We start from the raw sequence: 70,812 nt of genomic DNA on the forward strand, positions 1-70,812 counted from the left end.
TGCTTTATATGAGCAAAATGACAAGCCTTCCTCTGCCCTTGGTAAGTGTCTTCGGGTTTTCTGTTTGATTCGTTGCAATGTGCCATGCGCTAGTTTTGTACCAGAGACTATTCATATAAATCTGTATGAAACAGACACTGTCACCTTTTAATTTTCTGGGATTAGGTATCACTTCAATTCGTGGTGCATTCGACTTCTTTCTTTTCGATTAAATTTGATCTATTCAAGTGTCATGTACTTAACGTAAATCACTTGAAGGCAAAATGTACAAATATATAAATCACTTTCAAGGCTTGAGCCTCAGATGATACTATTTTCGTGGGTCACATGTATAACAAGCTTCTCTTTTTCAGGTTCATTCAACAAAAATTAGCAGTACTTCCATCTCGGAATATGAAAATTGCAAGCCGAATTGTCGGATCTTCAAATGCAATATGATGAGCTTTTGGCGACACACCAGCAGACCTGCAAGGAGGTACTCTTGAATTTACATTTTTTTTTTTGGTGGAATACTGTATAAACCCACTGGAAGTTTTAACAGCTTTACTAGAATCCAACCTCCCTAAAGGAGTCATGGTTATACTTTTTCTTGACAACTTCAAGCTTTGCCATAAACAAAAGAGATATGAAGATTTATTGTCGACAATTTTGCTTGCATCTGGTTCGTATACAGCAAAAGTTTATAAATGTAGGAAATAAGTGATATGTCAGTGCTGGTGTTTCATAGTCTACTCTCTCCTGCAATCTTTTCATCATATTATGTGATTTTCTTGTCATGAAAGAAGCCTATCCTACCCCATGCATTATTCATGAACAACTGCTACTATTCGATGAAGCTCTTTGGTAATAGATATATTAGCTGTTGTGATATAGTCTATATCGAGCATGTATGTTTCATCCAGTCAGTTCTACATAGCTCAAAGTTTTAAAACACGATATGATCATCATTCATGTTACTTATTTTTCTATATAAGAAATGAATAATATTGAAATGACAAGGAGCATTCTTTCTGTCTGCAAGCACGAACTGTTGATCATGTGTCAAGTTAGGAAATTTGGGATCTTGGGATGAAGATGGCAGAGGAATTATGCTTACTTACAATATAATGAAGTATGTTATATGAGGACTTTAATTATTTAGTTAGTAACTATAATAGGGAATTGTGGCAGAAAATTGGGACCCATTGAAAAAGAAGGTAATGGATGAAAGAGAAAAAGGGAAACAGATGCCATTTGCTGGGGAAAGAACTATTTTTGGAACACTACGTTTTATGGTTAACTGTGTTAGCATACTGTTTTGGCAGAGGCCATTGCCTGGGTCGAGGCTGATTCTCTCTCTCTCACAAATACACACACACAAAGAAGCAGATCATGCCAAATTAACAATATTGCTCCCCCTGTGAATAGAGAGAGAACTTACAGCAAGGTTGAAAATCAAGAAAATAGACTCTTCATTAACTTTAGCCAAACCATCCCTGCATCCGGGCAAGGCTTCTGAGTATATGAGAGGATACCAATTCATCTCTTGTGCTGCTTTTTCTATCCAATCTGCCGCTTGCATATCTGTTGTGCTTGACAGGATTATCCATTACCATGCTGTCCTTACAAAATAGTTCTCTTATCTTTTGTTACCACTTACCAGATGTTACTGTTTCACCGATAGCCTCACTTCAAGATGTTAGTTTCCTAAACTGATAACTACTCCAGAAGTTTCTATTGTTACTGCCTGCAGTATATGAGTAACTTACAGATTGTGTGGTAATGAAATATGTGGAAGTTGCTACTTACTTCGCCTGCCTTAAACAGATCTAATTTTATATCACAATAACTTTCTTATAGGTGGTTAGATGCTGCTATTCAAACATTTTAGATTCTTTATAGTTGCTCAAAATGTCCTGGTTACACCATGTTAGGTTTTAGTCACCGTATCCATTTTGCTTGGCAGTTGGAGGAAATAAAAATCCACAAGCCTTGGCAGTGACAGCAACTAGAGAAACGACTGACAGTGAATCCCCAAAAAATGGGCTCTGAAGTCTATGCTATAGGCGAAAACTTGCCATTCTCGGAGCTCCATACTCACATATGACTTGTTCTGCAACTTTGTGTCTTATTCTTCCTTATTTTGCCTTCCATTTGTAAGACTGTTTGTCATTATGGGTCTGCACTGAACAAGGATCGTGTTTCCTTATCTTCAATGATGTATGAAATTAGGAAATGCTCGAGGACTTTATAATTTGTTGCGATTGTCATCATTGTATACTATTCTGATTTCTGATCCATGTCATTCAATTTATTTGTCAACATTACTTTTTGGATTCAGTATCAGTCAGTTCTAAAAGTATTGCTGTCATGCACCTTCGGAGTCTATAAATGTAAAAGATTAATGCAATCATTCATCCCATAGGTGAGGATGGAAATAATATATAATTCACATTTGTTTTTTTTTTTTTTTGGTAGTGTCACTTGTCAGTGATGGTAAATATCAAAACACTTCGTGGATCAATGCTATCTTTAGCCATTCGAGAAAGACAACCTGAAATTTTCTGGGTTATATTGGTCGTAGGGAATGGTACCTACTAATTTTCAGAAGCGGGAAAATTTGATTAGAAGACTCACGTGGGGATGATATTGTTTTTAGGGTGTAGTGTGTAATAATTTTCAGAAGTACCAGTGGTAACTTTGAAAAGTAAAATTGACAATTTTAATAATTTAAACAAATTTGAATCTATAAAATACTTTAGAATAATTATTGTCTCCACACGGATCTTTAAAATGAAAAATTCTCTACTAGAAGTACAATGCTATTTTGGAATAACTGAAGTAAATTACCGTTTTGGCCGAAGAATGATTAATAATTTAATATAATTATTGAGACATTTTTTTGTCTTTCCTTTTATCCTTTTTATGGGATCACTGAGTCATTGACTAATCAAGCCCAACATACTATTTTTACAAGTTGGCTTCTTTTTCATTTTTTACCTTGGCAATATCAATCAAATTTTGGAAGCCATGTTGAGCCTAACTAATCTGAATTAAATTGAATTAGATCACATAGTTGTAAAGTATATTTTAGGAGAAAAGAGTGGAGAGAAAATGCAAAGTACATCTCACCTGTTTGGAAATTGGAATACAAAGGTGTGCTGTCATGTCAATGCATGGCGTAGTAATGATGCTGACAAATAAAATGTTAAAACCCCATTCAAATGAATGAGAATTGAAAAAAAATAGAAAAAATGATAATAAAACTTTTTTAAATTATCTAAATAATATATTAATTTTATAAAATGACATAATTCTCTTGAAATCTTAAAGGATATTTATGTCATTAAAAAATTATAAAAAATAACACTTTACCTTTTATTCAAATTAAAAAAATTTTACAATTTTTCATTTATAACTTTTGTTCATATATTAGTAACTTTCATTTTTAAATTTACAACAATGTAATAGCTATTTACAAGTCATGATCTATGAGTCCTGATATGTATTAGGTGTTAAAAATTTATAATTTTTTATTTATAATTTTTGTTCTTATATTAACAACTTTAATTTTTAAATTCACAATAATTTAATAATCATTCGCAACTTTGCATTTGCAAGTTTTGATATACATTAAGTGTTGAAAATTTATAACTTTTTATTCACAATTTTTGTTCATATATTAACAATTTTTGTTTCTAAATTCACAATAATTTAATAGTCATTTGCAACTCTGAATATGCAGGTTTTAATATGTATCAGATGTTAAAAATTTGTAATTTTTCATTCACAATTTTTGTTCGTAAATTAACAACTTTTGTTCCTAAATTTGTAATAATGCAACAAGAAATTGTAATTTATCAGTACTTTTGTAAATTGACTAAATCAACAAAAATAAATTACCACTCTAATCCAAAAAATAACAACTCTCATTAATTTAAATGAAAAAAAACTTTAAAAAGTGACAACTATTTAATATTTTGTTATCGGTTACATGGTCTATAATTTGCATCAAAATATTCTATAATCCTTTTAACAAAAATATATGAAGGTTGAATTTTCTAGTGTCATCCCAACATGTCAACTATTCTCATGCCAACCTGAAATAATAAAATAACCATTCATCAATATATTTATTTTCCAAACATCATAATCATAGATTTGTTATGTTTAATCTAACAACAACTATTTTTTTATATTTACAACTTTGTATTAGTCATTTACAACTTTGGTTTATACATTTACAATACAACTGAAAATGATATATCATTTATCATTTATCCATGAGTAAGCATCCATACCCACATACAACAGAAAAAATTAAAAAATGAAGACCTTAATCATGAAGAGAAAATGAAATCTCAATCATTTATGCACATTAACCCACATACTGCATAGTTAACAGAGGAACCCATGTATAGAAACTCAAAAAGAAATAAGACAAATGAGAAGGAGAAGGAGAAGAAAGAGAAGAAGGAAAAGGAGAAGGAGACAAAGACGGAAGAGAAAGAGATGAACTAAAAGAACAGGAGAACAAGTAGATGAAGCAAATGAAAGAACACACAAAAATGGCTCTACATTGAAGTTTGAGATTTTTGTTTTATCTAAAGGTAATTTGGTTATGTCCTTTAATTTCTTAATGACAGAAAAATTTTATAAGACTCTAAAGAAATTATGCTATTTCGTGAGATCAATCTGTCATTTATATAATTTAAATAAATTTTTTTATCATTTTTTTAAAGAAATACACTAAAAAATTAAAATAAGTATACTTAATGTAATCATAATTTAAATAAAATCATAGTGTAAATCTTATATAATACGAAAGAGTTATAATTACATTTTTTGTGTATTATAGAAGATTTTTGTGGTGAAATATTATGGAAGAGTTAAGTATTTAAAAAAGGGTTACCTCCAATTAATTTCAATAACAGTAGAATATGACTCATAAATTAATTAGAACTAATTAAATTATTGAAACTGTCAGATTATAAGTATTTTTTTTCTTTCATATGTAATATTTTATATTACCCAGAGAATGTGAAACTATAAGATTAAAAATAAATTTATTGATAAAATACTTTTTCAGATAAAATAACTAATGAAAAATTATTAATTTTTTTAAAAGTGACTTTTATATATAAATATATAACAAGATATATTATTATCACAATTGTATACAAAAATTCAAAAAATATTAAAAAATAATTATAGCCCTAAGCAAAACACAGGCTTTGATCGAGCTATGGTGAAAAAAGAAGTGGCGGATCCATTTTTCTTCGTTGACGTTGCATTCCACGCTTGGTCGAGCTCGCCGTCGGACGCCGTCCCTACCTGGTTGGAGAAGTTTCAAACCCTAGGGCTTCGTCTTCTTCCAAAATTCGGTGAGATTGATTTGTTCAATCTGGCTTTGAATGTTTGGCCAAGAAAAATTCTAGCTTTGAATTTGTTCCCCGCGTCATCTGTTACCTGCGTGTGTAGGACCGTTGCACCGTTATTTCTTTGTTTTAATTTTTTTCATTTTAATTTGGCTTTGAATCTGGTCGTATAATCGTTTGAATATTGGCGCTTTTGAATAAAGATTGAGTTTAATTTTTTTTTAAAAAAAAACTTTGATTACTAGTTTTTGCTTCAATGGTGTGTAATTGGCCATTATACTTCGCCCCTCTTCATTCTGATATCTAGCGACTTATGCCTGGGATTGTTTTGTTTCGCAATGCTGGATTTGTTGTGTATTGGCATTCTGTTTATTAATCTCTTTATATTATCATCAATTTAGAAGATTCTCAAGGCATTTGTGATGCATGACCTGGGATGACTTGGCTTGAGTTGTTTCTGCCAATTTATAAGCTTGAGTTTAAATTGACATTCTTCAGTGGCTTGAAGGAGTTGCCTGACTCAATTGGCTTACGAAGGCATCTTCATCGAAGTATGTGGAACAAAAATTGAACGTGCATTATATCAACCATGCATATTTCAAAGATTTCAGTAACATAGGTCCGCTTATGATGGTAGTTATGGTTTTTCCCCCCCATATAACTATACTTTTATAGCATGAATTTGGGGGCATGACGAAATGGAAGAAGTTCTTCATTGCATATCATGTGAATAACATGGAGAGTCATTGGATGTCTTGATCATTTCGAGCTTCCTTTTTTCCTTTTGTTCTGTTGAAGTGGTGTTTTACAATTTATATACGCTAATAATTAATTTTGTTCTGTTTTTATGAAAGTTCATTTATCATATTCATCGTTACTGTTGATATATATCCTATGTTTTTGTTTCTTGTTGCTTTGGTTTTGGAACGGTGGTGGAAACTTTGTTTTGAAATCTTATCTTAGAAGTCCCTCCTTTGTCCCACATCCACCTTCCAAGTGTGGTGAGGCTTTAGTAATTGGTTAACGAGATCAGAATTAGCCAGTTACTTCTATCATTTTTCAACTGCCATAGTTATGTTGTTCACATCCGTATCTATTTGTTCATGTCTGTGTTTTTTAGTGCAGGTTATCTTAAAGCTGGTACCTGGAATATAATGTCTGAGGATGCTAGCCCAATGTTGGTAGTTTATGATGACCCCTCAGACCAACGATCCCTATCTTTGGATGATACAAGCAGCGCAGAGGAATCACCAGATGAAACCAGGCTTTCGTTGGAGACTACTAATGATTCAATTCCATATATTGGGCAAAGATTTAGCACTCATGATTCTGCATATGAATTTTATAGTGAATTTGCCAAGCAGTGTGGGTTCTCAATTCGACGACACCGTACAGAGGGAAAAGATGGTGTTGGAAAAGGACTAACTAGACGCTATTTTGTTTGCCATCGTGCTGGTAACACTCCTGTCAAAACATCAACTGAAAGTAAACCTCAAAGGAATCGAAAATCTTCCCGATGTGGATGCCAGGCTTACATGCGTATAAGCAAGACAACAGAATTAGGTACTCCAGAATGGCGTGTTACTGGTTTTGCCAACCACCATAATCATGAACTTTTAGAGCCAAATCAAGTTCGATTTCTTCCTGCATACAGAACTATTTCTGATTCAGACAAAAGCCGAATCCTGATGTATGCTAAAACTGGGATTTCTGTCCATCAAATGATGCGGCTTATGGAGCTTGAGAAGTGTGTGGAACCTGGATATCTACCTTTTACTGAAAAGGATGTGAGGAATTTACTTCAGTCATTTAGGAAATTAGAACCAGAAGAGGAAAGTATAGATTTATTAAGAATGTGCAGAAATATTAAGGATAAAGACCCTAATTTCAAATTTGAGTTCACACTTGATTCAAACAACTGTTTAGAGAATATAGCCTGGTCATATGCCTCATCAATACAGTCATATGATATCTTTGGTGATGCAGTGGTGTTTGATACAACACACCGCCTAACTGCATTTGACATGCCATTGGGTATATGGGTTGGAATGAATAATTATGGAATGCCTTGCTTTTTTGGCTGTGTGCTTCTACGAGAAGAAAACTTGAGGTCATATTCTTGGGCATTGAAGGTAGTGTGAAGAGGTTTTTTCCATCTACATGACGCTTTTATTTCTGTATTTTTTTATGTGAGCTTCTTTATGATCTCTTGTATCTTTATGTTGATAGACTTCATGTGGCTTGACGAAAATAAAGGAATGGATGGAGAGAAAACTTGTTAACTTATGTTGTGTAGCCAACACATCAATAAGGTGGCCTCTAGGATCTGGTTGATCTGCCAGATCATCATAATGTTGGCCAATTAAGCTAAAATTAATTTTGATGCATAATGCTTCTTGTTAAGTAATCCTCTCCCTGTAAATTTGTTCAATTAATCCCTCCATTTCTTATTATAAGTCATATATACCTACTTCACACACACACCAAGGCAATCATTAGAAGTTAGTTAGTGTATGAAAAACCTTACAATTTTTCCAAATTTGCCTTCATTAAATACACTTGACTCTCCCACTCCTTATTAGTTGGTGTATTGCAAAGGTCAACCAAACCCAACTTCCCATGCATTGGGAACAAAACATATTAGTGGGTTAACAAAACCATGAGTCCAGTAAATTTTAAATCTTATGGGTCTTTCATGTAAAAATGTATTAATTACTCTTAAAAGTTACTGAAATGACTTGTATTTGGAACAGAGTCTCCTTCAAGAGTATGACTTATTATAGGGAATGGAGGGAGTATCTTATAATCCTTTGGTTTCCTTTGCCAGTCATCTAAATGGGCAAGGCATGTTAATTATTGATGATAAGTTATTTAATTTTCTTTCATTTCCCCCTTATTTGTGGAATCTGTATGTCATGGATGCATTTAATTTTTAAAAAGTTCAATGGCTCTACGATTCACTTAGGGGGTTTTCTTTTGCTTTCTTTGTTTCATCGTCTTCTTGGAAGGCTTTCTTAGGGTTTATGAATGGGAAGCCTCCACAGACAATATTAACGGACCAAAACATGTGTCTCAAAGAAGCATTAGCCATGGAAATGCCAGCAACTAAACATGCTCTCTGCATATGGATGATTGTAGCAAAATTCCCTTCTTGGTTTAGTGCTGTTCTAGGAGAACGTTACAATGAGTGGAAGGCTGAATTTTATAGACTTTACAATCTTGAGTCAGTTGAGGATTTTGAGCTAGGTTGGAGGGATATGGTCAGTTCTTTTGCGCTGCATGCCAGTAGACACATTGCTAATTTATATACTTTACGCACGCTCTGGGCATTGCCATTCCTGAGAAGCCATTTTTTTGCGGGAATGACTACAACCGGTCAATCAAAGTCAATTAATGCTTTCATTCAACGATTTCTGAGTGCACAGACTCGGCTCGCACACTTTGTTGAGCAGGTACTCTCTCTCTCTCTCTCTCTCTCTAGAAATTGTTAAATTGTTCTCTCTGTAAATTCCTTATTTAGAAGTAAATTTGGATAGAGCACAATGACGTCATTCAATCCGTGTAGTGGACCTCACCTAATAGGATAAGGTTTGTTGCTGTTGTAGAAGATGTTCATTATACTCAACAGTATGTTCCACCCTATATTTTGAAAGACGTAAAACATTATCTTAATGTTCACTTTGGCTTTCACAATCAGGTAGCTGTTGCTGTGGATTTCAAAGATCAAACTGGAGAACAACAAACAATGCAACAGAACCTCCAAAATATTTGCCTCAAAACTGGAGCTCCTATGGAGTCACATGCTGCCGCAATCCTCACTCCTTTTGCCTTTTCAAAGCTTCAGGAACAACTTGTGTTGGCTGCTCATTATGCATCTTTTCCATTGGAAGATGGTTTCCTTGTGAGGCACCATACAAAAGCCGAGGGTGGTCGCAGAGTGTATTGGGCTCCTAGGGAAGGAATGATAAGTTGCAGCTGCCACCAGTTTGAGTTCTCTGGAATTCTCTGCAGGCATGCTCTTAGAGTTCTTTCAACAGGAAATTGTTTTCAGATCCCAGATAGATATCTTCCTTCTCGTTGGCGTCGAATCAGCTTGACCTCTGCTAAGACTCCTCATAGCACACCGAAGGATCATGCTGAAAGAGTACAATTATTACAAAATATGGTTTCTGCTCTTATCACAGAATCTGCCAAGTCAAAGGAAAGATTGGATCTTGCTACAGAACAAGTTTCCCTCCTCCTATCTCGAATAAGGGAGCAACCTGTTCCGTTACAAGGTGTCAGAGATATTTCTGGCATTGGTAGGAGTGTTTGACAATGGGTTGTAGCGTATGGTAGAATTGGCGGTCTGTGATTTAGTAAGGGAAGAAAAGTAAAATGCGGATGATGGGGTTCGAACTTTGTAGTGCTAGATTGAAGCTTAAAAATGACCCTTTTTTTATTTGTGAAGGGAAAAGAAGGAGCTATTTGTGGGTGGAAGTTATTCCGGCGTGACAGTTTGTAGATTGGTAAAAAGGCGAAGTTGCTATTCCAATGGGCATGCAAGGTTCCATCCTTCCTACATATTGTTCCGATGCAATGTTTTAAAGGATCCTATCGTGTATAAATGTATAGAATCTTGTTCATTCTTATACTTGTCTTATGATTCATGTAATTTGTTTTTTATTTTGCATAAAGTAAAATTTAGATAGGTTTCACTAGCCTGAGCCAGCCTTTCATTAGATATTGGTCTGGTCTTGTGTGCTAGGAAAGTTCAGAGTATGCTGCTCGCCTCTTTTGGACTCGATTTTTTTTTTTTGGCCGGTCCCTATCTTTTGAGTAAATTGTTTGGAGTTTCCGAGGAACATTTGATGTGTTCTCGAACTCTGGAGGTCTTCCTCTAGACAAAATTTTGATGAAGAGTTTGGTAGGAGGTAAAAAAGAGGCAAAAGCATTGTGTAATTATGTGTATTAGGTTCTCCCTCTCCGGGTCTATATCTAAGAGAAAATAATTGTATCATCCAGTTTAGAAAAATTAGTTGATAATTAATTATAATAATTGTGTTTGAAAATAAAAAAACTAGATTAAAATACTTATATATTTAATCAAAATAAGATTGCATTAATTGTTTCTCATGAATGATAATTATGAGTTTATGAGGAGTAATCTAGGAAAGTGCAGTAATTGCATCTTAAGATATGTGCTTTTTTTTTTTTTTTTGAGCAAAAGAGATACGTGATTTAAAACAAAACAAAAGATAATAAAGCTTTTAGTCATTTTTGCATGAATTGTCAAATCAGTTCTTTAAGTTTAATTTCTATCACTTCAGTCCTTAATGTTGTATATACTTATCTAGAAAGTTCTTAATGTTATGTGAGAAATTAACACAGTTAAATTTCACTGATACGGCTAATGGAATGATGATGTGGTAGCCATGTATATTAATATTGTGTAAAGCAAGAATGTTGACTGGGATAAGACTAAAAAAAAAAAAAAGGAAAATGCTTAGTATTTTAAAAATTACAAAACCAAACGTGGTGTCACCAATGTCCATGTCCATCGTCTGCTAGGGCAGGAAGAAAAAGAAGGAGAAGAGTGTTCGCACGAAAATCTCTTGCCATCGTCTCGCTTTGCTAATAACCCCACATCATTCAATGTTCACCATTATCGTCCCACACCTCAGGTTGTTGTACATTGTTGTTAATCCCAGATAATGTAGAGTTGTGGCGACGTGTGCAAGTGTCCTTCACCATAGCATCATGCAAAATCATTTTCCCCCTCTGGAACTTTTAATTGTCCTAATAAAAAATTATAAAGTATAAATTGCAATTTAAAAAATAGGAAATAACAAATTAATACACACCAGCAGTTAGAAAATGAAAATTTACTTATGTGTGTTAATTTATTGAAGTATATGTTCCACATCAACAATTTAATTTACATGTCAACTTATTTTGAGGGTTAATTTGTTTTAAAAAACTTCATGGACTAACTTAATAGCGAGTGCAAACATTAATAACTAAAATGATAAAAATTAAACTTAAAGAATTAAATTGATAACTCATACAAATATAAAGAACTAAAAGTTGTATTATTTCAAAAAAAAAAAAAAACAATAAATGACAGTTTCTCTAACATGTAAAAGTGGAGAGGGTATGACAAAATATGATATATATCATATGGAAATTTTTAAAATGTTAGGTTATGGGTATGAAGAGTGTGTGTATATCTGACTATTTAAGTAATTTTTAATTTATATAAACAACAAATTAAAACATTGAAAAATTAAAATTAAATATCATAAAAATTATAGCTTAACCCTTGGTTTAGATGGGAAAAAATAGGAAGGAAAATTAAGAGAAAAAATTTAAAAAAAATAGTAAAAAAGTTTACTATTTTTTGAAAATATCTTCTCCTAATTTTTTTCTTTTCCATATTTTTTTTCTCACTTTTCTTTTCACCAAAACTAGGTCAAAGTGTTTCTTAAGTGCAAGGTTAGGGTTTGATCCTTTGTATGTGTGGTGTGTGCTAAAGTCTTGGAAATCAATTCTTCTATATTTTAAAGCTTGGAAATCAAATGGCAATTTTTACCTCTAAAGTCTCGGTGCTCACATCGTTCACCACTTTTAATAAATGGAATCTGTAACATCTCAGATTGATCAAGCTTTCAATATTAGAAGATATAAAATTCACTTGGCTAACTCAAATATCAAGGACCTCAAGAAATTGAAGCAATGCTATTTCAAGTGGCAAGTCACTTAGGTGCTTGCAAGAATTTAAATAGAAACCCCCTCAGTCTGGTTAAGTTCAACGGTGATGGTGGAAGCTTTGCGATGGCAGTACCTTGAAAATCTAATAAAAGAAGATTGCTCTTATTTTCGAAACAGAAAAAAAAAAAAACAGTGGAATTGCGAATAACTTTGAATTCTTTTACAGAAGTAGTGTCTCAAGCATATTGCTATCTTGACTTGGGGGTAAATTATGCAGTTTGGTACCTACCATCGATACCCATTTAGCCTTCCCCCAATTATGCAATGAAGGGGGATCCTGAGATTCTTCATTATTGTAGACATAGGAACTATATTGGGAATGCCTAGATAATATATGAGAAGCAAGTTGTCTCATACAACCATTCATGGTGACATACAACATCTGTCCTCCTTTCTCCAATAAAGATAAATTGATAAGATCTCCGATTACCATATGACCACTGTCACGTGCCTTTTGGTACCTTCTAGTTTCATTAACATCACCAAGAAAACCTTGAGCAGTCCAACACTACCAAATAATCAGTGTAAACCTTACTATCTGCAGGGTATAATGAAGTGTATAAAAAGCATTTTTGTTGTTTATCTTTTAGTTGACCATAACAAAACTCAAGAAATGAGTACAAGTCTTCTAACCCATCATTTTGATGCTCTCTCCATTGTTTGTCAAGATCTTCCAATGCTACCCTCCAACTTGGAGTATATTTTTCAATTTAAAAGATCTTGCAATCTTATGTATAAGAAGTAGAAGGTGAGATGTCATGGGGCCATTACTCTATCCTAAAAAGGTAGCTCAGTTAGGTGTGCAACGTACTTGTTTATATAGCTAGAAACCCTTCTCAAGTTCTTCTGATATGGGACATAATAACTCTCTCAACTAATTTGTAATGCCTCAAATTGGGCAAATGTCGGTCCGGCTTTCATACCAATTTGTCACAGGATTATTACTCTCTCCCAGAAAGCTAGTTTAGTGGATTATGCAATGCACCCATCTATATGGTCAAAATCCTTCCCAAGTCCCTCTAATGTGGAATATAATAGCTCCCCCTGCAAATCCATGACGTCCTCATCATGAGTGGTCTACCAAAGGGGCCCATTGAATGGGCAAATTCGGGTCCGGTTCTGATACTATTTTGTCCTAAGATCATTACTTTTCCCCTAAAAAACTAGTTCAATAGGTATACAGTACACCCATTTATATAGCTAGGGCATTCTCAAAATCCCTTCAATGTAGAGTTGGGAAACGGGCGGGCTCGGCCCTTATAAAGGGCTAGGCCCATAAAGGCCTGAGCCCTTAAGCCCAATTTCCCATTTTTTATTCATTTTTTGAAGCTTGGCCCTTATTTGAAGGGCTCAAAGGCGGGCCTGTAAGGTTTATTTTGAAAAAATTTAGAAAAAATTTTAACACTAGAAATTAAGTAAATTAGTTTAAAATTTTAAAAAATCAAAATCCTCATAATCTTTTAGAAATTAAACAACACACATTTAAAAGTCTAGTAAGAAAATTCAAATCCTGATTTAAAAAATAGTTCATTTTTTTATAAATACACAAACATAATAATTATAGAAAAATAAAAAATATCAGAAATTTTATACCATACATTGATATTTATTAAATTATATTAAATTAATTTTAGAATAAATTAAAATTAATAATAATGTAATGCGTGTAGGATTAGGGCTTCAAGCGAGCAGGTTCTTCTTGACTTTGAATGCATGTTCCACTAAAGAAAAAAATTAATAATAATATAACAGGGCTTGAAGGTCACCCAAGCTCGAGTCTTTTTCTACAGGGCTAGGTTCTCAAGCCCGATTACTTTAAAAAAAATTTAATTTTCAAAGCTCAAACTCTTTTTAAATAGGGCTTCCAAACTCGATTCTTCAGGCCCGGCCCTTATTCCTAGCTCTACTCCGATGTAAGATGTAACAACTCCTTCAGGCAACCCGTGATGCCCTCATCATATTTGGTTAATGGGAGGGCCTACCGAATGGATAAACCTGAGTCCAACTCTGATACCATGTTGTCATAGCCTTGAAACTCTCCTTTCCTTAAACTGTGTTGGCCTTAGCTTGATCGATGTCTTAATCTTGGCTAAGTCAGCCGAATTCTTAAAATGTTGGCAAAGAGGTTTAGAACGGAAGAGAGTACAGAGTTTGACTAAGTGAACATGAGAGCTTTACAACTTTTCTTGATAGTTGCAAATGAGAGGTGTGGGGATATTTATAGACTCTCTCCTTATTCTAAAACTTTCCCACCTCTTTAATAAACGGTAGAGATTAATTCAATTCTGTGGTAAACATTGATTCTCCAGAATATTTTAAATAAATATCTATAAGAAATATCTAGATATTTACAAGGATGTTTCTAGAGAGACTAACTTCGTGAAACATTCTAGAATATCCTATAGAATTTTAAACATATCCACATTCTTCTATAAGTTTCTATAAACTTCTAGATCCTTTTAGATTTCTCCATATATTTTGAGATTGTCCTAAATGTTTTTAGAATAATTTAAAATATACTAGATTCTTCTTGAAGCTCCTAAACTCTCCTAGTATTCTCTACATTATCTTAGAGGTCGCTAAAAGCTCTTTAACCTTGTAGGTTCTCTTCTTTCTAAACATAAGTTGTGATAGAGAGCACCTATTACACACATGTCGAGCAATGCACATGATGCCAAAGTGATCAATTACAAAACTAGCAACATCTTGAAACATCTCCCATGCTTCATCATGTTGTACTTGTTCCACTTCAATCAACCTATTCATGTTCTTTGCATTACAAACCTGAAGAAACTGTGAGGCCATGGCTAACTTCTATTTTCATTACTTGAGATTCCAAGTTGTTGCAAGTTAATGAAGTCCACAACCCTATTAGGATCAACATAAACTTGTTTCACATAAATCTTCATGTATTCTTCTTGCAACTTCATCAAAGGATCCGTTGACAACTTTGATACCTACCTTTAATCGATTTGCAATTAATTGTTGAAGTTTCTTATTTTTCTTATCATTCTGATCTGTTGAAAGTATGATAAAAATAACAATATTAAATAGTTGAGAAGCCTCTTCATTGTTGTTTAGATTCTGCATTATGATGATTTTACCCACGAATACATTTATTACACATTTTTCTAGGTCAATTAGAGCCATTTATAATGTTTTATTAGCTCAAAACACACACATATTGCATTAGAATTGAAATTTTATCAAGTGTTCTAGATTTTGTGCACTGGGGGTATTTAAGTTCAAAAATTAAACTTTTAAAAAAATGTAAAAGAAAAATTATAAAAAATGTATTTTAAGTGTAGAAGAAGAGTGGTTAAATTGTATTTTATAAATTTATTTTAATTTGGGAGTAACTAAATAAAAGTGAACAGTTTTCATTGACTTTCTTAAATGTGCTCATTTGACTTAGTTTTGGTTTGCATTCGTGTGAGAATTTTTGTATGATTTTGTGCACCTAAAGACTTGAATATTTTAATAAATTTTCCTTTCTAAATATGAATTTAATTCTATACTTTAATTAAATTTTATGATGTCACATATTATTAAATTGAATTATGTGTATTTTGTGACAAAGGTGACATATGACTTGTGCATCAATTAGACAAATGTGTCAATGCAATGAAGGAGCCAAATCTGATCATTTTGGAAGTGCATGGGCTGCCATTGGGGTGAAATAAATCTACTTAAAATGTGGATGAAGTATAGGACTAACTTGACACATTAGAATCATCTACAAGCTAATAGAAGAGTGCCACCTAGCAAGCTTATTCCATGTGACTTGGTCCCATTTGCATTTTAAGCTTGTTTTCTTTTATTTTTAATATTTGGATCTGCTGAAGCAAACCATTCACACACATCATTCATTCATTTTTTGAGATTCACTCACAATTACATTTCATTTATCTCTTCCATTTTCTTTCTCTTGTTCTTGAGTATTCTTCATTTTCTCTCTTCTCCTTCACACATCCAGCCCTAAACTCTTCACTTTTTGCCATCAAATCCACAAGATTCCTCAACCATTCTCTTCCCCTCACTTGGTCGAACATGTCCCTTTCACTTGCAAAAAAATTTAAAGCTTGAATCCACCATTTTCATGGAACTCAACTTGCTATGTCATACTCTTAGGAGAGCAAGATGATGATGATGCTTTCTAGCTTAATTCTCAATGGAATCCCAATAAGAAGTTGATGGAAGAGGAGCATTGAAGATTATGTTTGGCTAAACTCATCCTAATCCTCATCTTGTTTTATTTTAATTTGTAGACTATGATTATTGTTGATTTGTAGTTCATTTTAACTTTAGTATCATAGTTGTTTGTGAATGATTGTATTAAAACAAGATTGTTGAATTGAAATCAGAAAAATATGACGTTAAATTGTAAACAAACACTTATTTAAAGCGAATATACACTTGTAATTCAATAAGAAAACTCATAGCAAAGATATAAATACTGCATTAAAGTTTCTTTTCCCCTAAAATAAATCACAGAGACAAATTGTAGATATAATTTGTAAAAGTGAGTAGAATCAAACTAAGTCCAATTCCAATAGATTCAAATATTCTTTAACTTTGAAGTTACAGTTTTTTTTAATTACATTAAAAAATTAAAGTTTCAATCAATATTTTTTGAAAATTATAAAATAGTTACCAACCTCTCTATTTTAGTCCGGAGGGAGCACTTTAAAATTCAATAAAGCATGAATAATTTTTGAATTCTAGTACATTCTTGACACTTTTTTTCCTTTGTTAAAAAATATAAAATATTATTAATTAAATGAAAATTCTATAAAATAGTTAATTATTTTTAAGTTAATATTATCTTTTAATATATCTTTATTTAATAGAATATTTTATATAAAATATAAATATAAAATTATTTATTAAAACTATTTTTAAAAAACTATATTAATTTTTTTTGCCAAAAAAATATTAATTACACCTTCAAACGTTGAAATTATGTCACATTTCCCGAGGGAGGTAGTATACCACAATATTAGGTTGGGGGAATCATAGAACAAAATGCTAGAAAGAGTGATTGAATCTAAAAGTCTCTGTGCATCAAATCATTGTGGGGGAAGATTTGTGAAGACAAGATGAAAGCCATATATAAGGGGAGTTTTTTTTTTTTTTTGGGTCAACGATAAGAAGAAAATTAGATCTACAGAAACGAATCTAGCAAGTTCAATTCTGTTGCTGAAAAGCGCACAAACTTCTGAGAGTTGCAAGAATATGTATATGAGAGAAGAAAAAAGAAGGAAGAATTATGAGCAAACCTGAATCAAACGGAGATGCAGATACTTGTTGAGAAATGCTCTTCTGCAAAGTCTTAATTCTCCGATTCTAGCGAAGTGGTTTACTCGACTTATTTCCAGAAATGAAAACCCGACTGCAACTCAGGCTCACAGCTTTGGCAGTGCAGCGCGTTGCCTTGCGTTCGTTTATTTCTTCTCCGACGCCTTCTCTCTGTCTGTCCCTGTTATTTGTCCTTATCAATCATTGTTGTATTTTTTTTTTAAGTTGGAACAATTTAATTTTTGATCAATTTATCAATTTTTTATAAAAATCCTTTTCCCTATGCTTATCAAATTTATCAATTTATTTTAAATTTTTTATTCGACTTTTTTTGAAAAATTGTGATGCAAAGTTCAATATTTTTTTCTGAAAAATCAAATTAAGAATTTTTATTTATCAATGTATTTTATATTTTTAATCTAAATATTTTTTTATAATTATCAAATTAATCATAAAAATATATACAATAAAACTCATTTTTATTTTTGTGATTATACATCTCAACTAGTTTTTCAATTAAATCATTTAAATAAATTTTAATTTATTCTTTGTCCAAACAAAAATTAATAATCTCAACTAGTTTTAATTTGTTCATTTAAGGATTTTTTTTTTTTAAATCCAAACACAGCATTAGTCTATCCAAAGTGAACCACTGAGCTTTTGGAGAAGACGCGTCACCTGCTTTTCTTGCCTGCTTTTGTTTTATTGTTTGTTTGTTGGACTTGTTCTGTTTTGATTATGTATTTAAAGTTTATTTTTTTCATGTTGTAGCAGCCATCTAAAGCATAGATCATATTGAAGTCTTGATTGGTGTTGTCATTATATCCTTTCATTCTGTCATGTATTGCTAATTGGAAAAATAACAGTTACATTTCAAGAAAACTAATTAATTTAAATTAAATTTTAATTAATTTCAAAGTGTCAACAAACTGCCTGTTTGGATAAGGCAGAAAATTGATTTTCTAGGTGATAATTGATTTTGAAATAAAAATTAGCCAAACACCAGATTTTTTAATTAATCGATTAAGAAGTCCATAATCGTGCTTTGGCATAATTTGAAAATTCCAGCTTCTTCAAGTAAAAGAATAGAAGAAAGACACGTGGCACCGCTGGGACGACTTGCTTCTCAAACGGGGGAGATCTCCTTTGTCCTTTGGTACTCTCTTGGCCTCGTCATATTCGATGGAGACATCACCCCCTAGGCCACGTTGCCTTCGACGCGACCCCAAGCTTCCAAAGTCTCTCGCAACAGCTATTCTCCAACGAATCACAAGATATTAACATGGAATGATCCAAGCCTAAATTGAGACATTAAAAGTCCACTAAGTGTGCATTTAGTTTTTAATTTATTAAAAATTTATTTGGTAAAAATTACTCTAGTAAAAGTGAATTATTATAATAAAATTTATATTTGAATATATTTTTTAAAAATCAGTTTGATATATTGAAAATTGTTTGATTTATGAAAGTGAAATGTGCTTTTGAATGTACAATTATCAAAAAAGATATTAATTTATATTGATTTATAATTTTTATTATATAAATATAATATATTTGAAATATTTAAAAAATATAATAAAAACTTTAAATAACATAAATTTTGATCTATAATGCTAAAAATTTGATCTCTAGTTATTTGTATTTTTTAATTTGTAATTTTAAAAGATGTAATAAAGATTTGTAATTTTTATTATACATTAATGATAAAAATTTACATAATTAATTACTCAATTTATAATACTAAAAAAATTGATACCTAATTATTATTATTAAAATAATAATTATATTTTTAATGAATTAACTATTTTTTAAATAAAAGAATAAGAGATTAAACTTAGGGTAGTATGGTCAAATAACATCTTACTTTTTAAATTTACTTTTCAAAAACTTCAAATAGTTATGTTTTAGAAATTCACTTTCAGCTACTGTTTGAATATACTTTCAGGATATATTTTTTTGTAAAATATTTTACACAAATAATTTTTAATTTTTTAAAAATAAAATTTTATTTTTTGAACGTGAAATGGAAGAAAACCAGAGATACTAAATCTTGTTTGAATAAAAAAGAAAAGTGAATAGACGTTGGAGGAGAATGGACGTTTTGAACAAAACTATTGGACAGAGCTTTTCAACTAGCGTTCAGCATTGGGGGTGGACGTTGGAAGCTTTTAATAGGTTTTTATCAATTTTCTCTCTCTTCATTATCTTTCAAAGTAAGGGTATTCATAGGATAGAATAAGACGGGATCGAGATACTCCCGTTCTGTGTCCCATCCCGAAAAAAGATCAAAATTAAATTTTGATCTCGTGTCCTGTTAGAAGTCGGCACGGGACTGGGATAAGATCGAGACATCTTGTCGTCCTGAATGGGATAATATAGGAGAAAGATTTGGATAATAACGTTCATTAAAATTTTAAATCATATAATTTATTAAGTTTAAAATCAAAACAATACAAGTACATAAATCACAACAATTTAAAGTCAATTATTGAATTATATTAATCACAACAACACATTATAATAGCAAATATAAGTGATCTTTATGCTACAAGAGTAGCAATAACAGGCAAGTCTAGCATAACATCAAATCAATGTTCTTCTAATTTAGTGTAGATTTACTAGGCTAATTATTTTTCTAAAAATAAAGTAAGAAATACGTTATAAATAAAAGTTATTAAATAGATAGATGTAAGAATAAATTATATTAATATAATTAATATATTATAAAGAAAGATACCATCATGTTTACTCCATGTTATTAAAATTATCAATATTAAAAAAATTTAGTTTTAAATAAGAATTACAAGTATTGAAATTATAATTGATATAATTAATATAAGTATAAATTATATTAATATAATTAATATATTTAAAATAAAAAATAATATATATAATATTCAGGACGGGACTTCCCGATAGTAATCCCGTGTCCCGTCCCGAATCCCTTTCTTGTCTCATCTTGATTATTTTTGCGTTAGGACAAGACCCGTGCCAATATGATTGGAATGATACCGAATCAATCGGGACAGGTTCAAGCTGAACACCCCTATTTTGGAGTGCCCAACTTTGCCTTCTTCACCTACTTCTCACTTCACTCATTTGATCAAAGGAGCTTTGGCACAAGTTATTGGATTTTTTACTCTACTTTCATATTATCCTAGGAATTCATTTAATAATTTAGTGTGTGTTTGGTTTTCAATTTATCAAAAGTTCATTTGGTGAAAATCCATTTGGTGAAAATTAATTGTTGTAACGAAATTTGTGTTTGGATATATTTTTTCAAAAGTCAGCTTGATACATTGAAAGTTATTTAGTTTGTGATTGTGAAATGTGCTTTTGAATGTACAATTATCAAAAAGAACATTGATTTATAATAATTTATAATTTTTATTATACAAAAGTAATATATTTAAAATATTTAAAAATATAATAAAGATTTTAAATAACATAAATTTTGATCTATAATGCTAAAAATTTGATCTCTAATTATTTGTATTTTTTAATTTATAATTTTAAAAGATGTAATAAAGATTTGTAATTTTTATTATACATTAATGCTAAATATTAACATGATTAATTACTCAATTTATAATACTAAAAAAATTGATACCTAATTATTATTATTAAAATAATAATTATATTTTTAATGAATTAACTATTTTTTAAATAAAAGAATAAGAGATTAAACTTAGGGTAGTATGATCAAATAACATCCTACTTTTTAAATCTACTTTTCAAAAGCTTCAAATAGTTATATTTCAGAAATCCATTTTCAGCTACTGTTTGAACGTACTTTCAGAATGTGCTTTCCTGTAAAATATTCTATCCAAACAACTTTCAACTTTTTAAAAGTAAAATTTTACTTTCTGAACGTAAAATAGAGGAAAACCAAACAGACCCTTAATATCTGGCCGGTGAATAGTTTATCAGGAAAAGAATGAGATTACTACTTTTTTTTTGGGATATAGGTTGCTTAATTACTAATTTAATTAATTGTGAACAAACCTCATGAATTAATAGTAGGATGTGGGGGGAAAAAAAATTAATAGTGAGAGTATTCCTGCAATTTCTAAATATAAGATAAAATAATCAATTCACCCATTTTTAAAAAGTTGATTGGTTAAGTATAATCATTATATATGGAATTAAAAATTTAGACTAAATTATCTCTATAGTTAATTAAATAAATTTGTATAGTAAAAACATAAGAAAATTTATGTCTGTTTTTGTTATTATAAATTTTAACTGACTTTTAAATTAAATTATTTAAACAAATTTTATTTTGTTCAACTGACTTTTGAAAAAAAGTATTCAAACATAAATTACGTTACAATTACATACTTTTCTTAACCTTAGTTTGCTAATTTTAATTGAATTCTAACCTCAGTTACGAATTTTTTAATTCAAACACACACTTAATCTCATTAATGAATTATTGTTGTAACTCTTTGTTAAAATCAATTTTAAAAAATTAATATTCAAATAGATTGCATTATAATATAATCAATTATAATCAAAATTAATTATATTAATTAATTATTTTTATAATTAACTATACCCAACTGAAATTTAAATGGACAAAAAGTTTCTTGATCCTTTAATGGTAAAATACCAAGTTTAATAGTTTCAGGGATTTATAAATTTGATTCTCAATTTTAAAATTTCATTATAATGAATTTGTAAATTATTTTTTAAATTTTAATAAGGTTAAAAAATAAACAATAAATAATAAATAAATGGATAATCTATTTATTTTATTAATAAGCCCGCTCATACCCTGTTACGTCTATTTTTTCGTCAATATTACCTCCCACATATACATACCAAAAAATTGGAGGTGAAATGGCCTGCGATGATATCAAAGTCAATTGTCCAAGTTGGTTCTACAAGAGCACAAAATGATATTTTTCAAGAGGACATCAGAGAACAACAATATATCAAATATATGCACAATATTGAGGAAGTAAGGTTTTTTTTTTTAATCCTTAGAGCTATTAGACTTTATATTTTTTAACATTAAAGACAAATATTTTTGTTCTATGTTAAAATTTAATAAATAAGTTATAAATATATCACAACAAAATTGTAAATTTTGAAGTTGAACTTCAAATTCCTTGACGTTGTTAGACTTAATAGTTTATTACTAAAGGACTAATGGACTTTGTTTGTAATGTCCTTCAATATTATCCAGCACTAACTACTTACTTAAAGCCAATTAAATAATTATCAGAGTAACCAAAGAAACATAAGATCAATCTTGGCAGATCAAAACTCAAAAATTGGAATGAAAGCTGTTGAATAAATGGGATCCCAAAAATATTTTTAAATTTGAAGACAAAAAAGAAAAGGCTCAAGAAATACTTTAAATCAAAGTAAAGCAATTTTAAGAAGCATGGGAATAGTCGAGCATCAATAACCATTTAAAATAGGGGTTTAAAAGGACATTTACATAAAACTAAACCATCCATTATAGCCAAAGTTGCATATATTAGAGCTCATAGAGCTGATAATTTAGGTTAAGCTTGATGAATTAGCTTGAACTCGTTTGAAAAAATTTAAGATTGAAATTAGCAAAATAATGGTTTGTTTTATGTTTGGGCTCAAATAGACTTGAAAAAATTCTGGCCAAGCCTAATCGAGTTTGGGCTTAGCTTAAATATTCGAATAAAAAGTTATATTTTTAAAAAAATATATAAAATATAATAAATATTAATTAATTATTTAAGTTTTAGGTCATTTTATACTAAAATATTATATATTTGAGTAAATTACTATGGATATTTAAAAAAACAAAAATATTTATGTTGTCATATTTTTATTATTTTTAATCTATAAGATATCTCAAAATAATATTTAAAATACATTTTAATATTAATTTTTATATTTTAAGACCCATCTATTTTTTTAAAAAATTTTTGAGTCCTATGCATCGTTTAAGTATCTAACCAATATATTTTATATTTTTATAAAATAAAATAATTAATTTTAAAGTAAAAAAATTTAATTAAAAATAACTTTAAAAATAAAATTTGGGTACTCAGGTTGCCCAAAACTCAAAGGAATTCGAGCCCAATTTGGCCATTCGGACTTTTCAGAGAGTCAAGCTTGTTTAAGTTCAAGCCTTTTTGAGTCAGGCTTATTTGAGCCAAACTTAAATAAGCTTGGCCAGCTTAAATTCCTAGCTCTAGTAGCTTGTGGCATAGAGGCTATTTGCCACGACCAAAGGTATGTTATGTTGTAGCCAAACCCATCGTTTGCCATGGCTAAAACTCATTATATCATTCGTCACGACTAAGAGAGGCTTTCACTTGAACCAATTGGTTGTGATAGTATAGAATAGACAACATTTAAAGTCCAACTTTTGAGGCGTCTAACTTTAAGCTCGAACCTCCAATTGACGAGATCCAAGCATCCACACAAAGACAAATAAGTAAACTAGCAAACGGTATTAGTCCTTATCATTCGATAGCAAATGAGGGATTTAGACACCTAGGATGGTAGAAAAGAAAACATGTCTCACTATCCAAAATCCCCAAGTATCTCTAACCCAAATGTTTCCATTAACCATAGACAATATAATATTTTATGCATGCATAACTAAACCTACTAACTTATTATGCATAAATGCATATAATTAACATTTAACTCATGACTATGAGCCTGCACATTCATGTTTCACCTTCTAAAGCTTACTAGATCTTACTATCATTTAGGAGAATAGATAAGTCTGTCCACATTTAATCCATAATAGCACATTTACATCACCAATCCATTTTCAAAATATCAAAAGACCAATGCCAACAAAGGTTAAGTCTACAAATTATGCTTATATGCAAGTTACAATTAAATACATGCAAATGACCTTTAATGTTGGCAATAAAATATTCATTTATATACTAAGAATAACTAAAGACATTTTGGTCAAAAAAAAATGAATGACTAGAGACATTTCATTCACTTACTTCCCTTTGTCTTGAATCTGAGTGCAACCTAGAAATTATTAAACCATGGGAATGAGATTATATAATCTCAATAACCAAGCACATAAATTTAAACACATGAGCATGTGACACATAAAAGAAATTAAAGAAGGTGTGTGGGTGTTCCCATTTATCAATTCCATAATCATCTAACATGTATCATAATGACATAGTCATGACCACAAAACATGTGAGAAAATAATGATAATTATGCATGATCATGCTTCAACCTTATTACTCTTCTTATATCTTCTAACCAAATCCATAGGTTATCAAATCATATAAGACTAACTTGTATGACCAAATTAGTCCCACTATCTAATTATAAGGGGTGGCTTAGCTAAGGCCTCGTACTCACTCTCGAACTATGGATTTTCTCATTTCAAACTCATAAGATGTCACTCTACCCAGTTCAGGGCAACAACTAGTTTAGGGAATTAATCAGGAATGAAAATAATGAGGCCTCACTATATTGGTGAGTACCATATGAATTTCCATAACACCTTACTTTTTTGGACAAACTCCTACCCATTTGTAATCATGCAAATTCAGTTCATATGTAATTATATGTTCTCAATCACAATCATATTCATTCATTAAGATGATCATATCTATGCTCATTAAATAATAAATCCATGGCCATGTTTAGTAAAAAAACATTAAGTCACATTTCCATTATCATATTGTGTTACACATACACATGTTATCACATTGCGTGTTCATCATTTTATATACAATGACATTTCATAGCCATAACCATACTTAATTGTCTCCTAATCATCCTCATACTCAAGAAATCATATAATCACAACCATATTCAATAATTTACATCCAATCACATTATCAACAAGAAGTCATGCTTAAGCAACCAACATTAAACCCATCCAATCAAGTGAAATATACTCATCCATTACATAACTCATATCATAAACCTCAAGCCTTGTTCACACATATATTTTCAATAGAATACCATAAAATCGTTCATTCATTCATATATCATCAATCAAGCTCATAATTGTAGACACAAACATATGCTATACTTTAACTCCTGATTATCTCAACTCTTGGTTTATCACACCAAGAGTACAATTTGGATTTTGAGAAAGCTCACAAACAATCCACGAGCTCTAATAGTAGTTAATATATAGTTTATGAGTAACAAACATCATTAATGACTAATTTTCATTAATTAGTTCTTAATTGTGATTAAAGCCTAGGACTCTAATTAGCAATGTTAACAATAAACAATTTCATTCAACTTTCCTTAGCTTATTTAACCTATATTAAACTTAACTAACATTGTTAACCCATTGTATTAGCTTAAACTTGATTAATTAGTGCTATGGTTAATCTCAAACCCATCATTAACGATTCTAGCCACTGCCATTAACAATAACTAATGATTAAAACCTCAAAACAACACCCTTAAACTCCATTAGAGTGGGTGAAAACTTGCTGGAAATTCAAACAACATTACCATAGCCCTAAAAACTTGAAGAAATTGTGTAGAAGGAGAGAGGATAAAAGGAAAAAGGACTTGCTCAAGGTGTAGATAGCTTGAAATTACCTTCAAGCACCCCTAAAGTGCAAACCCTAACACAACCGCACTCCTTTCCTCTATTTCTCTCTCAAACTCTCTTCTGTTTTTGTTGCTTGATTTGCATTCTATAAATTTAAAATTTTGTCTCACCTATTGTGGTGAATGGCAAAAAACAAAACTCTTACTCAAACCCATTAAATTGGGCTTAAAGTGGCCCAATTATACCTAGGGTTCGATTTTAACTCCCATATAGGGTCCCATTAACTCAATGGTCATGTAAACTACTTTAATTAATCCCATTGGAATCTAGATTAATTATCTTAACCCTTTAAATAGTTTTAATTGATCATATCATAAATTTTGGGATGTTACATTATTGGTACTTTGAAATTGATTTGGATGTAATTTAAATAATTGATCCCCTTGGGATTTAACTGTCATTTTTCCTTACCAATTTTCTATAGAGTATTGACTGTAATATTGTCAGTAACGTGTTGTTGGCTTATTGTTGTCATTGGTTAGATTTATCATAAATCATGGTGTTGTTTTGTTTAATAATTTGGATTTATTTAAATAACTTTTATTTAGGTTTAGTATTAATGTATATTTAATTTTAATATTATGTACTTTCTGGTAGAGCGATGGCTGAAATTAATCCTAACAGGGGCATCCAGCAAGGGGATCCTCTCTCCCCTTATCTGTTTATTATAGCCTCTGAGGTATTTTCCAATATGCTACAAAAGCATGCTAGTATATATGGGTGACTTGGTAGGAATAAATATTACAAGATCGTGTCTAAGGTTAACTCATTGTTTATTTGCTGATGATAGTCTCATTTTTTTGAATGCTGATATTCACAATTGCACTACTTTTAAATATCTCTTGGAAGCATATTGTCCTGCCTCAGGTCAAAAGATCAATTGTGACAAGTCCAGTCTCTCTTTTTTCAGCTAATACCCTTACTAATATTACTATATTAGGGAGAATGTCATTGCAGCTTTGAATATAGATGGAGTCGATGACCTTGGTCACTATCTTGGCCTCCTTGTCTTATGGGGCAGATAAAAAAAATGCAGTAAGAGACAAGGTTGGAAGGGAAGTGCAAGGGCGGCAGCAGACACTTCTGTCTTTCTCTGGCAGGGAAGTTATGATTAAAGCAGTGATTAATGCAATACCCATTTTCCCTATGTCTTGCTTTAAGTTCCCGAAGCACACGTGTCAAACTAAACAAATTAGTCTCAAACTTTTACTGGGATAATGATGATAAAGGTTGGGGCATCCACTAGAAGGACAAGGGTATTTGAATCTTGCAAAGCATGAAGGCAGCCTGGGTTTTAAGGATTTCATAAGACTCAACGATACTCTTTTAGCCAAAATGGCTTGGAGAGTACGTCAATTTCTTGATAGCATGTGGGCTAAGGTTCTTAAGAAAACCTAGTTTCTGAATTGCTCCTTTCTCAATGTGAAAAAAAGGGCCTAATGTGTCTTGGTTAGAAGATAGCGTTTTGGCTGGTAGAGATTTATTGGTCAAGGATTTGTGCTAGCAAGTGGGGAATGGCACATATATTAAGTTCTGGAAAGACCCTTGGATTCTGAGGCCCCATAATTTTAAGCTAGCTCGGGTTGCAGGTGTTGTAATCAATGAAGCTCTTACAGTTATGTCCGTTATTTCTAATGGTAAATGGGATTTATCACTAATAGTTAGGCAAACTAGTAACCAAATGTTGCAGTTAATTGAATCTATACCTCTGTCATCCACGAATAGGCCAGACAAGCTAATATGGGTTGGGGCAAAGATTGGTGAATATATGGTCAAAAATGGGCATCGCAGAGAATTTCATTAGATTGCAAAGGCAATTCCTATTGGATATTTTAAAAATATATATTGGTATTTCAAAAAATATTTTTATTAATAATATTAAACACTATTTAAGGCTATTAAAACTGAAAATTGATTTCTTTAATTGTCTTCAAATGCAACATTTAGAAACCGTCATAATGAATTAGTGTAATGAGCCATAATGTTCATGAAACTAGTAATTAAATCATGCTTTCAGGCTGTCCAAAGGTTGTCTAATCTTGTCTATAAATACCAAGAAGTGTTGTGAGTCCAGTGCCAGGCTCTTCAGTTTTCGAGAGCAAGTCAAAGACTCCCTGAAGCTTCTGGTCTCTGATTTCTTCATTATCTTCAATTTTTGGAATGTTTTTCAGTTCTTTAAAAAGAGATAACATATGGATATTTATGTACCTTAATATCGCGTCCTTCACTAATTTAATTACTGTTTGATTGGTAACACGTTGCAAAATCAATTTTGCAACTTACGAGATAAAACTACTCTCACATAAATCTCATGGATTTCCAAACACACACTTCATGAACTAATAAAAAGCATATGCACACTGTATTTATGTTTTGCCTGTATCTCAACCTTAACTTGAACGATACCAAATAATTCATTGGATTGCTAATTGAGTCTTCTATATTTCTTGACTTCTTATTAGTTATTATTCTGTAAACCCTTTTCTTTTCAGTTCTTACTATTTTAAATTCCTCCTGCTAATTTTCTTCTGGAGGATAGAGATGAGCAAACAAATGAGTTCTGAAGTCAACGACAAAGATGAACTTGCGCTAGAAATCACAGAGGCAAAACATAAACGTTGGTGCAGACTTGAGGAGATTTTAAAACATGAATTCTTAAGGCTGGTGAGAATAAGGGATTTTTTGAGCCTCATTTTAATGTATCCCATGATACTGCCGGACCAACACTTGTTAGAAAAATGGAGAGATGATGCTCAAGCAGCTACTGCCAAGTATTTTGAAGACATGGATCGCATTGGAATAAAATCATCTGGTGCTTACCGTTGGATGCACTTGCTTTGTGAAAAACCATTGAAAAATTTGGAAGTACTTATACCAAATGACATACTTAGTAAGATAGAAGAAGGTCGGAGATCCATATTTGATGAAAATATTGCCACTCTATCAGGAGAGGCAGTAGCTTCTAACAGCATAAGCAAAGGGAAAGAAGTGCTTGAATGGGATTATGTCCATAACATGATTCCAGAAGCTATTCTCAATTTAGCCGCTGATCTTGCTGTTGACCAACTGATTCAAACTTTACTTAGTCACAACATTCATCGTGTTGTGTTCTCAACAAGAAATGGATTTGAAAAAGTAGATGTGGTAAGAAAAATAAAAGCAGCTTTGAATTACGAGTACAATGGAACTACCATTGGTAACAAATATTCTAGAGTTTTATGGGTTTATGCATCAGATTATTCAAGCAATACAGAAGTTCAAATTAGACAAGAGATTGCAAAACAGCTTGACCTTGTGACAAGCAAAGGGGATCAGGCAGAAAATGATGATATTTTGCTCAGAAGACTCCTTGAGGTTGAGATGACGAGAATGAACCATTTAGCGTTTCTAGTGGATGGCAATGGCAAAGGAAACATTGACCCTTGGAAAGCAGGATTCCCTAAGAATATGTTAGCATGTGCTGTTGTGTTATTAACCATTGAATCATCGCTTCAGGAACATGATGAATTGTTGATGGGAATGGATCTTGAAATTAAGACAGAGGATCATCTGATGCCATGGGAAATCTTCTGCAGAGCTGTAGGTAGGGAACTTATACTTTCATCAAGTGACATCCGAAGAATTGCTGTGCAAATTGTTGAGAAGTGTCGTGACCATCTTCTTGCCATTGTTCTTGTGGCAAGATCATTGAAGAACATGAAAAATGTTGCGCTTTGGGAACTTGCACTGGAGAAATTGCATGACCTTCATCCTTTACATACCAGTAGAATTCATGATGATATGAATGATGTTATGATGAATGCATTTATAAACATTATCTGGAATGATTTGAATAAGACAGACAAGCTTTGTCTTGCGTGCTCTTTATTTGTACTCAGACTTGAGGAAAAAATGGCAGAGCATCTCATAATATCCAGTTGGGTTTATAATAAATTAGTCTACTCGCGAGAAGAAGCTGAGCTCATTCTTAGTGATTTTGTGGATCGATATATTTTTCTTAAATCAGAACAAAAGTATATTCAATGGCCAAGAGAAACCTATGATGTCTTGAAGTCCTTGCTCATGTTAGACCCATTACACAAAATAAAGAAAGGTGGCTTGGGATTGACTGAGTTGCAAATCACTACAGAATGGGTTTTGGCCAGGCATATTGAGTGAATGGACAATAAGCTGTCAGAGCTACCATTGAACATGGATTGCCCTGGATGGACTTAATTGCTGTTACAAGGCAATACTAACTTGATGGAAATTCCACCCATATTTTTTAGTTTTATGCCTCATCTTTATGTCTTGGACTTATCCTACACAAGCATAAAGAGTTTGCCCAATTCTTTATTCCATTTAAAAGAGCTTGGAGAATTGTATTTAAAGGGATGTAAGCGTCTTATGGAATTGCCACCGGAAATTGGAGAACTTAAGAATCTTGAGATTCTTGATCTTGATAGTACTCCGATTACATATGTTCCCAAGGATATTCAAGAGCTGACAAAGTTGAAAAAGTTGATTATATCGTTTTATACATGTCATCAATATCCAATTCCTCCTGGGGTAATATCTAAATTGACGCAATTACTTTATTTACACATTGATGTAAATCTTGATAACAAGTGCTGGGATGAGAGCATTGCAGTCATTTTACATGACATTTTTAAATTACAGAAATTGAATATTTTGAATTTAAAATCCCACAGGGTGAACTTTTGAAGTATGTCCCACAACGATTGGATTTCAGATTTATTGTTGGTCACAATATCCAGCCGAGGATCATATCACGTGTACCACCTGCAATTGAGTCAAAATTCAAGCAACATAGTTATAGCTTAAGATTTGTTAATGATGTGCACATATCAGATGACATCGTTGAGGTTATTCGACGCAGCAAGGCTGTTTTTTTGGAGCGGCATAGCACAATCGAGATATCTCTCTCAAATTGATAAAGGAAGTCTAGCACATCTGCAATCACTCATAGTGGGGGAATGTAACAATACGCAAACCCTAATTGATGGAGGATCTTCAATCCGTTCTGATTTACGTTGGGGATTCTTGTGCTTATTTTGTATGAACCATCTGATAAGCTTTTGTGAGGGGAAGCCTACTTTTACTCACTGAAGATCATACAATTGCACAATTGCCCCAAGTTAACAAGCATCTTTACATTGAATTTTCTTGGGAGTCTTGTGAACTTGGAGGAGCTAATAGTTGAAGACTGCCCAATGATGAGCACCATAATAAGTCTTGAATCAGTGGATTCCAAAGAAAGGATTTATTTGCCTCGTCTTAAAAAAGTATCACTCCTTTTTCTTCCTAAATTGGTTAGCATTTCAAATGAATTGTGCATTGGTCCAAGTTTAGAAAGTATTGGATTTTATGATTGTCCAAAACTCCAGATTCTTTCTGTTAAGGAATTGGTAAGCAAAAATTTAAAAGTCATCAAAGGAGAGAAAGAGTGGTGGGATGCTCTAAAATGGGAAGGATCAGAATGGAGCAAAGAAGGCCGGCCAGATTATTTGCACCATATGTTTTCTCCAATAAATGAGGAGACTGACATCTTAGATCAATTACTTGAAGTTGAACAACCTTCCAGATCCAACAAAAAAGAGGCTTGGGTATGACGTCTTATCTCCCTTTTATGTTGAGTCTTATCATGATTTCAGAATTATCTATTGACATTAGTTACTTTGAGTAGGTACATACGTGCAGAACTACATATAACTTTATTGAATTATAGTTTAATTAGAACTATTTTACACAAACTTTCAAATGTTGCACTTGAACTTTCAAAATATCATAAGTAGTGAAAATGTGATGTCATTTGAAAAAATGTGTTTGTCACCTGGTACTTCGAATGATTAAGAAAATTAGAAGAGGACGATGGTTGAATAAGATATCACATGATGTTCAAGTTGATTTTTAAATCTCCTCAAAGTTTGGATTACGTGGAAAGCACCGTGCAATTTCATGGGCATCAATATCAATATTTCTATAAAAGATGTACCCATCTCAACTCAATGCAAATAGTGAAGCCTCAACATAAATAAAATTTTGCTTTTATACTATATATAGGTTTAAATGTTTGGAAGATGAAATATTCAGGGAATAGAGTGTGCAACTCAAATTTCAGGTTGAGAATCTTGACAAGAAGGCTGGCATATTTTCTACTTTTAGTTATGAAAAAGATGACGATGAATCTTTCAGATCCAACAACGAGGAGTTCTCGGTAGGACCCTTTATTTTTTGGTTTAAAGTATGATGTCTTTTTCTTCCCTATTTGTCATTATCTGTTGGTGAAGTCAGCAAAATAAATATTTTGTTTTAGAAGTTATTTACCTCATCAATGATATACTTGTTTTGGATGAATTATTTTTCAATTTATGAGAATCAACCTGTTTGGATTGTTTTAATTTTTTATTGTGACAAATTGTACAAACTTTCTGAAAAGTAAAGGTATATTATAATTATTAAAATCATTGACTCAAACCATACTTCTACTGGAAACAAGATGGCCGACATAATAGATTTATCAGCAAGAGATGACGTTGAACCTTCCAGATCCAACAAGACAGAAACTTTGGTAAACCATCTTTTTCTTCCCTCTCGTTTCATTGCTCTCAATCTCATTGTCTATTCATGGAGTGCAAAAATTTATTCTGTGTCTTACTGTCTTTTTGAAATTATTTATAGACAAATGAGTTACTTTAAGTACATGTGTACAGAACTGCATTTAACTTTATTGAATTATAAGTTAATTACAACTTTGGTGTGCTAATTTTAAAATATTTCACTTTAACTTTTAAATATGATAAGTGAAAACATCACATGTCTTTTGAAACCTGTGATTGTTACGGGATTTAGATTGTTTGAAGTTGTGCCCTCTATAGTTTTATGAAGTTGATAGACTCTGAATTGAAATATGGGAAAGAGGTTACATTCTTTTTTTTTAAAAAAAAATTAAAATAGCACTGAACTTACTTGGAACTTTAACTAAAACAAATTCAGAGGATCTTTGGCAATTAATTGCCTCGTGATATTTTAAATGATTAAGAAAATTAGAAGATGGTGGAGTTCCACTAGATATTCACGTGACTTTTAAATCTCCCCAAGGTACGTATTATGTGGAAAACACCTGTGTAAATGCACAGGTATCAATATTTTTAAAAATTGTACTCATCCCATGCAAATAATGAAGCAAGAGTGTAAGATATTTTTTGAAATTTAAAATAAAAATATTTTCTTTTTCTTTTAGGTGAAATGGGAAGATTTTGCTTTTATACTATATATTAATATTAATTGAAAATGCAGATGCTTGAATAATAAAATATTCAGGAAATAAAGTTTAAGTGCGTAGCTTAAATTTCAGGTTGGGAATCTCGAGGCTGGCATACTTTCCACTTTTAATAATGAAAAAGATGATAATGAATCTTTCAAATCCAGTAATGAGGAGCTCTCGGTAAGACATCTTTTATTTTACTTTTTTTTATTTCTGAAAGTATGGCATTTTTTCTTTCCTTCGACTTCAAATCTGTCATTCTCTGTTTGTGAAAGCTGAAAATAGATATTTCATTTTATAAGTTGCTTATTTTATTAATGATATTTTTTTTTCCTTGAATTATTGTCTTAATTTATGATAATTTACTTATTTACACAGAATAACAAAGTGATGATATTTTTAATTGTAAATAATTGTACGCAATTATATGAAAACTAAAGTGGTGTTATAATTACTTTTTATTGACTCAAACGCCTCTTTTGTGGAACCAAGATGGCAGATGTCACGATCCAATGTTTGAGCCATGACCGGCATATATTATAGACTACGCAAACACACTTATCCTAACTAGCCGAAGACAAAGCCCAACAACATCAACTCAACGTATAAAAGTTTAAAAGAAACTAGCCTTTATTTTGAACAAAAGAAAATAAAAAAATGAATCGTAGTTTGCGTAAGGTACCAAACTCATAAACTAAAGTAATCAAAATCGGTCACCAATTACTCAAGCATCAATCAAACAGATGTTTGATATTACTTTTGAACTGGCACAGCATTACGACACTAATTCCCTATAATAGTCATGACACCATAGGATCACAACAATATTTCCACGAACACTTCTCACAATTCTTGGCGAGAAATAACCATCTCACCTACCATGTAATATATTATGTATATATTTCCTATATTTTTTATTCTAATGGGGAAATAGCCATCACGCTCAAATAATACATTTAATAAACGTCTTACCTAATAGCATGCATGTGACATAATTAAATAACTTATCTAATGAAGGTGCAATTAAATTAAGAAGAGAAAAGAAATTACTAATATGAAAATTCATTTTTCTTTTAAAATAATTATTTAATTTTGAAAACATGATGATTGAAATTATCTATAAAAAGTTTAAAAAACTTCAAAGAAAATCTATTTATAATAATATTTTAATAACATACATGCTATCATAATTTCTATGGTCTTGAAGCAACACAGATCGAAATAATTTTGGATTTGCTTCCCAAATAAGTAGATTAGAACAACAATCAAAATTTATGAATCAAGAAAAACCAACATAGGTGATAACAAAAATGCCACTTCACTACCTATACACACTTGTTGGAATTGTTAGAAGAGATCTCTTTTTAGCTACTTTGGCTTGACCCCAGTTGAAGAGTTCTCACAAGCATACAACAACAACAAGCCTTATTCTACTAGATAGGATCGGCTACATGGATTATATGACACTATTGTACTTTATCATTTACCAAGCTTTTAAAAATGTTGTTAACTAAGAGATCTCGATCAATAACTTTCATAAATGTTCTCTTTAGCTTTTCTCTATCTCTCTTATCAAGGTCCAAAATTATCCATTCCACTCTCCACATTGACACTGGTGTCTCTTGTGAACTTCTTTGTACATTTACAAATTATTTTAAATGATTTTTTACTATTTTTCCTTTAATAGGTGATACGCTCACTTTTTCTTGTTTGGGCTCATTTTGAATTTTATTTTTACATGCATGTTTACACATCTATCTCAACATTCTTCTCCCTGCTATTCTAACTCTATGCTCTTGCTAGCTTGTTCTCATATAACATAGTCTTATAGCCGTTTGATAAAACTTCCCTTCAAGTTTAATAGGTGCCTTATGATTGTAAATAACTCCTTTAGCTTTTTTTTTCTAATTAAACCACCCAGCTTATATCTTATGTGCAATATCTCCATAATTTCCTATCACGTTGAATAATAGCTCCCAAATATCTAAACTTTTTCACTTGAAATATAATCTGATCTTTTAATTTCACTTTCAAATTACTACTAACTGACTTCTTATCAAAATTACAATGCAAACACTATTCTGTCTTACTCCTATTTAGGCGTAAACTTTTTGACTCCAATATCCTTCTCCATAATTCAAGTTTATAGTTAATCTCTTCTCTTGTCTTTGCAATAAGAAATATATTTGCAAAAAGTATGCGTTTGAAAATTTCTTCTTGAATATGCTCAGTCAAAATATCTAAGATCAAGTCAAACAAATAAGGATTTAAAGATGATCCATGATATGGTACAATCTTATAGAAAAGTCTTTTGTTTCACCACTTTCTTATACTAGTTGTTGCCTTTTCATACATATCTTGTATAGCTCTAATATAAGCAACCTGGATTCTCTTCTTTTTCAAGGCTTTTCAAAGTACTTCTCTCAATATAATCATAAGCTTTTTTCAAATTAATGAAAATCATGTATAAATTTTTACCTTTACATCGATAATTTTTCATTAATTTTTTTTAGTAGATAAATTGCTTCTTTAGTTTGCCCTTCCTGGTATAAAGCTAAATTGGTTTTTAAAAATATCAGCATCCAATCTCAAACTATGTTCAACCACTCTCTCACAAGCATCATCTATAGATAATATTTTATATAATATCATCATCAATTTTCAAGAATCAAAATCCGTTTTCTTTCTCAAATCAAACGTTTCCTATCATATCTAAATCCTAATTTCTCATCTAAGTTCCTGGTACTGTTGCTACTGTAAGTCAAGAGTTTTCTATTTTGTTTAATTACTAATTGAGAGTAGGAATTACCTTATGAAGCCTAAAGTTCGTAATTTGAATATATAAATCAGAATGATAAATCGCCAAATCCGAGCTTTGTGGATGGCAGCAACGTTCTGAAATAGGAAAAGGAAGCTGTTCAATTTTTTCCCCCCAATTGTACATAAGAATTCAAGAAAGTCAAGTTTTCATTGAAATGCCCATGCCCCACGTGACTGCACAAAATAGTGGCTATTACTAAAGAAAATCGAGGAAGGAAGAAGATAAAAGAACAATGGAGGGAGGAACTCAAAAAAAAAAAAATGAAGAAAGAAAAAGAAGAAAGAGAGGAACGGGAGCCGACCTGTAGAAAATGAGAGGAATGTGAGTGATCCAATTACTGTGCTGCGGCTGTGAGGATGAAGGAAAATATAATGGGTCTAGGGTTTCCTTATATATTTAAAATAATAACATTTTTATCTAAATTTAAATTAAATTTAATCATGTTAAAAGTTATTTAAATATTAAATATCTATCAGCTTTATATGGCCCCTAAGATAATATCCAAAACTCTGTTTTTTTATTTTATATATACAACAACAACAACAACAAGCCTTTATCCCACTAGGTGGGGTTGGCTACATGGATTGCAAGACGCCATTGTGCTCTATCATTTATCAAGCTTTTAGAAATATTATTAATTAAGAGATCGCGTTCAATAACTTCCAAGAGTGTTCTCTTAGGCCTTCCTCTACCTCTCTTAATTGGGCTCAAAGTTATATGTTCCACTCTTCTCACTGGTGCCTCCCTTGGTCTTCTTTGTACATGTCCAAACCATCTCAACCGATTTTCTACCATTTTTTCCTCAATAGGTGCCACCCTCACTTTTTCGCGTACGTGCTCATTTTGAATTTTATCTTTACGTGTATGTCCGCACATCCATCGTAACATTCTCACCTCTGCTACTCCAATTTTATGCTCTTGTTGTCTCGTTAGAGCCCAGTATCACTACTATATAACATTGCCGGTTAGATAGCAGTACGATAAAAACTTTCCTTTAAGTTTATTAGGCACCTTACGGTCGCAAATAACTCCTTTAGCTTTTCTCCAATTAAAACACCCAGCTTAAATTCTATGTGAAATATCTCCACTAATTTCGCCATCATTTTGAATAATGGCTCCCAAATATCTAAACTTTTTCATTTGAGGTATAATTTGATCTCCTAATTTCACTTCCAAATTATTGTCGAATAGTCCTTTACCAAATTTACAATATAAATATTCCGTCTTACTTCTACTCAGACGAAAACCTTTCGACTCCAATGTCTTCCTCCATAACTCAAATTTGCAATTAACCTCTTCTCTTGTCTCTGCTATAAGAAACTATATCATCCGCGAAGAGCATACATTTCGGAATTTCCCCTTGAATATATTCCGTCAAAACATTTAAGATCAAGTTAAACAAATAAGGACTCAGAGATGATCCCTGATGTAATCCAATCTTTATAGGAAAATCCTTGTTGGACCACTAGGTATTCTTATACTAGTTTTTACCCCCTCATATATATCTTGTATGACTTTAATATAAGCAATCCGTACTCCCTTTTTTTCTAACGCTTTCCAAAGCACTTCTCTTGGTATACGGTCATAAGCTTTTTCCAAATCAATTAAAACTATGTGTAGATCTTTATCTTTACAATGATACTTTTTCATTAATCCCCTTAGTAGATAAATCGCCTCTGTAGTTGATCTACCTGGCATAAAACCAAATTGATTCTCAGAAATACTTGTCTCCAATCTCAACCTGTGCTCAATTACTTTCTCTCACAATTTCATTGTGTGGCTCATGAGCTTAATCCCTCTATAGTTAGTACAATTTTGAATATCTCCTTTATTTTTAAATAGGAATTAATGTACTTCTCCTTCACTCATCAGGCATTTTCTTGAACCATAAAATCACATTAAATAACTTAGTTAACCATCTCACCCCTTTCACCTAAACATTTTCACGCTTCGATAGATATACAATCAGGTCTGTTGGCTCTACCATTTGCCATTTTCTTAAGAGCTTCCTTTACCTCCTTATCACGTATTATTCGATAGAATGATAAATTTTGTTCTCTTCACCAGTTACTAAATCCTCCAAGTTACTAGACGAACCCTCTCCATCATTGAAAAGTTTAGAAAAGTAAGTCTCCCATCTATTTTTAATTTCATCATCTGTAAACTAAAGTTCTTCCCTCTTCATCCTTAATACACCTTACCTGTTTAGATCTCTTGATTTTTTTTTCCTACTCTTAGCAATCTTATAAATATTTCGCTCTCCTTCCTTCGTCTCAAGGCTCTTATAAATTTCTTCAAAAGCTTTAGAACGAGCTTCACCCATAACTCTCTTAGTTTCCTTCTTAGCCATACGGTACCTCTCCCATTTTCCTCATTGTTACACAAATGTATGGCTTTAAACAGTTCTTCTTATGCTTGATTTTGTCCTGTACACTATTATTCCACCACCAAGACTCCTTATCTCTCGGACTAGAACTTTTTGATTCTCCCAAAAAATTGCTAATTATATATATCTATATTATATATAATTTAGGTTATTACAGCAAAACACAATAGCATCATCAGCTAGAGATGATGTTGAATCTTCCAGATCTAACAAGACAGAGACTTCGGTAAGATTGTTTTCTTCTCTTTCATTCATTTCTCTCAATGTCTATTCATGAAGTGTGAGAATTTGTGTTGTCTTATTTTTAACAGAGGCACAAGATACTTAAAATTGGACCGCATTAATTTTTTTTTCCTGCTAGACAGGATTAAATATAAGAAAGAAAAGGTCATGGATCTCAAAATGAAGCCAATGGATGACCTTATGAACAGTAAAAGGCCAATGGCTTTCTACAAAATTCAGTATATATTAGATAGGTAGAAGATGTAAAATTAGATCTGGGTCTTTGCCGAGTCTAAAGAGCGTTAAGTTGCTCCATTCATTGTTTACGAATAATATGGCTTCCTATATATTTCATATATACATGTGCACAAAACTATATATAACTTTATAGAATAATAGGTTAATTACACCATTGGCTTTTGCACACAAATTTTATGTTGCCAGTTTAACATTTAAAATATCAAAAGAAGTGAAAACGTAGTCTTCTGGAAACTGTGATTGCCATGTGATAATTTAAATGATTAAGAAAATTAAAAGGTGGTGGTGGTCTAAGACAATAAGACATCATGTGATGTTCATATGACTTTTAAATCTCCTCATAATGAATCATGTGGAAAACTGTTAACTTTTAAGAGGCCATATCTTACATATTCTAGACATAGAAGAGATCAAGAAAGGAAGAAGATAATTTTGCTGATTTTTTTTTTATTCTGAAGACTGCACGAGTAGAAGATCAAGCCACTGATAACTTAAGCTGTGAGGATATGATTGCTTGTTGAATATTCCATAGATTATTATATGATTGTTATCTGATTATTTTCTAGATCATTTCTGTTTACTTAATATTATTTCCAGTATTATAAATAAAGGCTTGTTGGATTATAAATAAAGTCCTTTGGGTCAAGAGTATGCACCTCACAGTTGGATATTCTTGTAGTATTTGGGAGATTCTCCTTAGCTATAAAGAAGCCATTGGGTGACATGGTTGCTCATAGTTTTCTTGGTAGATTATTTCTCAATAAAATTTCTTTCATCTCAATCTCAATTGTCTACCAAAAATAACTGTGCAAATGTGCTGGTATCAATATCTATTTTTTAAAAAAAAAATTGTACACATCCCTTGCAGAGTAAGAATAGAAGATTTTTTTTTTTTAAATATGTGAAATGAGATTTTGTTTTTACTATGTATTGTTTCAAATGCTTGAATCATGAAATATTCAGGGAATAAAGTTTGCAACTTAAATTTCAGGTTGAGAATCTTGATGAGAAGGCTGGCATATTGTCCACTTTTAATAACGAAAAAGATGAAGACGACGATGAATCTTTCAAATTCAATGATGAGGAGCTCTCGGTATGATATAATTTTTCTTTTACTGTATTTTTTAATTGTTCATATTAAATTTTAGCAGTTTAAATTTTATTATTTTCTCTTTCTTTTATAAATTTATATTGTAATAATAATATTATAAGCAATCAAATTTGAACCATCCAAATATTGATCCAATAGTTAAAAAGGGAAGATAAAGGAAGATGATGGGGAAGGAAGAGAAGAGAATCCTCCCCCCATTATTTTCTTCCCTTACTTTGGGTTTATCATTTTCTGTTTGCAAAGTCTGAAATAAATATTTTATTTAAGAATTTTTCTTGAAAACTAAAGGTATATTATATTATAATTATTAAAAATTGACTCACAACACTTTTACTGGAAACAAGATCGCCGGCATAATAGATTTAGCAGTGAGAGATGACACAATCTTTTAGATCCAACATGACTAAGACTTCGGTAAGACATCGTTTCCTTTCCTTTCATTTCATTTTTCCCTTTAGAGCCTGTTTGGTTACTGAAAATGATAAGAATGGAACAAAATAAAGAAATAAACACAAAAATGAACCCAATTGCTCTCTTCATCATGGTAAACATGATAAAACCTACTATCACATATTACAAATGTGAGAATCACCGCACCCTCTAAAAATTTCATGAATCATGATTTCTAATCTTATGAACTAAATTACCCTCTTTTCTCATAAACATGGTTGACCTATCTCCCTTCCACATTATAATCATTTTATTTTTGTCTTTATTTCTTTATTTCATTCCATTCACATCATTTTCAGTAACCAAATGCGCCCTTAGTCTATTCATGAAGTATAAAAATAGGTATTTTATTTTGGAAGTTTTTTTTTGTGCCAAATACTAAAGGCTAAAATCCATTAAAAGTATATACAATTAGGAAGGAGTTAACTCATATCCCATAAGGGGGGAGGAGGGTGAGTTCAAATGCTACTGCAATTGTAAATACCGTGTACCTTTATAAATATTCTGGGTTATTATACTTAACTTTGTCATGGTGAGCTCAAGACTTAAATCACCTAAACTTTTAGTTATTAAATTTTTTTTTTTTAGGTTAAGGGGGGGAACTTGTTTCAAGAAGATAGATGAACATCTTATCACTTACAAAAGTGGATACTCAAAGTTGCAAATTCACTTCTTTCTGGTAAGGAACATAGATAGAAGATTGTATTCATTGCAAGGTCATCATTGGGGATAGCGTGAAAACACAACATAGAGTCCTTGCCTTTGATGTGTGTATCTAGGTTGCATTGATATGGATATGAGTATTGGATATGATACGGCATGATACAGCGATACCAAATTTTAAAATTTTTTAGGATATAGGTACGAGGATATATGTGTCTTGAGACATGTATTCGTATCCAATGTGTATCAGATATGGCTACGCCAGGTTAAACAATGTATCTATGCTTCCTTGGTGTGTATTAAGAGTAAAAATCAAAACCTTTGACAAGCGTCAAACCCTTACTAGTAGCAATTAAAAGGTGAGAAGTAGGAAATTTTTAAAAGGAATTGTTTAGGCAAAGGTATTTCGGAGTCTTGGGAAAGTGCTAGCATCTATGGGAGGATATGGCTAAGAAGGTAAGAAAGGTTGCTAAAGAAATTTTAAAAGAATCAAAAGGTTTTAGACTAAAGGATAAGGAATCTTGGTAGTGAAATGAGAACATATAAGAGAAAGTCAAATATAAAAGTAGTGTTTTAAGTCCATGCCCTCTTGCAACATTGAAAATTGGGAAAGATATTATATGGCTAAAAAGAAAACTAAGAAAGTAGTGAGTAAAGCACATTTTAAAGCATTTGAAAATTGGGACAAAGGATGGAGAACGGAAAATTTATAAGATAACAAAGAGTAGAAAAAGAAAATCAAGATATTTAGAACAAGTAAAGTACATAAAAAATGAACACGGAAAAGTTTTGATTATAAATGGTGATATTAAAGATAGATGAGAGGCCTACTTTTGCAAGCCTTTTAATGATGGAGTAGGCTCGTCTAGTGACTTGGAAGATTTAGTAACTCCAGAAGGAGCACATAATTTGACATTTTGATTTTGAAAACTTAGGTGAATTAGGTCCCGGGAGCTCACTAGGGTTAGGACATGCTTACAGACTCAAATGCTTACAAAAATACTTACATATCATCCACCAAAGTCCTCATATTGGTAGTAGGATTTGAATCTACAACTTTCTGGGTTATGGGCCAAATCCTTGCCAACTGGATCAACATTTGTTGATACATAATTTGACATTTTATTGAAGAATTTGCAGCAGAGGTTAAGGAAACTCTAAACAAAATGGAAAGTGGTAGAGCCACTAGACTTAACAGTATCCCTATTAAAGTGTGGAGTGGGTGTTATGATTAACTAAGCTATTTAATGAGATCTTATGGTTTAAGAAAATGCCTGATGTATAGAGGAGAAAGTCATTAGTTCCTATGCATAAGAATAAAGGGAATATTTAGAAATGTGTAAACTATAGAGGGATCAAGCTTATAAGTTGTACAATGAAATTGTAGGAAAGAGTAATTGAATATAGATTGAGATTGGAGACTAATATTTTTGAAAATCAATTTGGTTTTTGCCGATAAGGGTATAATCGAAGTGATTTATTTACTAAGGGGATTAATGGAGTCAAAACAAAGGTAGAGACTTACACATGGTTTTTATTAATTTAGAAAGAGCTTATGATCATGTACCAAGAGAATTACTTTGAAAAGCCTTGAAAAAGAAAGGAGTTCAAGTGGCACATATTAATGCTATACAAGATATGTATGAGGAGGCAGCAACTAGTATAAGAATATCTAGTGGTGAGAAAAAAAGACTTTCTTATAAGGATTGGCCTACATTAGGGATCATCTTTGAGCCCTTGCTTGACCTGATTTTAGATGATCTAATTGAACATATTCAAAAGGAAATCCCTAGTTGCAAACTTTCTGTGGATGTTATTGTTCTTATTATGGAGTCAAGAGAGAGATTCATTCCAAACTTGAGTTATGGAGAATGACCTTGGAGTCAAAGGGTTTTCGTTTGAGTTGGAGTAAGACGGGATATTTGCATTGTAATTTTGTTAAGAAGCAGATTAGTAGTAATAGGGGATGTTGCATATAGGATACAAGTTGGGTGGTCTAAATGGAGAAAGGCTAAAACAGTTATTTGTATCGGAAGGTACCAAATAAGCTTAAAGGAAAGTTTTATTGAATTTCTATAAAACCAACTATGATATATGGTAGTGAATGTTAGGCTTTAAAGAAATAAGAAAAGCATAAAGTTGGAGTAACATAGATGATAATGTTAAAATGGATACGTGGGCATATATGAAAAGATAAAATTCATAATGAGTACATGTGAGAAAAAGTAGATGTGACATTTATTGAGGAGAAAATGATAAAACATTGTTTGAGATGGTTTGAATATATACAGAAAAAGCCATGGGAAGCCCTAGAAGAGTGAAAGAAGGGTAAGGGAACTCATGGAAGTTGTTTTAAAAGCCCTTTTGGTTAACAATGTTTTTTAAGGCTTAATTGCTGATAGAGTACAATGGCATCATGCAATCCATGTAGTTGACTCTACTCAATAGGATAAGGCTCGTTGTTGATTTTGTGTATATGTTTATCGGAAACTAAACGCTATACCAATCTTTTTATTTAATGGGAAAAAATTCAAATCTCTTCCCTATACACATTATTGTTTTGTAAAAATTACACAAATTTCTGGAAACTAAAAGGCATATTATAATTATTAAAAATATTGACTCAAACAACACTTTTACTGAAAAAAATAAGCAGCCAAGAAATAGATTTATCCGCTGGAAATGATGTTAAATGTTCTAGATCCAACAAGAAAGAGACTTAGGTTAGAGGCCTTTTTCTTCCTTTTCATTTCATCTCTCATTTTCTATTCATGAGGTATGAAAATAAATATTTTATTTTACTCGAAGTTAACCAAATTCTAAAGGTGAAAACCACCTAAAGAACTAAATAATTCCATATCTTAAATATTTATGTATATATTAATTCTTACATATATATGCATTTGTATGTGCATGCGCGTGTAACGCTCGGCATAATTCTTTGATGTGGGATCTGAATCCCACCACTAGGAAGAAGGTGAAGAAGATTTAAGTATTATTAGTTATTTACTTCATATACATGTATGTACTAATATATGTGTGTTTATACCTCTTTATGAGTATTAGAAGTTATTAATTTATGACTGATAGCTTAATTACATGGCTTTAATTCTTTGTATTATGAAAAATTATACAGGCTTTTTTAAAAGTAAATGGATGGTTTCAATCGTCGGCAAATGTTGGGACTATAGCTAAACTTAAGCGACCAAGGGATGTACTGGCTAGAAATGAAGATGCATCTTCGAGATCCAACAAGCATGAGACTTCGGTGAGGCATTTTTTCTTTCCTGTTATTTGGTCTCTCTCATTTTATATCGGTGAAGTAGGAAAATATTGCATTTTAGAAGTTATTTACTCCACTTTTCTATATTTTTTTGGATGAATTAATTTATCAATTTACGACAAGTAACTTAGATTTACATATATCAATTATATGTGTTATTAGAGTAGAGGAGGCTGCATTTGTTTTCTAATATCCCTTGCTCTCCATTATTTCATGGAAATTTACTGTCCAATGATAGACGAGTGCTTTGCTTTCTGAATTCATATTTGCATTACCAGAATCATTGTTCACCTGTTTTGTTGGTTTTTTCCCTCATTAAATCTTATTTCCTGCATGTCTTGGAGTCCTTTTTCTGCAGAAAGTGGTGCTGAAGATGGACTTGCAGAGTGACAAAGCAAAGCAGAAGGCCATGAAGATGGTTGCTGAGCTTCCAGGTACTCCTGCAACTGCAAGGCTTCCACCTTTGTTTGGTTGATTTGTATTTATACAAATTACTGCAAGTTTGTCTGACATTTGTGATTGGACCTTTGTGTTCAAGATTCAAATATTGGTAACATCACATTGATAATGGGAAATATATACAAATTATTTCAGTATATCTCCAACATATATACAAAATGACTGAGAAACTCATAAAAGACTGGTCATGATTTTACCACAAAAAAAAAGGGAAAAAGAAAAAGAAAAAGAAAAGAAAATCATGAACCCTTGTGAACCATAGTTTCAGTTACAATCCCCTTTTTTTTGTTTTTCACAATAATTTTTTACTGTGATTTTAAGTCACTTGAATGGCCTGTCACTGTAATTATTCATACTATATAGACAGCTCTTGTATACATGTCATTGGGATAATTTGTTCGTTTACTCGTAATCCATATTTGTCTTGTGCACTGTGCAGGCACTGAGTCCTCGCACTTGGAGGAGAGGACGTTCACTGTAATAGGAGACGCAGACCCTGTTGATATGGTAAACAGTTTGAGGAAACTTTGTCATACAGAATTGTGGTCAGTTGAGAGAGTGAACATGCTGAAGAACAAAGACGTAAGCGAGAAGGAAGAGGATAAACAAGCTGATGAGTGGTCTGAAATGGAAGACGTAATTGCAACCGATCTTCTTGTGCGTTACGGAGCCTCTGGTGAGCGTGACATAATTCGGATGTCGGATGAGATCTTATATTGGGAAATTGGATCATCCTGCGTACAAGTACTTACTTGCTCACCTCATCTGGATGGTCTCAACTCTCAAAGAAACTCCCTCAACTGTTTTCTCTGCTGATGATAAAAGCCCTCCAAAACCCTCGTCTGCTCTGCCAATTTGCTGGAAATTATGAGATAATGTAAAACATTAATTTATCAGCTTTTACATGCATTTCTTTTCATGGAACTATTAACCATGCGTGCAAAATGCTCTTCAGTGAGTAAAAGCATTATTTTCCATCACCAATTCATCGTTTGTATAGCATATACAAAAACCTCCAACCTTCATATATGGACATAATGAGTATCCTTTGTTGACTTGTGCTTGCATTGCATCTCAACACACTACCCCGCACTATATTACACGTGATGTGATACATCAACTCTTGGACACGATGGGGGAAAAAAATCAAGGTAACGTTGAATATGCTTCAAAATCTTAACTTTCGAGGTATTCTCAACTCTTTTAGTCTGGAAACAATTTGCAGCATGACTCTTCAAATCCTGTTTGGTATAGCTAACATCAATGATAAAAAGGAAAAAAATAAATAAAGCTGAATTTAGATAAAGGGTCTAACTAACGTGAGTATCATAATAAAGAGACAAGATCAAGTTTAATTTCATAACTTTATCAACTCATGTACAAGTAACTGTTTCTATAATTCTACATAGGAAAAACACAATTTTTTGTCCTTATAAATCTTTTTTTAATGTTTTTAATCCCTATAGTTTTAAAAAGATTGAGTTACTTTTGTTTTTTAATTTCTATAGTTTTTATTTTTTTCAGTGGTTTTAGTTCCTATAAGAATTGAAAATGCTGAAAAAAATTATAGAGAAGCAAAATTTAATGAAATTATAGAGATTAAAGATTAAGTTTTTTTCTTCTATATATTTGGAGAGTGGAGACCATCAAGCATAAAAGGCTCTCAAGTTTTTTAAGTTGAGAAATTCTTTATAGAGAGAATTTCAACTAAGCCCTCATAAACAAATTAATGACATGTAGGGCTCAAAATTTTGAAATACTTCTATAAGCCCAAAGGCTCAAATTATAATTAATTTTGTTGGTCTAGTTACTAAAACGCTCTTGCCTTTTAAAAAAAAAAATGTGACTCTCTCTCCCCCCCTCCCTCTTCCAAGGTTGCATACAAGGGACATCTTGATGTGTATATGATAAGCACTTGTACATATTTAAACATCACTTGTTAATCTATAAAAAAATTGTCAATTTTTTAAAACTCAATTTGTTTTATTTTTCACAACTCGTTTTTTCAATGTTAACAAGTTATCAATATTAAGATAAATAAAAAGCATATGTCATAAATTTATTTTTCAAACATTTTCACAAGCTTTTGTTAATCATGGACATCTTGTTATATATATTTGAACAATCACTTGTAATATTCGAACATCACTTATTCATACATCAAAAAATTGTCAAGTTTTCAAAACCCAATTTATTCTATTTTTCCCAACTTGTTTATTCAATGTTAACAAGCTATCAATATTATGCTAAATAAAAAAATATATGCTATAAATTTATTTTTCAAGCATTTTCGCAAGCTTTTTGTTAATCAAGGACATCTTGTTATGTATATTTGAACAATCACTTGTATATATTCAAACATAACTTGTTCTTATATAAAAAAAAGTTGTCAATTTTTTGAAACTCAATTTATTCTATTTTTCACAACTTGGTCCTTCAATATTAACAAGTTATCAATATTATGCTAAAAAAAAATATGTTATAAATTTATTTTTAAGCATTTTCATAGGCTTTTCTTAATCATGGATATTTTGTTGTGTGTATTTGAAAAATCACTTGTAAATATCCGAATATCACTTGTTCATACATAAAAAAAGTTGTCAATTTTTTAAACCCAATTTATTCTATTTATAACATATATATCTTCTTTATTTAGCATGATATGGATAACTTGTTAACATTAGGTTTTAAAAAAATTGACAACTTTTTTTATGTATAAACAAGTAATGTTCGAATATTTACAAATGATCATTTAAATATATACAATAAAATGTTCATGATTAATAAAAACTCGTGAAAATTGACAATTTTTTTTTAAATATATGAAACAAGTGATATTTGAATATGTAAAAGTGATTGTTCATATATACACAACAAAATATCCATGATTAACATATACTTTTTTTATTTAGCATAATATTGATAATTTGTTAAGATTGAAGGAACAAGTTGTGAAAAATGCAACAACCCAAATGTGTAGATATAGATTAATTAATTAATTAACTGAAAAATAATAAATAAAAAAAATAAAAATAAAATTTATGATAAAATAGTTAAGTATTTTAAAATTTTAGGGTAATTATAATGAAGTGAATGGTAATTTGGCAAGAATATATTTAGGTCTCTGTTGGTAGGTTTAGGATTTAATATGGTTGATGGTAAAGAACTTATTTTATTTTTGTTCTAACATTATAAATTATAAAAAAAAGAGAAAAAAAGAATATAATATTAACAAAAATCAATAAAACCGGTGGGCAGCGGGCATTAATTCTCATCCTTTTCCTTTCTTGCACATTCTAGAGATTTCAATCTAAGAGAGAGACAGAGCACGAGAGAAAATCATCCTTATTTCCCTACCTTATTCTTCTTCTTCCGATCGCTTTTGTTAGTCGCCAGTGACTGTGGTTCGTCTGTTGATGCTATTAAGGATCTGTTTTAGTGGTTTTCTCTCTTTCTCGTTTCTTGCTGTCACTCTGTTCTTCTTCCTTCTTTGATCCCTGCAGCGGCATTGAAGGCTTCCCTTGCCAATTAATTCATGCTTGTTTGGTGGTTCAGCACTTGTTTTCTCCATCTTCCCTTAGCTTGATTTGGTGTGGGCATGCTTGAAATCTCTCCTCCTCATTTTTTTAATGTGCTGCTGCCGCCTAACTGTGCATGTGAGTGTGTTGCATGAGTTGTAAAATTTAATTTTTCTTCCTACTCATGTTTGATGCGTGAATTAGGAAGTGGATAGAATTTAATTAAGCAAGAAATTTAATTTTAAAGATTATACTTTGTTAGGTAATTTCACTTGAGCTATTTTGATTATTATAAGAGGAAGAAGATAGGTATAGAAGCATTCTTTTCTTAAGCCTAAATTGATCTCTGATGAGAAGTTTGATTGGTATCGTATAATTGTGATATCGGAATTGCTGGGGCAAAAGATTTAAGGTTAAGAAGTTTAGATGGACTGCATTAGAAATTTATGCATACTAGGTGAGAGTTTGTTCATCTAGTAAAAAATCTATTAAAATTCTATTATATTTGGTAGGATTAGTAGAAGAAAAAAATTGATTGTAGTTGCAAGAAAGGAATTTTGAAAATAGAGTGACATATCAAGTAAGTAAATAACATTTCCCAATGAAAAGAAGTGATGGTATTTCTTTTTGCCTTGTTCATTCATTCATTCATTTATTTATCTATATATATTCATTATTCAAGTTTAATTATGTATGTATTTTCATGGTATTTACTTTCTTAAAAAAATATTGTTTATGCATGGACCGGACAAATGGTGGATGAAAAAGTTATTTATACTTCACAAATTAAAGGAAAATTTTGAGCTATAAGGATTTTTGGATTTCATACATGACAGAAATGTTTTATAAGGCTAAATACAGAACACTGATTGCTAACGACAGTTTCATTAGCTCTTAGTACGCCATGACACGCTTAGCTAGTAGGGTACATTAGAGGTGCTAGTCTTGTGTGTCAGCCAACACGTGGAAGGGAGGATGAGATTTCGTGGATATAATCCACGCTTGTTATTCATGAACTTTATACTTGTGCTTATTTTTTGTGACTTCTAATCATGCCAAATGTTATTTACCCTCATGAAATATGTGTCCATGCTTGTTATTCATTCTGTTTAGGTCCTAACAGAAAAGAAATCTTTTGAATTGTATTTTTTGCTCTTAAAAATTGTATTTTTATGATTTGTTTTATATAAAGAATATATTCCTAACTTGATGATTATGATTCTCTATTCTCTTTTCTATTTTGTTACTCAATTAACATGGATAATTGTATGGTAATTTTCTAATACCACTGCTAATTAAATTAATCTCTAATTTCTTATTATATATGTTTATGATTATCATTTTTATTTATTAATATTTGGGATGTTATTTACTGGAAGAAATTTTGTTATTCAAATAGTAAAAGTGAACCTGTTTTTCAGTAGACTTCGTGGGACTTCTTAAGACAAGAATATTTTCTGTTGCTCCATTGACATTGTGAATTAATGTAAATATTTAAGTATTTTGTTTTTGCTCTAGAGTTGCTCCGTGAATCCTATAGGTAGAATCCTTATTTAAAATGTTATAGATTATATGTATATATATACATACTATATCGGAGTAGAATTTCAAATGCTGCTTGGATATTCTTTTGACAGGTTGTAGAGATTTCGAGTAGTCTAACTTACAGGGAAGACTTTGTCAAAATTTTTACAACAAGTTTAAATATTTTGTTAATACTAATAGTTATTTAATACAAATGACAATTATACGATGAGATTGGGTAATTATTATGTTAGATATTTTATGGGTTTAGGCTTATGAAATATGAGTTTTCTTGTATTCCAGTCGGTTACACTTAAAAGTTCAAGATGTGACAAAAAATAGAATAAATTGGGTTTTAAAAAATTGACAATTTTTTCATGTATGAACAAGTGATGTTCAAATATGTACAAATGATTGTTTTGATATAGACAACAAGATTTTCATGATTAATAAAAGCTTGTGAAAATAATGAATAATAAATTTATAACATATTGTTTTTTTTAGCATAATATTAATAACTTATTAACAGTAAAGGAATAAATTGTGAAAATAGAATAAATTGGGTTTTAGAAAATTAACAACTTTTTTTATATATGAACAAGTGATGTTTGAATATACACAAGTGATTATTGAGATATACACAACAAGATATCTAGAATATGCAACAATGTGTAAAGGTATTTGAAAATGAAAGTTACAATATATATATATATATATATATAAAATTTTGCATTACATCTATCAAAATGCTTGTTAGTTCAATGGTTTTTTTTTTATTTTGGAAATTAAAGGGTCAAGAGTTCAAATTCACCCTTGGCACATTTAACCAGTTGTTGACCATTGTCAAGCAGTGGCTCCACGGCCGGCAATAGAAAACTTTTTTAGAAAAAATAAAATAAAAGATAAGGGCATTTTAATAATTGGACTAACAAACTTAATTGCAATTTGAACCCTTGGCCTGCAGAAGTATTCAGAATTTTTGAGCTTTGCATGTCATTAATTTGTTTTCTGAGGGCCCTAGTAGAGATTATCCCTTATTTACATTATAAATTTTTAATTTTTTTTTGGAATCCCTGTGAAATTGTTGTTAAAAAAAATTGTGTACGCTTCATATATTTTTTTAAAATAACTTGTGGGATTCAAATCACCTCCCACGAGCTACGTGCAGTTCCTAGGAAACGGATGTTATAATAAGGAAACTGGTCAAATTGCATTTTATTAGAAACCAGTGTGGATAGATGGATTGCTTAAAAAAAAAAATAATAATAATAAAAAGACATGTTAAAAGAAAATTACTATTACCATGTACATGTTAAAGCCCAGGGTAAAAAATATTTATGATATAATACAATTAAAATGACAATATATATATAATTTTTTTACTGCATATCTCTCACTTGATTGAATTTTAATTCTTGAAACGACAAAATCAGAATAGATATAATTTGGTCGTGAGGTTAAACTGAATTGAAAGAGTAGAACATCAACTGATATTTTCAAAGCTCTTTTCATCAAAACATTTTAAACAGTAAAGTAATACAAAACAAATTACAACCGTAATGGGTAAAGTAATAAAACACAGATTACACAGCACCAAACTCACTAGGAATACACAAGTCCGAAGAAAGGCACAACTAGTCTTTCAATTCACACATCAATAAGTACAACAAAGAAAAATGACTAATGCTCACTTGAAGCTGCAAATGCATATTGAAAATGCTCTTTGTCTGTCCACTGCAGTTCATCCCACCATTCTTGTTCACCTTTGATATATCTTAGGTTGGCTGCCTTTTCCTTGCTAAAAGGCAATGATCTCAATTTTGAAGCATTTATAAATTTTAAGAACCTCCAGTGAAGACACGGCAGTGTCTGAGCTATGCACACAGATCTGAATCTTGGCAAATTAGCCAGCACTAACACCTCTAATTTGGGAAGCACCACACTGCCAAAATCAGCCGCCACAATAAGTTCTTCAAAATCCGAACAGTTTTGAACTTCTAGGATATGAAGTTCGGAAAATGTTGAATAGCTCCAACGCCAAAATGTGTTTCAAAGATGAGCAATCTTTCAATGTTAAGCCCTTAGTTTGGAAAGGGATTCCTGATGCAAGGGACCTCCAAAACACAATTCAACATGGGCAAATTTATCAGGTGCAGTTGCTCAAGATTTGGCAGGATGCTTACATCTCTTGCGCCATTCACAATTCCTGGTAAAAGGGTATGAATCTCATTGCATTTCTCAATCAAGAATACCACGGATCCGCTTCAAGCTTTCTGTCCCAAGGTTTGACAGATCTCTGATGTGGTTACAGTTGATCAATTCTAATGCATCAGTATGAGGAAGTATAAACACTAATTGCAGGAGTATCCTCGCGTCCGCCGTTGTTATATCTTAAATATTTGGGAATTCTGTACTCAAAAGATTCAAGAATCGAAGGACGCTTAGAGTTTTGACATCCGACAAAGAATCGGAATGAACTGAATTGCTCACCAGATCTCCTTGTTAGAAGATTTTCAAGATATTTTTGAAGTGGGAAAACTGAACCTAAGGTTGGTTAGATTTTCCAGAGAAGCTAACTGCTGCTGCTGCATCACATTAGCGGCATCATTACACCATTCTGGTATGAAACCACTTCAATTATCAATTCTATCTAATTTTTGAAGCCTTGAGAGTGCACCATAATCAGCATTGACAGCTGTAATCTGTCATCTTCACTTTGATCTACAATTTTAATGTATGGGATTCGCAAGCACCTTAAATTGGTCAAGTATCCAATATCAGATGATAAGAAGGCCACTTTGGTTCCTCGAATGTCAAGGACCTTCAAGCCGTTCAAGATATCTTAATCCACAATTCAACAATGTCAGATGCTCACAATCATTAAGATATAGTCCTCGAAGACCAGTCAGCTTAGATACAGATGATGGCAGACTTTTAAGTCCGGTACCATATAAATCTAACACCAGCAGATTTCTCATATGCTTCTTGAAAAATGTTCTAGGAATTGTAGATAACTCCAGATTCTTCTGCAACAATAATGTCTCAAGCTTACTACAATCTTGGTCTATTGGTAAAGCCTGCAAATTGCTGTCAATCAAAGATACCCACCTAGCATTTTTCCAAGATTTTGATGTTGCAGGTTCCCCAAGTTCCTCCCTAGACTGGACATAAGAATTACACTCGGGATACTTAGAAGATATGTATGAAGCAAGTTGTTTCATACAATCATTCATGCTGACATATATCATTTGTTTTCCTTTTTCTAGTAATGAGACATTAGTGAGGTGCTCTAGTACTGCATAACCACGGTCACGTGCCTTTTGGTATTTTCTTGTACCATTGACATCACCAAGGAAGTCCTGAGCTGCCAAGCACTCCACCAAATAATCGCTGTAAACCTTGCTACCCGCAGGGTACAATGAAGCATACAGAAAGCATTTCTGTTTCTTTTCGTCTTTCAACTCATCATAGCAGAATGTCAAGAATGAGTACAACTCATTCACACCCTCATTTTCATAATCTGGCCATCGTTCTTCAAGATCTTCCAGCCCTGCCCTCCAACTTGAAGCACTCCCTTTCAATTTGAAAGAACGTGCTATCTTATGTATTAGTAGTGGAAGGCAAGAACACTTGTCACATACACGTTGAGCAATCTCTGGTATGTCTGGCCGGTCAATTATAGGACCAACAGTATCTCGAAACATCTTCCATGCCTCATCACGAGATAATGGCTCAACCTTGATCAACCTGTCTGCTTCATTCAAGGTACAAACCTGTTGATGTTGAGCAGTCATCACAACCTTACTATGATTGTCATTGTTTGGAATTCCTAGCTGACTCAGATCAATAGAATCCACTACTCCATCAAAAATCAACAAATACTTCTTATTCTTCAGATCTTCATGGATTTTTCTAGCAATATCTTCAGGGTCATTGATCCCTTTGGTGTCCACCTTCAATCGCCTTGCAATTTTTTGTTGGAGTTCAAGATGAGTCTCATCATCCGAGACTCTCACAAAAATGACAATATCAAACAACTTGGCAACCTCTTCATGATTGTTCAAATTCTGCATTATTGCTGTTTTCCCCACCCCTTTCAATCCATAAACTCCAATGGCTTTTATTTTACTATTTTTAACCAATTCCAAAACTTTTTCCAGTGCACCTTGTAGGGTAGGATAACCTGCAATACGAGGAGCATTTAACATCTTTAAGATACTCTCTGGAGGCTTGTCAACTTGAAAAACCATAGAACTTTTCTTTTTAACTAGTTGCTTAATTGCAACAATCATTTTTTCCATCTCTGAAGACAGACTTGGTCTAAGCCAAAATCGGTTTGAAGTTTGCATTTCTGCTTCATATTTGGCCACCAAATCATTCACTTCTTCATCAACCTCTGATGCCTCAGTGATCCATAAGCTGTAAGAACTTGTGGTATCTTTCTCTCTACATCTCTGAACTTCCCTCTCTATGTCATTTCTGAGGGAACGCAGCAACAGCCTTTCTTGCTTTAAGTCTTCATATTTCTCTTCCAAATTAGTGAAAGCCCGAAGAGTGTCTGTCACTGCATCTGTTGAAACCTGCCATCCAACCTGCTTGACCAGCTCTCCTGCTATCTCTCCAACAGCAGAGACAGTGTTTCTGATCCCATTCATGGTGAAACTTCAAATTCCTAGAATGATTAGTGATTCAACAGAAGATGTTAACGAAGATATGTGTGGTACATAGAATTCTCCACAAGATCAAACATGTTACATATTCATTTCATTTCACTGCGATGTGTTTGTACACGCACATACATGTATGGAATATGTATGTGTGCCTCAACCGCGAATACACACGTAGTATAGTACGATACCGAACAGTTACTTCTAAATTTATATAACTATTTTTTTCTTGCATAAAAAATATAATCAATCTACGAGCTTCACAAATACTATCAACGAATGTGATATGGGAATCCATTCAATAAAACAGACATTTCGGGGTTATAAGGAAACGAATCATATTGGAATATGTAAGACAGAGAGAATATTACAATTTCAACGCAAGTATTCTAGTGATTATATTTCCAGCTGGTGGAGGACAAGAGTCTGAGTTGGGGAGTTTCAGAGTTGTTCATCTTAGTAGAAATCAAGCTCATAAATAAAAATAGAAGAGGGCCAACAAAGAAAATATAGGAAATGCTTTAATTAAAATCTTATAAGGAAAAGAAAAAGTAAAGAGTAATTATACCTGGTTTGGACCAGAGATGAAAAGATGAAATCCACCAGTTTGAGATAGATAGAGTGCTTCTGAGTGATCACAATTCACAAGCTCGAGTGGATCAAGAAAAGACAGAAGCATAATTTTGGGTCAACGCGCGAAACAAGAAGGAAGTCAGCCTAACAATGAAACGCTGCCGTATCACACGAAAGGTAAAATACAACGAAAACACCGGTTTGGACCTTCGAACTTAGGATAATGGGATTGGGATGACGTAGAGCAAGTCCTCTAGCAAATAATATTAAGAGAGAATTACTATAGAATCCCACATAAATTACTGTTATTTATAAATCATGTTTTATTAGAAGTAAAGAAAATTTTAAATTTTATTAATTTTATTTTGAAATTTAACAATGTTTCACCTTTACTCTTAATAAGAATAAAAAGAGTTATTTTTAATAATTGACAGAACCTTTAGGTAGTTAGAATGTTTATATGGGATTTTATAATGATTTTTCTAAGAATTAATGAGTAATGGCACATCTCTATCCAGTGTCCACGTACGTAAGAAATGATTTTTTTTTTTTCTAAAAAAGCGAAGTTACATGGAAGTTTCCACTTATAACTCATGTTGAGCGGTTCAATTATTGAGCAAGCAGTGGAATTTAGAATTAGATGGCTGCAACATGCAAGTGCTTGAGTTGACTGTAGAGGGCGACTCCTCTGATCTCTAGATCTCCACTCAGCTGGCGGAGGCTTGGGCTTCATCGACTCAAGAGCCAACATACACCTCATCTTATTGCTTCCTGCTGCCTGGTTCAGTTGTTTGACTTTGTCTTCATCCATATTTCTCTTATGTTTTTTCACTTTCAACATGCTTCATTTATGATTTCTAATAAAGAATAAAAGAAATATATATCTATAATTCACAAAAATAGTTGTCATTTATATTTGAGTTGCCCCCCTCTCTTTGTATTTTCTCAATCAGTTCAGTTGCCCCCCCCCCCAAAAAAAAAAAAAAACAAGTGTTTAGATCTTACTTTTCATCCTTGACAATAAAGAGATTTCAAACATGCACTCAAGTTTTGTGACTTTGTCCATTAATGAAAAGGTTAATGGCACTACTGAAAATTGATCTTTAATAATAAAATTTGTCATCACGTTTGAGGGGAAAAAAAAATGAAGCACTTGGTACTAATTAAGGAGGCATGTTTTCTTTATAATGAAAAAAAAATCATGAGGTATTAATTATATTTTTTTTCAATATTATCCTTATTTAAAATTATTAAGAGTGAATGTAATATAAATTTAAAATTTTTTCATTTAAATATAGGTGAAAGTGAGAGTTTATTTTTTCACACAAAATTAATAACTTAACTACCTCTCCTTAATTTTGGTGAGATAAAGGTGGGAACCTGAAAATTAAAAGAGGCTTGAAAAATTATTTGGTCCTTGTTCTTATAAGATATTCTATGCGGTAAGGAAGTTGACAAAAGATTAGGTTTGTTCTTCAAAAATATTCCTTGGGAGTTCTAATTAATGGAATCATTTCGCAGGAAAACACAACACTTCATTTTTGAGGTCCTATGGAGGTTAGATTTCATGATCAGATGGATTTAGATGAGATGTCCTACGGCATCATCAAATCGCCTCCATTGCCCAGAAAGCTTTCAAATTTCATGAGGGAGCAGAAGAAAAAACTGTTGAGGCTAGACAGAATAAGAGATGTTGTCAGCCTCTGGTTGAGTTATCCTACGAGAACAGTGCATGATAGCAAACTTAAGACTTGGATTCATCGACTTTCAAATGCTCATGATTCAGTAGCAGAAAAATACAGTCTAATCCAGGAGGACCCGCTTCATTATTTGGAAGGACTTGTGCCGATAGAAATGATGATGGAGATTGAGACAGAAGCAGGAGGTAGTTCCATGTTTGATCATAATAAGATACCAGATGCCATTCTCAATTTAGCTGCTGATCTTGCTATAAATCAATTGGTTCAAATCCTACTTTCTGGGGAAGATCATGCTCTCAACATTCACCGTGTCATGTTTTGTACCAGAAATAATCCTGAACGAAGAGAAGTTTTCAGAAAAATGAAAGTAGCTCTAAAGGATATGGAGAAAATGCCTCGTTTTAATGAAGTCATCCATGGAATCTTGTGGATTGATGTGTCATTATATAAAAGCCAAGGACAAAAGTAGAGGTCCTTGTTGGACCACATATATGTCAACAGCTTCAGCTTCTAAAGTCCAGGGAGACTATTCTCCCAAGTATGATCTACGAAAAATATGTAGTGATTTTGTTGGATGGGGATGGTCAGAAGACTATAGATCTGCGAAAAGTGAGTTTGCCTGCAGACACATGTATGCCAGTCATGGTGTTGGTCACAACTGAATTTCAAAAGCAGGCAAATGATGAAAAACAAGTGCAATGGATCTGACAATCAGAACAAAGGATCATTTGTTGCCATGGAAAGTCTTTTGTCAAAATGTAGGCAAAAAGCTGGTTTTTTCATCCAGTGTCATCCAGAAAATTGCAATGCGTATAGTTCAAGAATGTGGTGGGATTTTTTGGCCACTGTCCTTGTGGCAAAGTCGTTGAAGAACGAGGAAGATGTCAAGCTTTGGAAACTTGCACTCCACAAGTTGCGTTTCCTTAACCCTGGTATATGCATTCAGGGGGTAAGCAAAGTTATGGTAACTACATTCATAAACTTCATCTGGAATGATATGAATCAAATGCTAAAGCATTGCCTAATGAGTTGCTTATTCATCCCAGATATCAAAACTGGGAAGTTCTCTGATGAATTAATGCATTGTTGGATTTCTCATCAGTTAACAGATGATCAAGAAGCTGTGCATAAGTTGAGAGAGCTTGTAGAACGCTTTATCTTACTAAACAATCAATTAAATGATAAGTATGTCAAGTTGCCAGAAGACATACATGCTATTTTGCATTCACTGAATACCATGACCCCTTGGTTCATGAAAAAATCTGGGTTGGGATTGACTGAGCCGCCAAATGATGAGCTCTGGCATAGTGTTGTACATATGGAACTTGCAAACAATAAACTGTCTGAGCTGCCTTTGTCACCAAACTGCCCTGAACTCAAAGTTTTATTGCTTCAGGGAAATGCTGATCTAACAAGAATTCCAAATATGTTTTTCTTTAAAATGCCCTTACTTTGTATCTTGGACTTATCTTACACTAGCGTACGAGAACTACCAGATTCTCTGTTTGAGTTGGAGCAGCTCATTGCACTATATATGAAAGGTTGTAAATGCTTCATGAAATTATCGCCAAAGATTGGGAAATTGAAGAAACTTGAAAAGCTTGATCTTGATGGAACTCAAATCACCCATATGCCAAAAGAGATGCAAGAGTTGACGAATCTTCAAAGCTTGTTCATTTGCTTCTATGAATATCGTGGCAAGAAAAACAAGCGATATACACAGTCAACAATTATTCCATCCGAGGTAATCTCAAAACTTAAGGGGCTGAACCATTTAAGTATTGATGTAAACCCTGATGATGAGCAGTGGTATGAGAATGTACGAGACATTCTTCCAGAAATATTGGGATTAGGGCATTTGCTGACTCTTAGCTTATATATCCCACATCTAGAACTTTTGAAGTTCATACCTGACAGTGTCTTTGAGGTTGATTTTAGATTTATTGTTGGTAGGCATATGCAAAGGATCATATCAAGCACACCATCCACATGTGAGGCAAAATTTAAAGAGAGTGGTTGTAGCTTGAAGTTTGTGAATGGTGATGGCGTTCCTTATGAAATTAAAAGGCTAGTTGGGCACAGCAAGGCCTTATTTCTGGAGAGACATAAGACAATCCAGAATCTATCGGAATTTAAAATGATGAATTTAGAACAGTTGCGTGTATTTATTTTGGCAGAATGCAGAGAAATGCAAACAGTTGTTGATGCAAGACAATCAAATAGTGGTGATGATACTTTCTCACACTTGCTATATTTACACGTGTCGCACATGAGGAGTTTAAGAAGCATATGGGAAGGGCCGACGCCACCTCGCAGCTTTTTTGGTATGCTGAAGTCTTTAGTATTGCAAAATTGCCCTGAGTTAAAAATTGTCTTCACCATGGACTTTTTGGGAAATCTTTCACTTTTGAAGGAGGTTATCGTCAAGGATTGTCCCAAAGTAACCTCCTTGATAAGTGATGGATCATTTAGATGTAAAGGACAGATTTTCCTCCCTAAACTGAGCAAGATAATGCTTCTCCATCTTCCTGAGTTGATCACCATTTCCAATGGATATCACTTAGGTCTAAACTTGGAAAAAATGGCAATTTATGATTGCCCAAAGCTCCAAAGCCTTTCTAAGAAGGAACTGTCAAGCCAAAATCTGAAGCTCATTAAAGGAGAAACCAAGTGGTGTGACGCACTGCAATGGAGCAAAGAAGAATGGGGAATATCATGCCGGCCATCCAAGTTTGATTGCATCTTTTCATTAATTGATAATCAGATTGACATAACTAGATGTTATGCCCCGTGCGTTGCACGGATAATTTATGTTATTTGTAACTTTAAATTGTATAATTGTTAAAGTCTAAAAGATCTCTGTCTCTTTGATTGGATAATGAATAGTAAATTAATTTCTTGATGTTATTGTATTTTTATAGTGGTGTTGATATGAAGAAAATATTATTGTTATATTGTCACTGTTTGTAGTATATTGCAAATGAAATTGGAAGTTTGCTCTTCATTGATTGTTAAGAATTGATGTTGATGGTCAAGGGGAGAGGTGATTTTTTGTTGGTTGAATTGTATTCATTTCAAGTTGTCAGTGTGCATTTTCCTTGAAGAACGTAGTGGATTGAATGTTTTTTGAAAAAAATTTTGCGATGTTAATGAGTTGTGTCTGTACTGTGAGAGAAATTAACAGTTGTAAAACTTGAGTTTGACTTCTTAACTGGTTGTCCTCAATGATGAACGTGAGTTCAATATTATGTAGGGCATTAAGTTTGATCACTTTGGGTCGATTAATACGCTTGAGCACAGCGCAAACATCTGTGTCGTAAGTAGAACGTATTACACTATATCTAATGGATAGCTAATATTATTTGGTAATATTAGGTGTGGGAACATTTAGTACCTTTGGCAATGGAGTCATTAACCCACGAGCCTATTAGATCAGCAATTTGTATGAAACGAAATGCACATTGTGGGAGGTTTAGTTGATGCTCCTTCACTGTTGTTTTTTGATGGAACATAATGTGATATTGTGAGTGTATGGCGTCGACATCACGCTAAATAGTCATGTATGTAGTAAATGGAAGGGATGAAAGTTGAAGGCCTGTTCGGTGAAGTGAAGTTAATGTGGAGTAGAAAGGAACTTTGTGACATTAATAAATGGTTCTTCTATCATGTGTGGGAAAAATAATATCTAATTAATAATTAAAAGAAGAGTCAATTAATTATAAGAAATGAAAATGAATATTTGTAGAATTAATTTGAAGAAGGGTCAATTTTTTGTTGTTAACAGTTGTATAAGTATGAAAGATGATTTATTGAAGTGGAAATAGCTGTGGGGTGTTCAAATGAATTAGATTTTTTAGACATGTTAAGCATGAAAAGATTTTTTAGACATGTTAATTGTATCTAAACAGTGACTCATCCCTATGAATGAAGCATGAAAATCTAGTCAGAATAGAAAAGCTAATTCATCAGTCCTATCAATTATGCTTTGCTTGTGCTGTTGAAGTAATGTCATAACCATTTAGAAGAAAGGTAATGTTTTGTTAAAGGAAAAGTTTTGCTGATTTTTAGAAGGGAAATTAAATGTTTTTTGAAAGATGAAATTGATTATCTTTTTTTATTATCTTCTTTGAAGAGTAAAAGATTGAGAAATTTCAAAACAAATGGAGAATGAATAAGGAAATTGAAGGCTCAATTGGAAAATATTACTTGATAAATAAAATTGAAGAGAATAGAAACTTGTTTTCTTGTCATGCTTGTTATTGTTTTTGAGAAGTGATGATATTCATTCGAATTGAGGAAGAAGCAACTGAAGTGTCACCTAATCTTCGATAGGGTAGGTAGATTATTTCTCAAGAGAAGGATTTAGAATCTAAATTGCAGAATATCTCCTTAAAAACAACATTTAAAGTGCTTGATCTTGGTTGCTGATTTGAATCATGAATGAGAATATGTAGTCCTTTCCTAGATTTCACCCTTGAGAGTGCAACATATAGTTGACCATGAGAGAAGACTGGCTTTGGTAGGTAGAGTCCAACATGTTGTAAGGACTGTCCTTGGCTTTTATTTATTGTCATAGCAAATGACAGTATGATTGGAAATTGCCTTCGCTGCATAAGAAATGGTAATTTTGTCTCTGAAGGATTCATGTCCATCCGATGGAGTAGCACCTCATTATTGGCATTTGTTCCATTGAGTGTTGTTGCTTTCAAGACATGCTTCCCAAGGAATGTGATTCGTAGCCGAGTTCCATTGCATAATCCACTCGCTTGATCTATATTTCGTAGAAGCATAACCGGTGTGCCAATCTTTAAAGTGAGTTTATGTGGAGGTAAGCCAGAGCAATTGATTGTATTGAGAAATTCAGTTGTGTATAAGTCATCAATGGAGTCATTATCCTGTTCTATTTTTGGAACTGAATCTGCACTGAAGTAGTCGACTGGTTGACCAGGCAATAATGAGCACATATAATCATTCAACTGATTCACAGTTTCTATTGTAGGAGCTAAAATTGCCCTATCATTGAAGTATTTGGAGTCAGATAAGTGTTGGAGCAAATCTGGATAAGTGGAATTGACTATAGCTTCGAGGGGATTGTAGTATTTTGTAATTAACAACTCAGGAGGAATTTCTATCTCTGCCATGCCATCATTAGGAAGTGATAAGTTTCCGTCACCAACATCAAGTAACCAATTGGCAAACTGATTAATTTCTGCAGTTGTTTCAAGTGTCAAAGCAGTAGAAAGGCGCATGTTTTTTGTGAGTTTGAAGATTGTGCAACTATTCCACAAGTATGAAGAGTTAATAGAGGCATTCACAATATCAGCTCTGGCTCCTTTTGGAATAACTGGTAATATTTGTCAAAATCACCTCCCATAACAACACATTTACCTCCAAATGGTTCATCAATGAACATAATGTCTCTTAATGATCTATCAAAGGCTTCAATGCAATGTCGTTTGATCATTGGTGCTTCATCCCATATAATCAAAGTTGTTTCTCTTAGAAGGTTAGCAAGTGGTGAACTGTGCTTGATGTTACATGTGGAGTTTCATTAATCTCAATTGGAATCACAAATCGAGAGTGAGCTGTTCTTCCTGAAGGTAATAGTGTTGCTGCAATAGCACTGGATGCAACAGCTAAAACAATTTGCCCTTTGGCACGAATTGTTGTGATTAATGCATTCCAAAGGAATGTTTTCCCAGTCCCACCATAACCATAGACAAAGAAGAATCCTTGTGATGAAGTGCCAATGGAAGACATAATTGAATGAAAAATAGTTTTCTGTTCTTCAGTTAAAGAGGAGATTAGCTTTTGACTCTCGAGCTGTAAATTTTCTCTGTTGACATTTAATTCGTGCATGATAAGGTGGTTGGTAACATCAATGTGCTTGTGAGCTTCAAGCCTTGGTAGGGTAGGGTAGTCAATCAAGCTTTTTCCATTCGCTTGTAATAATTGATTTATTTCAAACAATGCAGCTTGTTGCTTCTGTGCATATGAAAAGACAATATCTGCATGTAGATGATATTTTATGGTCAAAGAAGAAGTAACATTTGAAATCTATTCAGTTGTATATTATAGTTAGTAAATTAATTGTTGAGGAAAGATTGAATGAAGATCAAACCTGTTAGTTCTTGATTGTTATGTGGTGTGTAGTAGATGTCATCAAATAGAAGTTCAGCTGATCTTTCCCATACATTCTTTGGATCAGTGAGACAATGGCACAAAAGCATGCTGACAAAGAATTTTCTCAAATAGTGCCCTGATGCCCAGTTTGCAGCTTCTTTGATTGCATCAATATATTCAATGTCATCTTCTAATAATCCCATAGCATGACAAGCAGACTTGAAAGTTGGATAGATAATATTTTCAATTGTTCTGATCTCTTTATATGATCTTGGGCCTTTGACCTTAGTTAAGAGGACTCTAAGATAGTAGAATTCTCCTGAAGAAGGAGATGCATGAGTCATCCGTCCAACTGCAAATCCACGCTTTCTTTTTGTCCAGATCTTCTTTTTTTTTGTCAAAGACATAGTAATGTGGGAATTCAAGATATGTTAAAGCTCGTGCATCTTCATTGGTTTTGTTGCATTCCATCCATGCTAAGAATTGTGATTCTTTGATTCTTGGCTTTTTCAGGACTTCCTTCACAGTTTGACCTCCTTTGTACAATACTGTTTGCTGATTTGGCAAATGGAAGCTCAATCTTTCAACAGATGGATATCGATGATGAATGTCAAATGCAAAAATTCTCCAAGCAGCTTCACATGAGGAAATATATCTAAAATCATAGTAGTGTTTAATTTCATCAAAGATTCCATGAGGATTTGCTGATTGATCATTGTTGTATATTCCTGCAATGACTCGATCATTTCCTTTGCTGATATATTTGAAGAGATATTTAATAGATGTTGACTGGTTTGTTTTCTCAACATTTATATGAGCTGTAAAAAGTTCAAGGAGTCTTGGATTATATGGAACAACATAGCGGCTATCAAGAGGGGTTCCTTTTCTTTCAACTGTTCTTCCATCATTCCTTCTCCTGTATGTAGGATATCCGTTATCATCAAGAATAGTTTCTTCAACAAATTTCTTTGGAAAATATTTGCTACACTTCCCTTCTTTCATACAAGGTGATCTTGGATTGCTGTGACCACATGGTCCATGGATCATGTAACTTGCAACTAAATCATAAAGAAGAGGAGATGTGTTCTTGTTTGGGATTTCTGTAGAAATAAGCTCATCAACATGTTCAGCATCTTTGATCTTGTCAGCTGGATCTAGGAAAAGAATGATGTGTGCATGTGGCAATCCTCTCTTTTGAAATTCAATGGCATAAATTTCTGCATAAATATTTTACACAGAATAGTTATTGAAATATACTTTTTAAATAAAATAGTATGAAAAGTAGAAATGGCAGTGACTGTGAAGTAAGAATTTCTAACCTGCTTTAATTCTTCCAAAAATTTTCTCCTGCTTTATAACTTGTAGCAATGACTGAAGTTTCATCTTGAAAACTCTACAAAGGATATCTGGTCGATCTGATGGATGTAAAGAATTTTTAGCACAAAATCGTTGTATTTCAGGCCAAGCTGGATTGCAAGTAAAAGTTATGAAAATATCAGGGTATCCTGCCCAACGACAAATTGCCATAGCATCTTGATAATTTTGGATCATATATCTTGCACCACCTGTAAATGAAGAAGGTAGTATGACTCTCTTTCCAGTTGCTGAAGCATTTCTTTCTCCTCTAAAAAGTGCATCAGATAAACCTTGATACAAGTCAACTTGAAGTTCTTGTTGATGCATTTTGATGTAATCAATTCTTTGTGATTCCATCATTGTGAATCCATCAACAACAAATTGTTGGCAGAGTCGTTTTGCATGGAGTATTGCTGAAACTTCTTGAGATCTGCTCATCAATCGATATGCAAGATATTCACGTATAGTAACTGTCTTGACATATTTTGAGCTATTGGTTGATGAGTTGTGACAGTGTTTGACATTGGAATTGTAACCACCTTGACTAAAAGGAAAGAGCAATGGATATTGCAATGGAAGGTAGCAGTAATGCAGCTCATGTATTCTTTGAAGTGTGCCACAAGTCTTTTCAACAATAATGTCTCTCTTGTCATATGAACTGTCAAAATCACCCAGAATCAGTGCTGCAACTTCTGATGTGGTCGGGAGATTATAAGTTTGCTGTTCAGTTGAACAATTTCTGATAAGGCGCAGTCGCAATTTTGTTTGTTGTTGTTCTTGTAAGATTTGAGATGCCAATCTGTATTGTTTCACATAGGGGTTATGTTGATCAAGACAGTCTTTGATCATGGCAATAATTTCAGGACTAATACTGGATGATTTTTCATGTCGACTGCAATTACATGAATGAAATAAGCTGTGTAGTATGAGGAAAAAAAATAAATGTAACTAACGGTGAGCATAAAAGGAACATTACCTCACAGCTGATATGCGGTTGGTGATTTCATTGTCTGTGTCATAGATATATAGTTGTGAGTAGACTGGTTTTGATCCCTCTATAGGTAACAAACTTCCAATTGTATGGTAGTTTTGCCCATTTAGTACAAATGCATATGGTCCTCCTCCTGAATTGATTACATGGTGAATTTTTCCTCCCATTGAAGTGAAGGAGAACATGTTATTGTATGCTCGAATATTTGCAAGAAAATTCTTAGAGGTTGGACATGATTTGTTGAAGAAAAGGTCATTCAAAACTTTAGGTGGAGGCTTTAGGAGGGGCAGTTTAATTTTGCCATGGGAGCAGCACATAGAGAAAACTGGTTCTGTTGTTGATCCAACTCTCTTAACTCTTTCATTTAACCAAAGTAGTGCCCCACAGTAGCAGCATTGAAATGTAGGATCTCCTTCGTCTATATAACCTAGAGAAAAATCATTTAAAAATTATGTTCAACGGATAAAGGAAGGAGGAAGGGAGGTAAAGAGGATTTGAGTAGTAAGGAATTCTAAAAGCAAGTAGATATATCACCTGTGACAAATTGTGATTTTTGAGATGAGTTGGCTTCATTATCATCACTGTTTTTACTTTCTGTGTCATTATGGTTAAATGGATCTGCGGATGTATCTGTCAAAGTTGAGAGAAATTGCTAAAGAGACAAGGTGACATACTTTGGTTGGATATTCGTATGACTAATAATATAAAAGACTAATATGAACATATATTTGAATGCATGGTAATAAGTTAATGGAAGTTAGACATGAAAGATAGATACCTGTGGGGAATGGTAATTGAAACTTTAATGGAGGAGATGAAGTGCCAATTTTTGAATCAATAACTGTTGTAATTTGATGGGACGACCCTATGCTGTTATGCACTCTGTCTGGAAGATGATTTGGTGGAAAACTGTTTGGTGAAGTGAATCTGGAGGAGGTATGTTTTTTTTTGTTTCTTTGCTACTGTAGTGCATAAAATGTAAAAGAAATGAAATGACTTTTCAAAGAACATGACTGAAGTGATTGAAGTCTTTACTTTTTGGGACATTTATAAGAGAAATTAATTTCTAACCTGGGGTGCAATTGACATGATTTTCTGATTGTTTTAAATTCCGAAATCTAACACTCTTAACTGGAGTGATTTTGACTGTTGGATCTTCACACATTGCTCTACCTAAAGTGCAAGATCAATTATCAGAAAGCTGTGAAGAAGGAGAGGCTTTGAAAATTTTTAACATACCTTGATGGTTGGTTATGTCTTGAAGTGCATTGCATTCGTCCCTTACTTGCACAAAGGTTGACTGATAGTCATTTTCCAAGAGTCGAAATCTTTTGCTGTTAATTCTTCTTGTCATTGGATTCCAAAAATAGGTTGCTTTAAATTTTATGAAGTAGATATAGCCCCAAGATGTTTTAGTATGCTGTGGTGAAGGAACATAAAACAATAGGTAAGAAGAAATCTAAGAAGAAGTGACCTTTTTCGTGTGGTTGAAGTTGAAGTTGAGCTGGGAAGCAAAGAATGATGCACATGAAGTTTCTTGTTCTTAATGTCTGAAGGGGTCTGGAGTTGTATGCTGTTGAACAATAGCAGTAGGAAATGAATGTGTAATCTGGATATTAGGCGATAGCTACAAACATTGAATACATTTAGGAAATAGTAAGAAACAGAAAGAATGAATTAGAAATAGGGGGAAAACCTATGACAGGACTAAACATATTTGATTTTATTGAAACTTGGAAAAGAAGTTGAGGCAAGTTATTATTTTAGATAACCTGTTCAGATGACACAGTGATAGTTGAAGTATTGGACAATGTGCACTTTTATTCATAGTTTATTTTCTTTGAAATTTGTGCATGGACTTGTTGAGTTTATTGTTAATATGTTGTCAGAAAGTTAGTAGAACAGACATAATTTTTGCTGTTAGGAAAAGTGAATATATTATGTGAATATGTGACAAGTTATTAATGCAAGGATGGAATTACTTGCTCATTTTTAATGATGATATTTATTTTAAGAGAATGCATTTGATAATTGTTTTGTCTCTTTGTTGATCCATATATGATTAGGCAATTTTCGATAGCAATTTGACAATATAATAATGGTATTAATTTGTTTGATAGTTGGATATGATTTTTTTCTATATTAATGCAGGTGTTAACAGATTAACTTGATTAACTTGCTAAGAAAATATGATTACAGGGACAATGGAAATAAAAAGAATAAGAAATTTAAGAATGGATGTAATGAAATGAGATGAAGCAGTCGTGGTAAAAGTGAAGGAAATTTCATTGCTTGTTGAACTTCAAAGTAACTGAAAAAAAAAGAAGGCATATTACAGATGGAAAACGTAAAGAAACAAAGTTAAGTCCTAAGGCCTTAGATTAAAAAAAAAAGAACAGTACAATTGAGAAACTTAAGCAACTGAATTGAAATTTAGAGGCATAGACAAAATATATTTCATGAAAGTAGTGTCTAATTTGTCTAATATATCTTCTCTTGCTTGATTGTTTTGCGTGGCTTGGTTGTGGAGAAAAAAGGTGTTGGCATATCTGAGATGCCTGGGCAGTGATCTTTTAAAGTTTCTTTCTTGACAGCATGTCTTTTCTTTCCCTTAGTTGTTGGAGTAGTGAACAGCTGTGCAATTGGCATGTCATCATTTTCTCCTTGCTCATGTGCTGTATCTTGGTCAGCAGAAGTAGTGGATTGTGTTGGTGTTGTCTGGAATGACATTGTGTCTGAAACTTGTGAAGAAGCAATCTGTTGCAAGTTATCAGCAGAATTTACAATGAATGAAGGAGCCATTTCCTGTAAAGGAGGATTTCGTTCAATTAGAAATGAATGTGTTATAACAAACTTCTTGTTTGAGAGCTTTGTCACCATCAGAATCTTTAGGGGATTACAATTGGTTAAAATACAGTAATGTGTAAAAGTTAGTAACAGCAAATGAGATGAACACATGTAAAAAAGAGTTCAAAAATTTAGGTGCATCAAACCTGTTCAATTGTGTAGGTAAACTTGGAAAGCAAGTTCTCATTCTCTGTGTACTGAGATACACTTAGACTGGTCATGCGGTGCTGAATATTGTACTTTGTTACTTTGACCTTCAAGACCATAGTTCTTCCAACCAGAGAATTAAGTTGCTTGGGAAAGGAATGCAACTTTGCTTGCTTTAAAGTTAACATGGTGGAAAAAAGTAAAGCTGTTGGAAGAAATCCAGTAACACTAAATTAAAGGACAAAGATTGTAATGTGTATGAGATCAACCTCTATCAATTCATTTTTTAGAACAGTAGCGGTTGTGTAGAGTAGTTCCACAGCATGTCTATCAAAGAAGACAACTGATATATATCCAGAGGCATCAGAGATGGTGTAGTGGATTCGAAATCTGTTAAATGAAAAAGAGTTGTTAGGAAAGTTCGGTTTACAGCAATAGTATATAAAGGTTGAAATGTTGCTCTTCCATACTTTGGGCTAATATTGGTTATGCTCCGATTACAGATATTGCAAAATTGTTTATTGTTTTGCTCCATTGGTTTACTGGTGCAGATGTCACAACCATCATAAGTCCAACCATTTCCTGTTTGTAGTTTCTTGATGGTTCCCTTAATCAGAAATTCCTTTTCCTAGATATTATGAATTAGTAAGAAGTTGATAAAGATGGAAGTACAAGATAGTAGGAAAGTTAGTAGCAAAAGAAATATAACCTCGTCAATATGAGCAATATGTGATATTGGGAATCTGTCAGGAAATTGTAGAAGTGAAAGGGAAGAATTTTGACTTGTTTCACACTGAATTGTTTGTGTAAAGCTAAGAGATGATGTGTTTGTTGACTGTTGAAGCCTATACAATATGGAAACATTTCAATTCAATTAATTATTATTCTTGTTGTTGCTGTTATTAGAATGGAGAGCATTATTATATTGTAGTTAGAAATAATAACAGCAGAATGAAAGGCATTACACCTTTCAAGTAGGTCCTTTGCCTCTGGAATGTCAGGGTTAAAGGTGATCCTAGTAGCAGTGTAGGAGTTTGACAGTTGCAAAATTCCTAGTTAAAATTTATATTAATCAATAAAGGAATCATATAGAAATAGCACAGCAAAGATAAGAAATAGCAGAAGCACTTGGAAGACATTTCATAGATGGACTAAAAAGTATAGATCATAAAAGTAAAGAACTGATGAGAAGCTAAATAAATAAGAGAGTAAGGAAAGTTAAGGCGTGCAAAACCATTTTTCACACTGATCCTAGCAAATTGCATCAATACAATAATTGGTGGGTCCATGTCATCCTGCTTGGCCCAATATGTTTGTGTTGCAGTCTCTCCCCATAATAAGCAGTTAACAGTGACATCCCTGGATACAAATATTAATGAAAGAAAGAAACTAAGGCACATGCATAATAGGGTTAAAAGCAAAATATAGGTATAGAGAAATATGTGATAGTCTACTCTTCATCTGCTAAAGTATAGCTTAAACGATTTTGTGCTGCATTATCTGTCCTTGAGTCTATCAGATCACCAAATGATTTCAAAAAGCCAATGACATCTGTAGGGAGGAAAATAGCAGTTTAGTTGTTTCAATGAAATGAAAACGATAATATTGAAAGGTAAAAAGAAGCAAACCAATAAGAACTTCAGTGTTAAGTTCTTTTTTTTTCATGTCCTCGTGAAGTTTTGTAAAACAGACAAAGTTGAATGAATTGCGTGGAAGCTCAGCATCATGAGGTCTAATGTAAGTGTTAGGATGGAACTGCAGCCTCCATGGATGAGATGTGGGTCTATAAGGCCATGTGTTAGGTGAAATTGTGAAATTTTCAATGTAAATGATGTCTCCTTCAGATGGCTCTCGCTTATACTGCTCATGAAGTTGTTTGTTTGTGACTTCAGCATGTATCTTATTGCCCTGTTCATGATAGATACTTGAATGAGGAATGGAGAAGATATTAAATTCAGAAAGATAGGACAATAAAGCATGAAAGATAAAACATTTAATCTTACCTCTTCATCTATAAAAACGAACATAATACATGCTAAATGATGAGGGGGACTCTTATAGAGCTGGCACCACTTCCTAATCACTCTAACAATAAGGGAGGAAGCTTCTTTAGTGTCATCAATAGTCTTGACCAGTTCATAGTCCTCAGTAGCCATGGTAATTATACTGAAACTGCATAAAAGAAGGCATCAGAGAATTGAATTAGCGAATAAATAATTTCATAAAATGGTGCATGAATATTTCTTCATGAGAGGAAGAAAGAAATGACTTTGGAAAGTAAGTGTATAAAATAAAACTTAGGAATCACAGAAGGATATAGCAGAACAAAAAGCAATTACAAGTAAAGATAGAAATTGATTCTTGAGAGGTAGAGAAATAAGGAATCAGGAGCTGATATATATAGGCAGAACTGAAGAACAAATGAGAAGGTCAGGAGGCAGTAGTGGATTGTAGTAGGTGAAAAATGTGCGGTAAAACTGA

General features: G+C 32.5%; 7 protein-coding genes and 3 long non-coding RNA genes across 14 annotated transcripts; 5 read left to right on the forward strand and 5 right to left on the reverse strand.

The window, feature by feature from the left end:
- The first annotated feature begins 353 nt into the window (after positions 1 to 353).
- LOC129284868 (uncharacterized) lies at positions 354 to 2,431 on the forward strand. The gene is made up of 2 exons (XR_008586990.1): positions 354 to 475; positions 1,946 to 2,431. It is a non-coding gene; the product is annotated as an uncharacterized LOC129284868 (long non-coding RNA).
- A 2,774-nt stretch (positions 2,432 to 5,205) lies between these two features.
- LOC129286812 (protein FAR1-RELATED SEQUENCE 11-like) lies at positions 5,206 to 10,118 on the forward strand. 3 transcript variants are annotated; one of them, XM_054922866.1, is made up of 4 exons: positions 5,206 to 5,363; positions 6,483 to 7,489; positions 8,366 to 8,809; positions 9,055 to 10,118. In XM_054922866.1, the coding sequence occupies exons 1-4, from the start codon at positions 5,225 to 5,227 to the stop codon at positions 9,670 to 9,672; spliced, it is 2,208 nt and encodes a 735-aa protein (XP_054778841.1). In that variant the 5' UTR covers positions 5,206 to 5,224; the 3' UTR covers positions 9,673 to 10,118. The 3 variants fall into 3 exon arrangements, with proteins under 3 accessions (XP_054778841.1, XP_054778842.1, XP_054778843.1); XM_054922867.1 differs by having other exon boundaries at positions 5,233 to 5,363; positions 6,478 to 7,489; XM_054922868.1 differs by lacking the exon at positions 5,206 to 5,363 and adding an exon at positions 5,878 to 5,908.
- A 656-nt stretch (positions 10,119 to 10,774) lies between these two features.
- Positions 10,775 to 17,581, reverse strand: LOC129286918 (uncharacterized). Its single transcript, XR_008587545.1, has 3 exons — positions 17,387 to 17,581; positions 11,929 to 11,977; positions 10,775 to 11,135 (listed from the first exon to the last, which is right to left on the reverse strand). It is a non-coding gene; the product is annotated as an uncharacterized LOC129286918 (long non-coding RNA).
- Positions 17,582 to 28,075: 10,494 nt separating this feature from the next.
- Positions 28,076 to 33,499, forward strand: LOC129286891 (uncharacterized). Of its 3 annotated transcripts, XM_054922981.1 has the most exons (4): positions 28,076 to 30,513; positions 30,657 to 31,571; positions 32,087 to 32,182; positions 32,465 to 32,538. In XM_054922981.1, the coding sequence occupies exon 1, from the start codon at positions 28,507 to 28,509 to the stop codon at positions 30,121 to 30,123; it is 1,617 nt and encodes a 538-aa protein (XP_054778956.1). In that variant the 5' UTR covers positions 28,076 to 28,506; the 3' UTR covers positions 30,124 to 30,513; positions 30,657 to 31,571; positions 32,087 to 32,182; positions 32,465 to 32,538. The 3 variants fall into 3 exon arrangements, with proteins under 3 accessions (XP_054778956.1, XP_054778957.1, XP_054778955.1); XM_054922982.1 differs by lacking the exon at positions 32,465 to 32,538 and adding an exon at positions 33,323 to 33,499 and having other exon boundaries at positions 28,076 to 31,571; XM_054922980.1 differs by having other exon boundaries at positions 28,076 to 31,571.
- A 6,380-nt stretch (positions 33,500 to 39,879) lies between these two features.
- On the forward strand, positions 39,880 to 44,864 carry LOC129285337 (uncharacterized). The gene is made up of 3 exons (XR_008587165.1): positions 39,880 to 40,012; positions 44,280 to 44,411; positions 44,785 to 44,864. It is a non-coding gene; the product is annotated as an uncharacterized LOC129285337 (long non-coding RNA).
- Positions 44,865 to 52,640: 7,776 nt separating this feature from the next.
- Positions 52,641 to 55,274, reverse strand: LOC129285159 (disease resistance protein UNI-like). The gene is made up of 2 exons (XM_054920730.1): positions 55,163 to 55,274; positions 52,641 to 54,599 (listed from the first exon to the last, which is right to left on the reverse strand). Exon 2 carries the CDS (start codon positions 54,580 to 54,582, stop codon positions 52,741 to 52,743), a length of 1,842 nt encoding a protein of 613 aa, XP_054776705.1. The 5' UTR covers positions 54,583 to 54,599; positions 55,163 to 55,274; the 3' UTR covers positions 52,641 to 52,740.
- Positions 55,275 to 57,546: 2,272 nt separating this feature from the next.
- On the forward strand, positions 57,547 to 60,187 carry LOC129285550 (disease resistance protein RPS2-like). Its single transcript, XM_054921285.1, has 3 exons — positions 57,547 to 59,191; positions 59,432 to 59,597; positions 60,121 to 60,187. The coding sequence occupies exons 1-3, from the start codon at positions 57,547 to 57,549 to the stop codon at positions 60,185 to 60,187; spliced, it is 1,878 nt and encodes a 625-aa protein (XP_054777260.1).
- Positions 60,188 to 61,216: 1,029 nt separating this feature from the next.
- LOC129285551 (uncharacterized) lies at positions 61,217 to 62,116 on the reverse strand. Its single transcript, XM_054921287.1, has one exon. The coding sequence runs from the start codon at positions 62,114 to 62,116 to the stop codon at positions 61,217 to 61,219; it is 900 nt and encodes a 299-aa protein (XP_054777262.1).
- Positions 62,117 to 63,290: 1,174 nt separating this feature from the next.
- On the reverse strand, positions 63,291 to 66,691 carry LOC129285552 (uncharacterized). Its single transcript, XM_054921288.1, has 6 exons — positions 66,577 to 66,691; positions 66,409 to 66,510; positions 65,872 to 65,967; positions 65,323 to 65,764; positions 64,310 to 65,238; positions 63,291 to 64,207 (listed from the first exon to the last, which is right to left on the reverse strand). Exons 1-6 carry the CDS (start codon positions 66,689 to 66,691, stop codon positions 63,291 to 63,293), a joined length of 2,601 nt encoding a protein of 866 aa, XP_054777263.1.
- Positions 66,692 to 67,818: 1,127 nt separating this feature from the next.
- On the reverse strand, positions 67,819 to 70,487 carry LOC129285553 (uncharacterized). The gene is made up of 10 exons (XM_054921289.1): positions 70,335 to 70,487; positions 69,960 to 70,239; positions 69,786 to 69,882; positions 69,566 to 69,690; positions 69,299 to 69,383; positions 69,041 to 69,176; positions 68,833 to 68,959; positions 68,625 to 68,721; positions 68,331 to 68,559; positions 67,819 to 68,142 (listed from the first exon to the last, which is right to left on the reverse strand). Exons 1-10 carry the CDS (start codon positions 70,485 to 70,487, stop codon positions 67,819 to 67,821), a joined length of 1,653 nt encoding a protein of 550 aa, XP_054777264.1.
- Positions 70,488 to 70,812: the final 325 nt, after the last annotated feature.

The sequence above is a fragment of the Prosopis cineraria genome, unplaced genomic scaffold, assembly GCF_029017545.1.
Source record: "Prosopis cineraria cultivar Desert tree isolate PC_DT_omini unplaced genomic scaffold, ASM2901754v1 PC11, whole genome shotgun sequence".
In the NCBI taxonomy this organism is placed as follows: Eukaryota; Viridiplantae; Streptophyta; class Magnoliopsida; order Fabales; family Fabaceae; genus Prosopis; species Prosopis cineraria.

What these genes read in the sequence shown, in the direction of transcription:
- LOC129285550 (XM_054921285.1), top strand. Translation starts at nt 57,547, where the DNA reads ATGATGAAAAACAAGTGCAATGGATCTGACAATCAGAACAAAGGATCA. An exon ending in GCCACCTCGCAGCTTTTTTG is followed by an intron (nt 59,192 to 59,431) that starts GTATGCTGAAGT and finishes GATATCACTTAG; the next exon opens with GTCTAAACTTGGAAAAAATG. An exon ending in ATATCATGCCGGCCATCCAA is followed by an intron (nt 59,598 to 60,120) that starts GTTTGATTGCAT and finishes AATATTATGTAG; the next exon opens with GGCATTAAGTTTGATCACTT.
- LOC129285553 (XM_054921289.1), bottom strand. Translation starts at nt 70,487, where the DNA reads ATGGCTACTGAGGACTATGAACTGGTCAAGACTATTGATGACACTAAA. An exon ending in TCGTTTTTATAGATGAAGAG is followed by an intron (nt 70,240 to 70,334) that starts GTAAGATTAAAT and finishes TATCATGAACAG; the next exon opens with GGCAATAAGATACATGCTGA. An exon ending in TAAACAATTTTGCAATATCT is followed by an intron (nt 68,722 to 68,832) that starts GTAATCGGAGCA and finishes TTCATTTAACAG; the next exon opens with ATTTCGAATCCACTACACCA.
- LOC129285159 (XM_054920730.1), bottom strand. Translation starts at nt 54,582, where the DNA reads ATGAATGGGATCAGAAACACTGTCTCTGCTGTTGGAGAGATAGCAGGA.
- LOC129285552 (XM_054921288.1), bottom strand. Translation starts at nt 66,691, where the DNA reads ATGACAAGAAGAATTAACAGCAAAAGATTTCGACTCTTGGAAAATGAC. An exon ending in TCATGTCAATTGCACCCCAG is followed by an intron (nt 65,968 to 66,408) that starts GTTAGAAATTAA and finishes CAACTTTGACAG; the next exon opens with ATACATCCGCAGATCCATTT. An exon ending in TTTTGGAAGAATTAAAGCAG is followed by an intron (nt 64,208 to 64,309) that starts GTTAGAAATTCT and finishes ATATTTATGCAG; the next exon opens with AAATTTATGCCATTGAATTT.
- LOC129286812 (XM_054922866.1), top strand. Translation starts at nt 5,225, where the DNA reads ATGGTGAAAAAAGAAGTGGCGGATCCATTTTTCTTCGTTGACGTTGCA. An exon ending in TCGTCTTCTTCCAAAATTCG is followed by an intron (nt 5,364 to 6,482) that starts GTGAGATTGATT and finishes TTTTTAGTGCAG; the next exon opens with GTTATCTTAAAGCTGGTACC. An exon ending in CATATTCTTGGGCATTGAAG is followed by an intron (nt 7,490 to 8,365) that starts GTAGTGTGAAGA and finishes TCTTCTTGGAAG; the next exon opens with GCTTTCTTAGGGTTTATGAA.
- LOC129285551 (XM_054921287.1), bottom strand. Translation starts at nt 62,116, where the DNA reads ATGCGCCTTTCTACTGCTTTGACACTTGAAACAACTGCAGAAATTAAT.
- LOC129286891 (XM_054922982.1), top strand. Translation starts at nt 28,507, where the DNA reads ATGAGCAAACAAATGAGTTCTGAAGTCAACGACAAAGATGAACTTGCG.